The sequence below is a fragment of the Lolium perenne genome, chromosome 5, assembly GCF_019359855.2.
Source record: "Lolium perenne isolate Kyuss_39 chromosome 5, Kyuss_2.0, whole genome shotgun sequence".
Lineage (NCBI taxonomy): Eukaryota > Viridiplantae > Streptophyta > Magnoliopsida > Poales > Poaceae > Lolium > Lolium perenne.
This window is the reverse complement of record NC_067248.2, coordinates 21539736-21611824: the sequence shown is the minus strand read 5'-3', so window position 1 is coordinate 21611824 and position 72089 is coordinate 21539736. Positions and strand designations below refer to the sequence as shown.

Below are 72089 nucleotides of genomic sequence, written 5' to 3'. Positions count from 1 at the left end.
TTTCTTGCGAGTGCATCATTAAAACTGCTGAGCCCATCTTAATGGCTAAAAAGAAAGAACTTCTTGGGAGATAACCCATGTGTTATTTTGCTACAGTACTTTGTTTTATATTTGTGTCTTGGAAGTTGTTTACTACTGTAGCAACCTCTCCTTATCTTAGTTTTGTGTTTTGTTGTGCCAAGTAAAGCCTCTAATCGAAGGTTGATACTAGATTTGGATTTCTGCGCAGAAACAGATTTCTATCTGTCACGAATCTGGGCTGTTTTCTCTGTAGAAAAATCAGAAAAATATGCCAATTTACGTGCGTGTTCCTCAGATATGTACGCAACTTTCATTAGTTTTGAGTTTTCTGATATGAGCAACGGAAGTATTTATTAGAAATTCGTCTTTACGGACTGTTCTGTTTTGACAGATTCTGCCTTTTATTTCGCATTGCTTCTTTCGCTGTGTTGGGTGGATTTCTTTGTTCCATTACCTTCCAGTAGCCTTGAGCAATGTCCAGAAGTGTTAAGAATGATTGTGTCACCTCTGAACATGTGAGTTTTTGATTATGTACTAACCCCTCTAATGAAGTTTATGAGAAGTTTGGTGTGAAGGAAGTTTTCAAGGGTCAAGAGAGGAGGATGATATACTATGATCAAGAAGAGTGAAAGCTCTAAGCTTGGGGATGCCCCGGTGGTTCACCCCTGAAAATATCAAGAAGACTCAAGCGTCTAAGCTTGGGGATGCCCAAGGCATCCCCTTCTTCATCGACAAATTATCAGGTTCCTTCTCTTGAAACTATATTTTTATTCGGTCACATCTTATGTGCTTTTGTTGGAGCGTCTTTATGTTTTTATTTTTGTTTGTGTTTGAATAAATTGGATTACATCATGCTTGTGTGGGAGAGAGACACGCTCCGCTGTTGCATATGAACACATGTGTTCTTAGCTTTTAGTATTCATGGCGAAGTTTCTCCTTCGTTAAATTGTTATATAGTTGGAATTGGAAAATGATACATGTAGTAATTGCTATAAATGTCTTGGGTAATGTGATACTTGGCAATTGTTGTGCTCATGTTTAAGCTCTTGCATCATATGCTTTGCACCCATTAATGAAGAAATACATAGAGCATGCTAAAATTTGGTTTGCATATTTGGTTTCTCTAAGGTCTAGATAATTTCTAGTATTGAGTTTGAACAACAAGGAAGACGGTGTAGAGTCTTATAATGTTTACAATATGTCTTTTATGTGAGTTTTGCTGCACCGGTTCATCCTTGTGTTTGTTTCAAATAAGCCTTGCTAGCCTAAACCTTGTATCGAGAGGGAATACTTCTCATGCATCCAATACTTGAGCCAACCACTATGCCATTTGTGTCCACCATACCTACCTACTACATGGTATTTTCCGCCATTCCAAAGTAAATTGCTTGAGTGCTACCTTTAAAAATTCCATCATTCACCTTTGCAATATATAGCTCATGGGACAAATAGCTTAAAAACTATTGTGGTATTGAATATGTAATTATGCACTTTATCTCTTATCTCTTATTAAGTTGCTTGTTGTGCGATAACCATGTTTACTGGGGACGCCATCGACTACTCTTTGTTGAATTTCATGTGAGTTGCTATGCATGTCCGTCTTGTCTGAAGTAAGAGCGATCTACCACCCTATGGTTAAGCATGCATATTGTTAGAGAAGAGCATTGGGCCGCTAACTAAAGCCATGATCCATGGTGGAAGTTTCAGTTTTGGACATATATCCTCAATCTCAAATGAGAAAATTATTAATTGTTGTTACATGCTTATACATAAAAGAGGAGTCCATTATCTGTTGTCTATGTTGTCCCGGTATGGATGTCTAAGTTGAGAATAATCAATAGCGAGAAATCCAATGCGAGCTTTCTCCTTAGACCTTTGTACAGGCGGCATAGAGGTACCCCTTTGTGACACTTGGTTAAAACATGTGCATTGTGATGATCCGGTAGTCCAAGCTAATTAGGACAAGGTGCGGGCACTATTAGTATACTATGCATGAGGCTTGCAACTTGTAAGATATAATTTACATGATACATATGCTTTATTACTACCGTTGACAAAATTGTTTCATGTTTTCAAAATCAAAGCTCTAGCACAAATATAGCAATCGATGCTTTTCCTCTATGGAGGACCATTCTTTTACTTTCATTGTTGAGTCAGTTCACCTATTCCTCTCCACCTCAAGAAGCAAACACTTGTGTGAACTGTGCATTGATTCCTACATACTTGCATATTGCATTTGTTATATTACTCTATGTTGACAATTATCCATAAGATATACATGTTACAAGTCGAAAGCAACCGCTGAAACTTAATCTTCCATTGTGTTGCTTCAATGTCTTTACTATGAATTATTGCTTTATGAGTTAACTCTTATGCAAGACTTATTGATGCTTGTCTTGAAGTGCTATTCATGAAAAGTCTTTGCTATATGATTCACTTGTTTACTCATGTCATATACATTGTTTTGATCGCTGCATTCACTACATATGCTTTACAAATAGTATGATCAAGGTTATGATGGCATGTCACTCCAGAAATTATCTGTGTTATCGTTTTACCTGCTCGGGACGAGCAGAACTAAGCTTGGGGATGCTGATACGTCTCCGACGTATCGATAATTTCTTATGTTCCATGCCACATTATTGATGTTACCTACATGTTTTATGCACACTTTATGTCATATTCGTGCATTTTCTGGAACTAACCTATTAACAAGATGCCGAAGTGCCAGTTCCTGTTTTCTGCTGTTTTTGGTTTCAGAAATCCTAGTAACGAAATATTCTCGGAATCGGACGAAATCAACGCCCAAGTTCCTATTTTCACCGGAAGCATCCAGAACACCCGGGAAGGACCAGAGGGGGGGCACTGGGCCCCCAGACCATAGGCCGGCGCGGCCCAGGCCCTGGCCGCGCCGCCCTATGGTGTCGTCGCCCCTTCGACCCTCCTGCGCCGCCTCTTCGCCTATATAAAGCCCCTGGATCGAAAACCCTGATACGATTGACGAAAACCACAGAAACCATCCAGAGCCGCCGCCATCGCGAGGCCAAGATCTGGGGGACAGGAGTCTCTGTTCCGGCACCCTGCCGGAGCGGGGAAGTGCCCCCGGAAGGCTTCTCCATCGACACCGCTGCCATCTCCACCGCCATCTTCATCACCGCTGCTGCTCCCATGAGGAGGGAGTAGTTCTCCATCGAGGCTCGGGGCTGTACCGGTAGCTATGTGGTTAATCTCTCTCCTATGTACCTCAATACAATAATCTCATGAGCTGCTTCACATGATTGAGATTCATATGAGTTTTGTATCACTACTATCTATGTGCTACTCTAGCAAAGTTATTAAAGTAGTTCTATTCCTCCTGCACGTGTGTAAAGGTGACAGTGTGTGCACCGTGTTAGTACTTGGTTTATGCTATGATCATGATCTCTTGTAGATTGCGAAGTTAACTATTGCTATGATAATATTGATGTGATCTATTCCTCCTACATATGCATGAAGGTGACAGTGTGCATGCTATGTTAGTACTTGGTTTAGTCTATTGATCTATCTTACACTATAAGGTTACTTAAATATGAGCATTATTGTGGAGCTTGTTAACTCCGGCATTGAGGGTTCGTGTAATCCTACGCAATGTGTTCATCATCCAACAAAAGTGTAGAGTATGCATTTATCTATTCTGTTATGTGATCAATGTTGAGAGTGTCCACTAGTGAAAGTCTAATCCCTAGGCCTTGTTCCTAAATACTGCTGTGTTACTACTGCTTGTTTACTGTTTCACTGTGTTACTACTGCTGCAATACTACCACCATCAACTACACGCCAGCAAGCTATTTTCTGGCACCGTTGCTACTGCTCATACTTATTCATACCACCTGTATTTCACTATCTCTTCGCCGAACTAGTGCACCTATTAGGTGTGTTGGGGACACAAGAGACTTCTTGCTTTGTGGTTGCAGGGTTGCATGAGAGGGATATCTTTGACCTCTTCCTCCCTGAGTTCGATAAACCTTGGGTGATCCACTTAAGGGAAAACTTGCTGCTGTTCTACAAACCTCTGCTCTTGGAGGCCCAACACTGTCTACAGGGAAAGGAGGGGGAAGTAGACATCAGGGACCCCTAGATTTGTCGAGTACCTGGCATATGAACTTTGATGGGTCCACGAGATTGGAAGGAGCTGGAGCAGGCGTGATACTTGTATCACCTCAAGGAGAAAAAATGAATTATATACTGCGGATGATGTTCCCTAACGCGTCCAACAACGAGGCAGAATATGAAGCACTCATACATGGGATGAAGATGGCAAAGGCGTGTGGCGCAACTCGATTAAAAATCTTCGGCGATTCCCAGTTGGTGGCTCAACAGGTGATGAACAAGTGCGAAGCAGTCAACGATAGCATGATAGCATACAAGGAGGTATACAATGAGCTCGAGAAACTCTTTGATGGTTGTGAAGTCAATCACATCAGCAGGCTCAGCAACGACGAAGCCGACATTTTGGCAAACATCGGCTCGCAATGCTTACCGATACCACATGGTGTTTTCTGGGAGGAGATAAGTGAGAGATCAACTAAGGCGAAGAAAGCACCGAAATAGCCGAAGAAAAAAGAAAAGGCCAAGGAAGGCTAGGGGGCTCCAGCAGCTCAAGAAACAAATACATCGGAAGATGAAAAGGAGCCAGAAAAAGTTATGACGATACAAGTTCCATGGATGCAGGTTTACGTGACATACATCACAAGGAAAGAGATACCCGAAGATCCGGTAGAAGCTCGGCGAGTTATCCGACGATCCAAGGCGTTCACCGTGGTCAAGGGAGAATTATACAAACGGAGCATCTCAGGAGTATTGCAGAGGTGCGTCACACCCGAAGAAGGGCGAGTTATACTGAAAGATATACATGAGGGAATATGTGGCCACCACGCAAGCAGTCGAGTAATAGCAGCCAAAGCTTTTCAGGCAGGATTTTATTGGCTGACAACAGTTGAAGATGCAAAAGATATAGTACGCACGTGCAATGCGTGTCAGAGATTTGCGGCTAAACCTCATTCACCGGCAGCAGAGCTGATGCCAATACCATTGGCGTGGCCTTTCGCGCAATGGGGGCTTGATATGGTGGGGAAGTTACACAAGTCCTGGCCAGGAGGACACGTGTATCTACTAGTAGCTGTCGATAAATTTACCAAGTGGATAGAGGCAGTACCAGTAACTTCGGCAGACGCAATATCAGCGGTAAACTTCATCAAGGGGATAGTTTTTCGATTTGGCGTCCCTAACAGCATAGTTACGGACAATGGCAGCAACTTTACCTCTCGAGAATTCAAGGAGTACTGCACAAAAGTAGGCATCAAACTACATTTTGCATCGGTGGCACACCCGCAAACCAATGGCCAAGTCGAGAAAGCAAACGGTATCATCTGCAATGGCATCAAGAAGCGGCTGCTAACACCACTAGAAAAAGCGCGGCACACTTGGATTGATGAGTTACCCAGCGTGCTATGGAGCATACGAACAACACCTAATACAGCAACCCAAGAAACTCCGTTCTTCTTGGTCCACGGAGCTGAGGCGGTACTCCCGATAGAAATAGAGCATAATTCTCCAAGAGTCGCAGAATATGACGAAGAAACTTCGAGAAAGGCACTGGAAGATGATGTCGACGCACTCGACGAAGCAAGGGATGAAGTATTATCAAGAGTAACCACGTACCAGTAGAATCTCAAAAACTACCACAGTCGACGATTGCGACCCAGGTCTTTCCAAGTTGGCGACCTAGTTCTTCAACTCACACAAGATAGCCATGAAAAATTCGAGTCTCCGTGGATAGGGCCATACATCATCACTGAAGTAATTCCAGGAGGAGCATACAGATTGAAGGACAAGAAAACAGGGAAGGACGAACCAAACCCATAGAACATGGCGCAGCTTCGGCGGTTCTACGCTTAGAGAACAATATAGTCGACTATGTAAGCATACATGCTACTGAAGAGCTCGCAAGTTTTCAGATGCACTCTTTTACTTTCAGGGCACCGAGTGGGGCTGGAAGGTTTTTAATGAGGCGGGCTTGCGATGTTGCAATATAATAAAAATAGTGATGGTATATATTTTTCGCAAGGCTCGGGGGCTCGTACCCGAAAAATTCACAAAATATATTCGACTCTCAAAATATAGCTTAGAATTACTCGCCTTGGTTAAAAACCTCGCGACTAATAAACATAGACACGCCAACAAGGACACTCGGGGGCTTGCAAAGAAAAATAATAACATAAAAATTTGCCTTGGCTGTACATAAGTCTCGCAATAATTACAATATATACAAGTTACAAATATATTCGATCCAGGCTACATATCTCGAGGAAAGGAAAAAGAATAACTTTCATATCAATCTATCTATGGCTATGTTCTCCTTGGCAGCACAAATATTCTGCGTCGAGTCATCATACCGAAGATCTGTGAAGAAAGCGGCGTCATACCGAAGAAGCTCGTCGATCTTTTTCTCGGCCACAGGTAACGCAACTTCATTGTGTTTGTCAACGTTCACCCTCCTCTTCGACGTTTTGCGGTAGAAAAGGTCGAAGAGATTGTTGAAGTCTAATTTTGAGTGACAGACCTTCAGCCAAATCAGAGCAAACTTTGCACCGGCTACCATTTGGGCCTTTACAAAGTCGTGGATACTCTCCACATTCCTGAACTTATCCATAAGTTCAGTAAGATTCGCAGGCTACGGATTTCGAGGAAACATGGCGTTATATACCATGGCTAGAGTACTGCCGAAGAAATCTTGGAACTTCCGAACTTGAGCAGCACGATCCTGGAACCGAACAATTCGACGGGCACGATCCTCGTCCGCCTAGAAGTCAATATTATTCATTTTTGTGAGTTCAAGGAGAACCTCTACTCGCGAGTTCACACGTTGTTCTTCGGTGACTGTGTCAAGAAAAGAACCTACAAGCAGTACAAAAAAAGCGTCACAGCCTGGTAAGAGACATGAAAAATATGGAAAAGGAAAGCTACAAGACAATATACCCGCCATTTCTTGACTTGCATCAGTCATTAGATCAAGCATGTAATTCTCGCGCTTAATGGCCCAAGAAACATTGGCAGCAGCAGATTCCTTTAACTCCAGAGCCTCTTGTACTTGTCAAAGCGCAGCCTGTTCACGATCCAAAGATTTTCGAGATTGATCCATAACAATTACAGCCTGCTTCTTCACAGATTGAAGCTGTTGTCGAAGTTCTGCTAGCTCTTGTTGGACTGAATCAGCACACGAAGATTCATCTAGGGAAACGTCGCCGGGTGTTCTCGTAGAGTGAGACGCGGCAGGCGAAGCATCGGAAGGACCAGCGGCCTCGGTATAATTATCAAAAATCAACTGGAAGAAAGAAATATCGACATCAATCATTTGGCGGGGAACACTTTTTCATTGATAGTCAAGGTATTTACATAAAGGAGGATCCTTACAAAAGTCGACTCCTAGTGAGCCGATATGAATAGTCACAAGTTACAAAGAAAGCGATAGTTACAAAAGGAAAGAAAAAACATAGGTACAGGTTGGTCTACTTGACCTCCGTGCTGGTGGTGCTAGTGGATACAGTAGACTTCGGGTTCAGGAAGGTGAGGATTTTCTTTGAGTGGGTCTTGGCGTTCTTCATCAAAGCTTTCCAAGTCTCCTTGTTCATCCCCTTGGGATTGCCAGTCTTCGCCCAGTCGACGTTCTGCTCGCTGCGGCAACCAAGGCGATGGTACCCTCGACCCCAATTTTCAGACTATCATGACGATAGACCAAGGCAAGATCTTCCTTACCCAAGAAATGCTGAACAAGCTCAGAGAAAATCTCCGGTTGCGTCTCCTTAGGAAAGAAGTGGGGGAACAGACGTGTAAATGCGGTGCGAGCATTGGAAATATTGGTGCGCGCCAAGTCGCCATTCAGCTCCAAAATAGAGAGAGAGAGAGCATCGAGAAGACTATCCTTAGTTTCTTCATGCAAAGTAAACACTTCACCCATCCGCCATGCTGGAGGAAACCACGAGTTCATCAATATCGGAGATAATTACATGAGCAAAGGTAGAAGCAAAATAATAAAGTTCAAGTGAATAGCTTACTAGTGAATCTTCGATTCTGCGTGTCAAATCGAGCAACTATGGCGTTCTCACGCTCAATTTGCTGGGCCACCTTGTCGCTCAGAGCATCCTCAGCAGTCTTAAGCCTCTGGCGGAGCCCTTCAACAGCAGCGGCGTCTTTTTTAGCTTTCTCGCGAGCTTTTTCGCTGCGCTCTAGCTTGGCTACAAGTGCATCAGCGCGTTCTTCGGCTCACCGGAGAGCTTCTGAAAAGAGGAAGTCGGAAGACAAAGACCCTTTGTTAGAAGGCAAAAAGTTATTTGGCGAGAGCAGGAATCACATCAAGAACAATATGGCTTTACGTCTCAGAGCGGTGGCTTCATCGCGGAACCCAATGAATTGGGAGCCGAGGTTGATGAGATTCTTCATCAAAGGCTATCAAAAAACAAAGTCAGGGAAAAATAGTCAGTGGAAAGCAAGCATAACAAGGGTAAAATATTGGTAGAAAAAAAGACAATAGAAAAGCAAAACAAAAGAGCAAACTAAGGAAAACACAAGGGACTTACATAGTCCAGGAAGGGAGTCGACGAATTCCCCCTGACAAGTTCACCAATGTCGCCAGCCCCAGTTCTTACTTTCTTCGGCACAGGTGCTCGGGGGCTGGCTGCTGGAGTCGACGTTTCTATGATTTGTTGAGGGGGAGGTGAAGATTCCGCAGCAGTGCGATGTTCTTCCGAAAGAACCATGGTGTTGGACGTGCTCGTAGGAGCCGTGCCATGCACCACGGGTTCCTCTTTTTCTTCCTCTTCAGAGCTGTCAATATAGAAATATGAGTATCCCGAAGAAAACAGAGATAGGCAAAACACAAAAATAAAGAAACTCATGAGCTAATGGCGCCAGCTTCATCGTAGGGGTCGAAAGCACCCTCCTCTTCAGTTTCTTCGGCAGCCGGATCAGTAGGCTTGGAGGCGCCGGAATCCTCGACATCGCTTCTTTTCCTCTTGCGCCCAGGAGAGGTGGCAAGAGGAGGAGAAACAGAGTGACCAGAATCAAATTGTTCTGATCCGGTTTCGCTTTCGGAGGAACCCGCGGATTTCTGGGATTCCGCGGTTTCACTCTCAGGAAGAGAGGACTCTTGCAAATCGTCGGTGACAACGATTCTGCCATCCACCTCTCCACCTTCAGGGAGTGGGGGAGAGAAGAGAGAGTTTGATGGTTCTGCTCAATACAGCGCAAAGATAAGAAAAATGAGAACACTAGGAAAAACAGATGCAGTCGAAAAAACAAGGAGAAGTTTACTTAGAAGAAACACTTACTTCGGGGAGAGCGTGGGAAGCACTATATGGCTCCACGCGGCAAGATGAGGGAACTTCATGTTTTTTGCTCAGAGAGGTAAAACGTCGGATAAGCTTCTCCAAGTCCTTGACAGAAAGATCCTTGGACAAACGATCGACATCTTTGGCTCCTGAGTACATCCAGAGAGGATTTTTGTGAGCCTGTAGTGGCTGCACCCGGATTCTAAGGAAATAAGTAGTTATTATAACACCCGAGAGTTCTTCTCCATCGGTGTTTTGCAGCTGGTGGATGCGGGTCATCAGAGCTTCAGTGGCCACCTTTTCTTCGGCAGTGGCCTCTGTGTCCCAAGATCTGCGCCTCTGGATTTCTTCGGTACCGTTAAACGGCGCGATACCGTACTCATGGGAGGGGGAATACTCGTCCTCGATATACAGCCACTTCTTGCGCCAACCTTGGACAGAGTTGGGGAATTTCACGTCGATGTAATCAACGTTGGGACGGACGCAAATGCAAACGCCACCTACATTGTAGACGACGTTCCTAGAGTTGTTGCGCCGGAGATAAAAATGCGTTTCCACAGGCCTCAATGAGGATGGATGCCGAGGAAACACTCGCAGAGGGTAATGAAAATGGAAATGTGGAGGAGAGAATTCGGGGTTAGCTGATGCAGCTGAATCCCGTAGATGAACAAGAGACCACGGAGGAACACGTGGATAGGAGTGGAAAGACCGCGAATGAGAAAGTCAATGAATGTTACCCGAAATCCGATAGGGGGATGCGAGAAGCTTTCATCGCCAGGAAAGATCAGGGACTCCTGCTTCTTTAGCAGGCCAAGCTTCTTGAGCATCTTCTTGTCCTGGTTGGTAATCTTGGATCGTTCCTATCCAGAAACCTGCGCCTTTTCCACGGGCGCATCGGTGCCTGGAGCCCTGTTCTTCAGCATCTTTGTACGTGGAGGAGCCATGGGAAAAGCTTCATTGGAAAAGTAGGATGAAGGGAGGCAGGAGCGCAAGGAGCTTCAGCAACAGCAATGGCGGAGAGAGAGAGAGAGAGAAGCAGATGTGTGGCGCGGCGAAGGGGGAGAATGAGGACGATGAGGTAACTTTATAATAGGAAGCTGACCCGCCGCGCCGTTGGATGAAAAGATGAAGTGTTTCTAGCCTTACACGTGCTACAAGTGGTAAACTAGTCTTATCACCTGAAAATTGCTGGTTGGAGTTATTGCGCGCGTGCCGGAAATTACGGAGGACGTGTGCCCCCACTTGCGCAACGTGTCAATGGTGCAGAACTTTGGACCCACGTCTTAGTGAAGTGACAGGAGCCGTGGTTTCCCAAGGAGGCAATCGTGGCTATCGTCAGCAGTGATGTCATTCCAAAGAAAACTTCGAGTGCTTCTATCAAATATAGCGACAGGAAAATCTTGAGTGTTCCAACAGAGAAACTTCGGGAGCCTATAATCAAATTCAAGCATTTGTTCATATGCTCGGGGGCTACTCTTATCAGAAGTATTGTTCATACTTCTGATAAGAGGATAAGTCGAAAAGAAAAAATACAGGGTTGGTGGAAAAAAATAGCAAAGGCTGAGCCTACAACCAAGTGCAAACACTTGGTTGTAGCCCCGGGGGCTACTCCCATCGGGAGCGCTGGTCGCGCACCCGATGAAATTGAAAGAAGAGAAGGAGCAGCAAGTCGAGAAAAAAGAAGAAGAAGAAAAGAAAGAAAAGAAAGAAAGAAGATGAAAGGGATGTAAAAATAGCGAGAAGGTAATAAAAGTTGAGCCTACAACCAAGTACAAGCACTTGGCCGTAGCCTCGGGGGCTACTCCCATCGGGAGCGCTGGTCGCGCACCCGATTAAATATAAGATCATCACATTTTTGAGTTATATATAACTCGAAATATACTCCCATCGGGAGGTCAAGATACTATGTCATCATATGACTCGAATAAATATGCCATTCCAACAGCCGGAAAAGGCACTCGACAATATATTCTCAGAGCGCGTCCGCCGCGGTAAAATCTCCGAATGACGTAATATTTTAAGATGGTAAGTCCCCGGGATCCGTCCTGTGCGGCGTGGTATCGCACCCGAATGCGCTCTACTACTTTATTCGTGTCAACAGACGCGAAGAAAAATCCTAGCGGACACGTTAGGTACCCGATAAAATTCAACTGGAAATTCGGCATATGGTAAGACCTTAAGCGGCGCATGTCGAATTACGCCAGTATCCCAGGGTCGGGTCTAGGGACTTGACCTTGAAGTAGGTTTTTGCGGGATTGCCACAAGAGCAGTTAACTGGTACCTGATCTGTCAGATGAACCAGCCCCATTTACCGTTATTCCTGTACAACATATAAATACTTCGAGCAAAATATTATAAAGATTCGTAGAACTTATGGATTATTTATACAATGGAGATTTTACTCGACTCTACAATTCAAGCAAAATCTCGGGGGCTACTGACATAGGCATCCCTGATGGGCCTACCAAATATGGTACCCGGGGATAATTGAAGGCCCACGACCCGAAGTTTATGAAGCTTGGAAGCCCAATAAGCATCGATATGGAAAATAGAGATAGATTAGGAATAAGAGACTTGTATCAATACGGGAAGGACTCAAATAAGTCTCCCGGACTTTGTAACTTGTACGATACGACAACCTTGGCTCTACCTCCTATATAAAGGGGAGCCAAAGGAGAAAGAAGGGATCGAATCATTGTCAACACACACCCTAGTTTTTCATAGCCGAGCACCTTTTCGGCTGAAACCTTCGAGATCTACTTGCCCTGTACTTTCCGCGAAACCCTAGTCTACAATTTGTAGGCATTGACAAGTTAATACCTCGTCACCAGGGTCAGTCCAAACAGTCCAACTGCACTACCTTGCAGTCATCAGGCAAGTACATCGCTTGCTCATGTTACTTTGAGTGTTTTTATCAAATTACTTGCAAAGTACTATACTTATCACTCTTGCATGAAAAGCAAAGATACTAATTTCATAACTATGAATATGACTATGTGGTGGGCAATGGAACCATGGTATGAGTATGGTGGAGGTTCCATTGCAAGGGATTGTATCCATCTAGGATTAACAACAAATGTCATCCAGTGATTCTTGTGCCGTAACAACCGTGTTAACCATAAGATCTGGAGTGGGACGGAGTAGTCAATTGTGTTTCTTCCTCTCTTACATCAACGGATGCGCTTACTGTAGCAGTTGTGTCTTGCGAGAACAACCGGTGGGTGGGGATCCCATTCTAATTCCCCACGGTAATGCGGTCTATGAGGGGTTGCAACGACCAGCGAAGGTATCATGGTCACGAAACCTGATAGTAGTCAAGGTCGTATGGTATCCTATGGATACGCTGACCTGCGAGGACCCAAGGTCGGAATTGCAACAAAGGGTGGGTGTGCGAGGTCGTGAAGGAATACAATATTGGCTAGGACCTTATACCGGGCCTCACACCACGGAAGTGTGAACAGGAAAGCTGCCTGGTTGGCACCAAGGTTAAGATCTCTTATGGGTAAAGCAACACACCTCTGCAAAGTGTAATGAATCGTGACCTATCACTCCCTGTTCCAGGTTTTGGAACTGCGAACGCTTCCGGAAAGGAACTCCATCAAGTTCTAGACACCCGGTGAAGGCTGACGGACATAGTTCTTCTGAATAAAAGCAACCTTTTGAAGAAATGATTATGAAAACCTGCATTGGTATTAGACTTTCTGGTCTAATGCCGTAGTTAGTGCATTAAACACCTCTTTTCTATAATGAACTTGTTGAGTACGCTCGTACTCATACCTCTTATAATCCCCTGCTTAGATTGTCTGAATCACCTGGAGGAGGCCACTGAAGGACAAGATGGAGCAGATGGGATCTGCTATGAAGAACCAGACCTCTCTGGAGGAGTAGAGGGGGTTGACTATCTGATAGTGTGTGGAACCGGGGAGGTTCCAGAAGGAGACCAAGCTTAAGCTACTAGAGTAGTAATAGTAGTCGAGCAGCACGAACTCTATAGTATTTAGCTGCTCGAGTTGAATGGTGTTAAACCTGTTAAGACCTATATTGTATAAGTTGAGTAGGGTTCACCTAGAACCTAGGAGTTATCCTCTATGGACCCAGGAGGAGCTCCAATGTGATGTATATATATGGTTTGTAATATTATGTGACTGAAATAAAGACCAGCTATGCTTCTGTTGTACTACTCTGAGGGATGTAATATTTGTGGATTGGTACTTCACACATGTTATGTCAACGACTGGCATACTACAACATGCAGTGGTATGCAGGGTCACCACAGTTGGTATCAGAGCAAAAGCTTTGACCTTAGGTTGGAACCTAGTTAATGGGACAGACCTGTAGGAGTCAAATAGGAGTAGTAAAGGATTCTCTAAAAATATGATGTCTATTCACTTGAGAATAATACATTCATATCTTTTAGTGCGATAATTCTTTATTATAAATATTATGATGCATTCTAATATTTTATTCATTCTTATCTACAGCCAACTATGGCCAGTTCACGTTCCGGACGCAACGTTAAGGTGAAGGAATCCACGTTGGATGACTATGATGGAGGACTTGCGGACATACTCCGTGCTATGTTACTCGAATTTGGGTGCGATTCCCAGATCCGAGTGATGAAGTACATGTACTACGATGGTACTGTACTGGCAAAGTGTAGAGTAGGACTCCAACTACCTGAAGCCTTAGGTATGAGCCCAGTTATGCCTGCAGGAGAGGCGAGAACAATTAGGACAGCCTATCACATAGCCATCATGAAAGCTATTACTAAAATCCGCGAGCATAAGACTAAAGATCTTATTGGCTCCGAATTTGCCCATATTCCACATATGGAGGAGGATGATGATCCTACCCTAAACCCTTTCAAGTTTGCCAAGAGGAAACCTGCAGAAGCCGCAAAATACATGGACAATTGTACGAACCTTCTGACTTTGTTCTTTCAGTTGAACCGTCACTTGTCGGGAGCAATTGATACAATGTTAGATGAGTTCACTGAGCCTAAAGAAGAGTCAAAAGGTAAGGAGCCTATGGAGAGCGAGCCACATACACCAGTATACTCAACTGGTGACTACATAGACATAGATGCTCCTGAACCACAACCAACACCACCAACACCTAGGTACTTTCCTAGTAGTTCATATGGTGGATATGAGGGAGGAGAGGAATCCGAGAACAACCAACGCTCGGAGACCCCTATAGAGAACTCCACTGGATGGCGTTTTGAGCCATACATGGGTACTTACTCAGATCCAGTGAGATGTGATCTGGAGGTAGATCAAGACGCAGTAGATCAGTACCAGAATTTCCACTATGGTATGGGAGATTACCAGGAGAACCATGTAGTGATCGAGTCAGACTCCGATGGAGGGAATGCACGTAAGGTGGCCAAGGGAGAGTATACCCCAGAGGAGGACTATGCATCATTAAATAATCATTTCCTGATGACAGATTTCTCCCTGGGATCATCCTCAGACTCGGATTACCAGCCTACTGGGAAGCCATATGTTCCAGACACTATCAGGAGGACTACACGTTCGACCGGATGGATGCCTGGAATGTACCAGGAATAAAGCTACGAGTAGTTGACCACCAGCGGAGGCGATGATGCAATACAAATGTACCATATGTATTGTAGTGTGTACTAGTTTAATGAGTTGTAATTTACATGCAATAAGTGAGTTTGCATACTCACATTACTTATGGGTATTGTAATAAACCACTTATGTATGTATATACATGGTATATGTTTTGTATGATTTGGATTTGCTTCTTCATTTCCATTGCATGACTAGTTCCGTGCACAAAATTTGAGCTCAGAAAACTTGCGCATGGAGTAACTATGAGTACCACTTTGTGTTACAGAGCTAGGGGGTGATGTCGGGAGCGACGGGAGAGGAGAGCGAAGCTCAACGCCTGGAGCGCGAGGCAAGACAGAAGGAGGAAGCAGATGCAGCAGCAGTCACAGGACATCAGTTTCCACCACCACCACCTCCGATGACGCAACAGAACTTTCTGTAGTATATGCAGATATCGGAAGAAAGGCAACGTGCAACGATGGAGCAGCAGAACAAGTTCTTTCAAGAACTGCTACAACAGAACAGGGTAGAGAGGCCGAAAACCAAGGAGTTACCTTGTCGGACTTCCAGAACACCAAGCCTATATCCTTTGCTTATGCACCAGAGCCAATGGACGCTGAGGATTGGCTGATGGACACCGAACGAAAGCTCAAGACCGTTGGATGCACAGATGAAGAGAAAGTAAGGTATGTGACACACCTGTTGTGTGGACCCGCCGCATCTTGGTGGGATAATATAGTGGCAGTACACCCAGTTGGGAAGGTATTCACCTGGGAGGAGTTCAAAAAGAAGTTCAGGGAATCCAATGTTCCTGAAAGTGTAATGGAGCTGAAGCGTAGGGAATCTTGACTTATGTCAGGGAGTTTTCGGGATTATCCAGATACGCAGCAGAGGAAGTGAGTACCGAGGACAAGCGGAAGAAAAGATTCATGAGAGGATTGAATCCATCTTTCAAGATGCAGCTCAGAATGTTAAGAGCAACTGAATTTCAGGAGTTGGTTGATGCCGCAATCACTCTGGAGGATGATTTTAAACAGGTGCAAGAGGAGAAGCGCAAGAAGGCAAAGTTTGAACTGAAGAAGTTTGTTAGCAACAAACCCAATACCAATTTGACCTTCAAGCCCAGATACAACCCCAATAACAACAGGAGGACCCCAGGATCCCAGTGTCAACACCCGGATTTTTAAGTCCAGATGCCTATTATGCCGTACATCGCAATCCCAGGAATCATGTTTTTGCGAGACATAATAGTAAGTAGCATAGAGTCATCATTTATTACAACACATATTGTCTTACAACCATAGATCACATGATCCAATATTACACGAATATATTGTTCAACATCACAAATAGTAGCGGAAGCGAAATAGTAGTGGACGATCTATTCCACAGGCAACGCTTGACGTTAGAAGACGATCCTAGTTATCGTAGACGTCCTGTTGTCCGTCATCCTGATACTGGTGCTCTCCTTCATAGTCTGGCATTTGAATAGCCAGGGCAAGCCATGAGTACTTTTAAAGTACTCGCAAACTAATTCTAAGATAAATACTCATTAAGTGTAAGGGGGTGCTAAGCTCTAGGTTTATTTGCATAAAGCCAAGTTTTAGTTTCATAAATCTTTGGTAAAGCCTAAATCATGTGCTAGACTAACTCAAGTGGGAACATTAGTGTCATTCCCACAACTCATTATGGATCACCATAATGTCACCTTTCAAACCACCATTCATTCCTAGAACCAAAACATTTTAATGATAACGGAGATAGTATGGCCCTTCCAAGCGTCCGTAACCGTGGACACGGCTATTCGAATAGGTTTAACACTCTGCAGAGGTTGTACTCTTGAGCCACAACTTTTGATTACATCCGTCGAGGGTAACCTCGAATCATCGTAACACAGTACGCGGATCATCAATCGAAACCTTTCACTTATATATGCTAGTATGAGCACCTCTCCCCATGAGCTTGGCCTCCCGGTGGAAACCGCAGTCAACCCGGGAACTGCACAGGGCTTGGGCCGTATATCCACCTCATTTCAACATCAATCCACAAGCAACGGAGGCAGCCGCAGCGTAACCCCTATGATGTTTGTTCAGAGGGAACCCATACTAAAATACACAAGTTTCTAGTTAAGCCCTACCCATAATCAGGTATTGTGGGGGTACTTGTATCATTGGAAAGGTATCGCATTCAAACTCAATCATCTATTTTACCAAAAATCACCATCTTCTCTTGGTCATATTCACCTTCAAAATCTTTCACTTCAAACCATTTCACAATGTTCCCATCTAGAGTAGTCAATTTTAATTGCTTAGCACTAGCCACTATGTGAAGGGGGTGCTATCTAGCTTTATTTGTTTAGGCTAACTTTGATACTCTTGTTCTAGTCTAGACAAGGGAATCATAAATAAAAAGGGGTACTTTGAAATAAATAAGCAAAAGCAAATGTAAGTAAAAACATGGGATAGGTAATACATAAAAGTAAAGTGTGATGGTGCCTTTGCTCTTGTAGAGCTAAGCACTTGTGTTTAGCAAGGGTTAGCTTGCCTTGAGCTGGATAGTTATCGAAGTTCTCTTCTTCTTCCTGAGAGTAGCCCTCCTCTTCTTGGTATTCCTCGTTACTAGCGTCTATATACGAATACGAGGTATAAATACTAAACCAAGCTCACATGCTAAACTAGAGGCACTCAAAAATAGTTCACACACTAGTCCTATCATCAATCAAACATGGCATGGTGGATTATAGGGTTGGTCTTTATTAGAAAGAAAATAATTTCCTCTCATTATTCCTATTTCTTAGATTTGATATGTAGGTCTTTAAAGGATTCTATTTCTTTGCATTACTTAATATTAAGATTTAATCTCTCCATATAATAATAGGGTATGAAATATAGGTTGACCCCAAAGTCAAGATTTCATATCTATTACATGTGAGTTCAATTTAATAGAAGTGTTACACTTCACATAGTTTGTTAAAAACTTAGCATTTAAATGAATTAAAATCTCTAAGTAATAATTCTCAAGGGTTCATTAGCCTAGGTCTTTCCCCCTGGTTATTAGTACTTAGGATCAAAATTTAAATGAGAGATAATTCTCATATTGGGGTTGAGTTTGAATTCCACTTAAAAATGCTCTAGAAATGACTACATAGCCATTTTATTTGATCTAGTCCATGATCATACAAACAACAGGGCTATGTTATTGCATAATCAATTAGAGGACATCATTTGTGATTTATTAGAGTTGGAATTACTTCAAAATCTATTCTGGTTGATTTTTAAATAAAGTTTGAATGTGTACAAGTCCCTGTCTTGTCTTTTTTGTCAAATTAAATCTATAACGAAAATGGAGATGGGGCCAGTGGCATTGGATGGGAAATTTTATGGGCTTTCCAACGGTATAAAACCTGCTAGATTTGGTTTGGTATAATTTAAACTATTCAATTTTTACTAAACATTCAGCAGAGCAAATTGAATTAAAGAATAAACCAGATTTGAATTTTTGGGCTGGGCGGGAAAAGTAAATGGGCCGAAACGAAATTCGGCAGCACTTCGCAGCCCAACACGCGGCTGGCGCGCTCGGGCCGCGCTGACAGGGTGGGGGCCACCTGTCGGCGCCTATTTAAACGCCGAACCGGTATGTTCTATTTCGACCGTAGGATTAGAGGGAGGATCGACGGTGTGGGAACGTCGTCGTCCCCGGCGGGATTCCGACGAGGGCACGGCGGCAGTAGGGGGTCGGGGAGCCTACCAGGCCGATGCAGGGACTCGGGCGAAGCGCGGTGAAGGTGTAGTCGATGGGGAAGAGGTTGGGAGCAGCGGCGGCGCTTGGGGTGGCGCCAATCGTCGACGATGAGCTGCGTCCCCCGGCGGCTCCGATCTTGAAATTCCTCCTCCTCCGGCGGCAATCGAACGAACTAAGGTGGTGAGGATGATCAGTGGTGAGAGGGGAGTCGAGTGGTGTGAGAGGAGCTTGCTGGGAGGGCCTCTATTTATAGCGGCGAGGGTGCCGTGGGGTGCGGCAAGGGCGCGGCCATGGCGTGGCGGTTCCAGCGAGCGAAAGGGCAAGCAAAGGACAGGAGCGGGTAGGCCTTGTCCTGGAGATGCTCAAGGAGTAGCTGGCGCGGCAAAAGGGGGATGGGATCGCTCGGGCGCGTGCAATGTCCATCACTGGGCGCGCGGCATCATTTCGTCTAGGGCGCCGGCGACGGTGCAGGGCAGGCACGGGCGTTCGTCTAGCTCGTAGAGGGTGCAGAGGCGATGCTCGACGCGGCGGTAGGGATGCAGGGCGAGGACGAGGGCGTGCAAGTGGACGACGTCCTTGCGCGTCCAGGGCGTGATCACCACGCCGGCTGGCACGTCCTGGAGCGTTTTGGACACGGGCGTTCTGGGCAGGGCCGTGCAATGGCGATCGATTCAGTGGTACGGGCGTGATCCTTATGTATCCTAGATGCTCAAGGACATGGAGAAACGACGAGGGAGTGGCCAGGGAAATGGGTGCCAAAGGTGGCCGGCATGGCATTGTGTAGCATGTTTTAGGGTTTCTCCTCCACTTTAATCAGCCATGCAAGTACTGGGCTAGAGGCAGGGGGTGTAGGGGAGGCTGATGATCACTTTGCCAAAGTGGTTTAGGGTCAAAACCACTGGATAATAGCATGTATCACTTAGTCTAGAGGCTGCCTGCCACCTGTTCGACCAAATGCCCGCATGAACTTTTATTTTGAAATTTGAAATTCTCTTTGGTGAATCTCATTTATATAAGCATGGTGATGTATTGGGGGTGGTGGCACTCAATTTGGAATTGATTTGCAAGTTTTCAAAATTTGGGGTGATCTTCTTCTCTCCCTCGGGTTCCCTCTTTGCCCTCTTATTCTGGTCAACCTAGTCAACTTTAGGGAGGGTGGTCAACACCAAAGTTACTCACCTTGACATGGTCTTGGATGACCTGGCTTTAGTTGACCTTGCTTAGTTCAAGATTTGAGAAATACAGAGGGGTGAAGAGGTGAAGAAAATATTTTTGTGAGATGTGACCATTATCACATGTGTGAAGAAATCTTGATTTCTTTTGGTTTGATTCTTGATCCAAGGATGCAAAAGGGTTAGTTTATCACATTGATGCATTTTAGAAGCAAGGGGGCAAGCTAACTTGGCCTTGGTTGAGGATTGGTTATTTTACATAGAGGGTATGTGAGTGAGAGAGGGGTTTTTCCCAATTTCTTTCTTTCTCCCCAATTTAGGGTTTAGTGAACTTGGTTAGGGTTCACACAACAATACTTAGTCATACTAACACTCATCATGGCAATTGCAAGAAAGAAAAACACTCAAATGCATATCTCTATATGTGGCACTATATGCATAGAAAAAGTTTTTGTTAATTGCAAAATTTGACTTTGGGGAAAATTCTATTTCTTGGTTATTATTGTTGAAACTTGAGATGTTACAAACCCTTCCCCCTTACAAAAGATCTCGTCCCGAGATCTGAGAAAACTAGGTACTAAAGAGATCTGGGTACTCAGTCCTCATAAAGTCTTCTCTCTCCCAAGTGGCTTCTTCTTCGGTGTGGTTACTCCATTGGATCTTCAGAAACTTGATACTTCGAGTACGGGTGGTTCTGAAAGCTTCTTCCAAGATGCGAATAGGTACTTCGCGGTATGTCAGATCTGAGTTGATATCGACAGCTCGATGGTCGATGTTCTTGAAAACCTCGGTCTTCTCAGGCACTTCTAAACACTTCCGGAGTAGCGAGATGTGAAACACATTGTGCACCGCTGACATTTCTTCTGGCAACTCCAGCTGATAGGATACTTCTCCTCGGCGACTCAGGACCTTGAAAGGTCCGACATATCGAGGTGCGAGCTTTCCTCGAAGTTGAAATCTCTGCATTCCCTTAAGAGGGGACACTTTGAGATATACGAAATCTCCGATCTCGAAGGTCATCTCTCGACGCCTCTTGTCGGCGTAGCTCTTCTGTCTTGATTGGGCTGTCTTGAGGTACTCACGAATCTTGTGAACCTTTTCTTCGGCTTCTCGGAGGATATCTGGTCCAAAGATTTGACTCTCTCCTACTTCCGACCAATTCAGAGGGGTACGGCACTTCCTTCCGTACAGTGCTTCGAAGGGGGCCATCTGCAAGCTGGCTTGGTAGCTGTTGTTGTACGAGAATTCTGCGTACGGCAAGCAGTCTTCCCACTTAGATCCATACTCTAGCACACAGGCTCTCAACATATCTTCTAATATCTGGTTGACTCTTTCGGTCTGTCCATCCGTCTGCGGGTGATAGGCTGTGCTGAAATTCAGGCGAGTTCCGAGTCCTTCATGGACTTTCTGCCAGAATCGGGAGGTGAATTGGGATCCTCTGTCGGATACTATCGACTTCGGGGTTCCGTGCAGGATGACTATCCTTGAGATATATAGCTCTGCGAGTCTCGGTCCTTGATAGGTGGTCTTGACGGGGATGAAATGGGCGACTTTGGTCAGTCTGTCGACCACTACCCAGATGGAATCATTTCCTTTACTAGACTTGGGCAGTCCGGTGATGAAGTCCATTCCTACGGAATCCCACTTCCATTCGGGAATCTGTAGGGGTTGCAACAGTCCTGCGGGGCGTTGGTGTTCTGCTTTGACTCTTTGACAGATGTCACACTTGGCGATGTAGCTTCCAATTTCTCTCTTCATTCCATGCCACCAGAATTGTTCCTTCAAATCCTGGTACATCTTGGTTCCTCCGGGGTGAATGGAGTATAGGGTGTCGTGAGCTTCCTTCAGGATAACTTGCTTCAATTCTGAGTCTGACGGTACGCAAAGGCGCTTGTTGTACCATAGCACTCCTTCTTCATCAACGGTGAATCCGGGTGCCTTTCCGGCGGCTGTTTGGTTCTTGATTCCGTCAATGCTAGCATTTCCTTTCTGAGCTTCTTTGATCTGACTAAACAGGGTGGGTTGGAGTTCAATGCTGGCGAGGTATCCTTCGCTAACCAATTCAAGTCTAAACTGTTCAAACTCTTCAAACAGGCTAGGTTGCTCAATTGCTAACATGGAGTTCAACTGACACGGCAGTCTACTCAGAGCATCCGCTACCACGTTGGCCTTGCCGGGGTGATAGTGGATTTCCATGTCGTAATCTTTGATTAACTCTATCCATCTGCGCTGTCTCATATTCAGCTCCTTCTGCGTGAAGATATATTTCAGGCTCTTGTGATCCGAATAAACCTCGCATCGATTACCCATGAGGTAATGACGCCATACTTTCAGCGCTAACACCACCGCTGCTAGCTCTAAGTCATGGGTTGGGTAGTTCTGTTCATGCGGCTTCAGCTGTCTTGATAGGTAAGATATCACCTTGCGTTCTTGCATCAGCACACATCCAAGACCAATCTTGGAGGCGTCACAGTACACATCGAAGGGCTTGGTAATGTCCGGCATAACCAGTATTGGGGCTGTTGTCAATCTTAACTTGAGCTGTTGAAAGCTCTCTTCACACTTGTCGGTCCATTCGAACTTCCGGTCCTTCTTCAACAATTGGGTCATTGGTCTTGCTATACTCGAGAATCCTTCAACGAATCGGCGGTAGTATCCCGCCAATCCGAGAAAAGCACGGACCTCGGTCTGAGTGGTTGGGGCCTTCCATTCTTCAACAGTTTTGATTTTTGCGGGGTCAACGGCAATTCCTCCGGCTGACAAGATGTGACCCAAGAATCCTACTTCCTTCAACCAGAACTCACACTTGCTGAACTTGGCATACAACTGATGTTCCCGAAGGGTATCTAGGACTACTTCCAAATGTTGCTCATGCTCTTCCTCGGACTTGGAGTATATGAGGATGTCGTCGATGAAGACAACCACAAACTTGTCCAGGAAGTTCATAAAGATCTTATTCATGAGATTCATGAAGTAAGCGGGGGCATTGGTCAATCCAAATGACATGACATTGTACTCATACAATCCATATCGGGTGGTAAAGGCAGTTTTGGGGATATCGGTGGCACGAATCTTCAACTGATGGTATCCTGTCCGCAGATCAATCTTTGAGAAAACTCGGGCTCCGGTCAGCTGGTCAAACAGATCTTCTATCTTGGGCAATGGATACTTATTCTTAATGGTGACATCGTTAAGCTTACGATAGTCCGTAACCAAACGAGTGGCACCGTCCTTTTTATCCACAAACAAAACTGGTGATCTCCAGGGTGACGCACTTGGTTGAATCAGACCTTTGAATAGCATATCATCCAAATTTGTTTCTTTAGTTCCACTAACTCTGCCGGGTTCATGCTGTAGGCTCTCTGGGCTATAGGTCCGGTTCCGGGGATTAACTCGATGATAAACTCGATATCCCGATCTGGGGGCATACCGGGTAGATCATCCGGGAACACATCAGGATATCGACAAACGACCCTGATCTGATCCAAGGTGGGTTTGGCTAGGCTTTGGTTACAGGTAAAATTTCGGGGCATCTTTTCAGATATGTGTTCGACTATTATTCCGGTGCTACTAGTCATGGTGATGGCCTTCTTGGCACAATCAATCAGTCCATGATGTTTCGCCATCCAGTCCATTCCCAGGACTACTTCCATTCCTTTGGCTCCCAGAACAATCAAATTTGCATAGAAATCTATTTCATGTATTCTGATGGGCACATCTTTGCAAATTTTTCTAGCTTTAATTGTTGATCCCGGTATTTGAACTATCATGACATGCTTCAAACTGATGGGTTGAATCTTACTAGTGCATGCAAAATCTTCGGTAATGAATGAATGCGATGCTCCAGAATCAAACAGCACTCTTGCGGGTATTGAGTTAACAGAGAACATACCCAGCACAACGTCTGGGGCTTCCTGAGCTTCTTCTGCATTCATGTGGTAGAGGCGGCCGTTGCGGTTGTTCGGGTTGTTGGGGGCGAACTTCTTGTTGGTGGTGACACGACGCTGCTGCTGCGCAGGGCCTGAGGTGTTGGCGGCAGTCTTGGCGAGCTTCTTGGGGCACTCATAGGAAAAGTGCCCAGCTACTCCGCACTCGTAGCAGTTGTAGGTAGACTTGTCCTTGGGGGTGATGGGAACAGCGTTGCTCCCAGTCCTTGGAGCAGTGTTGGGGTTATTGTTGGGGGCGAGAGGTGGGGCGCGGTTGAAGTTGCTATTGTTGTTGTTGTAGTTGTTGTGTCCTCCAGGACACAGGGTTTCCTCCACTCCTGTTCTGATAACTCGGACGTGGATTCTGCATCGGGGGCTTGTTGTTTCTTGGGGCGAACCCTCCACCTGAGTTGGGACGATACTTTTGGTGGTTGCTGGGCCCACTCTGGTTCATCATACGTCGCTTGCGGTTCTCATTGGCTTGGTGTATCTTCCCCTCCATCTGAATGGCGGAGTCAACGAGTGCTTCTAAGTCAGCAAAGGGGATGTTGATCAGCACAGTCTGCATCTCATCATGCAGTCCATTCAGAAACCTCTCCTTCCTCTTCTCGACGGTGTCCGTCTCATCCGGGGCGTACCTTGACAAAGTGAGGAACTTGTCGCGGTATTCCACCACGGTCATTCTGCCTTGCTTCAGTTCCCTGAACTCATCCCTCATCTTCTTAATCAAACCCGGGGGCACATGATACTTGCTAAACTTGAGTTTGAAGTCTTCCCAAGTCATCAGGTTCCCCGTATGTAAGGCGCGGGTACTTGTCCACCAGGCACGTGCAGGTCCAGCCAGATAGTGGGTGGCGAACAACACCTTCTCGTTGTCCTCCACTCCGGCAACCTCGAGATTGTTCTCCATAGTCTGGAGCCAATCATCAGCATCGAGGGGTTCCTCTGTCTTGTTGAACACAGGTGGGTTAGTGTTCTGGAAGTTTTTCAGCTTTGACCCTGGGTGGTCGTGGTTTCCGTGGCCTTGGTTGCCCTGAGCAAGTTGTTGAAGTGCAGCTAGGTTGGCTTGCCGTTCAGCTCTCTCAACTTCTCTATCAGCCAACATCTGTTGCAGCATCTGCAGCATTGCCTCCTGAGTCATGTTGCGAGTTGGGGGTGCCATCTGAACATTGATAGTGATCATGAGATAAGAGGGAAATGTCTATGGCTCATTTTGGGGTAAAATACAACTTAACTTGATTCATAATAATAATAATATTACACACACACAAACCTAGTCATGGAGGTAGCACATATTACAAGCCAAATGTTCAGGAGGGTTTTAAGAACCCTTTCAACAAACTACGATACATGGGGCGGGTACAAAGGACCAATACATAACACGGGGCGCAAGTGCTCAGACGGGACTACTCGCCATCGACGTTGATAGGGTAGACATTGTCCATCCCGGCATCGAGGTGCTCGTGGCCATCCTCGTAAGGGTGGAACTCCAGGTCGTCGTCTTCCTCCTCCTCGTAGTCGTCGTCGTTGCTGACGTAGGAGTAGCCGTCCCCCTGGATGTTCTCCCCTTCTTCTTCACCCTCCAGCTCCTGGATCTGCTCAGCTTGGGCAGCGATGGTCGCCTTCAGAGTGGCGATCCTGGCCTTTAGGCGGTTGATGGCGTGATCCTTCTTCTGGTTGGCACGGCGGAGTGCCCTGCGTTCTCCGGCGATGACCTTGATGGTCTCCGCCTGCTGCGCCAACTGGATGTGAGTGTGGTTGGCGTATTCGCGGGAGTTGTCGAGGTCGATGCGGGTCTCGCTCAGCATGAAGTCCAGATGGTCAACATGGTGGCGAAGCTGCGGGTGTGACGGCAGGTTCATTGGCACCCCGAGTGAGTTGTGCCTTGCATAGTGCACAAAACGACTGTCGGTGAAGTCCATGAAGTTTTGCCCGCACAGACGTGCGAGTCCTTCCTGAAGTCCCCTTGCGAGACCATCCGCCCAGTTGTTCTCCCTGAAGGAGAACTGGATCCTTGCGCTCATTGGGAGCGTGAACCTCCCACGAAGGTCCACCATGATCACCCACTGAAGTTGACCACCGGGTTGGTCATTCAGCATTCCGCCAAAGACTTCCGGTGGTGGGCGCCCGAGGAACTCGGAGAGGGAGAAGAGGTCCCTCTCGAAGATGATCTCTCCACCGTTCCCCAACTGATAGAACTCAGTCTGGAGAAAGGGCTGCGCGTCCACAACGTGATCCATCTGTAGAGAGACGAGATGATTAAGTTAGATTAGTGCAAGTGTTCCCAATTTTAATTCTATTAGAAGAAGGGCATGAGTTTAAAGTTGGTAAAAGACTCTTCAAGGTAAGGAGGTGAATAAGATTTTCATAACTAGTCAACTCATGAAATTTGAAACTAAGTTTTTGAGCGTCCATTCTATCTAGGGTCTCCTAAGGTCAAACAATGGCTCTGATACCAACTTGTCAACACCCGGATTTTTAAGTCCAGATGCCTATTATGCCGTACATCGCAATCCCAGGAATCATGTTTTTGCGAGACATAATAGTAAGTAGCATAGAGTCATCATTTATTACAACACATATTGTCTTACAACCATAGATCACATGATCCAATATTACACGAATATATTGTTCAACATCACAAATAGTAGCGGAAGCGAAGTAGTAGTGGACGATCTATTCCACAGGCAACGCTTGACGTTAGAAGACGATCCTAGTTATCGTAGACGTCCTGTTGTCCGTCATCCTGATACTGGTGCTCTCCTTCATAGTCTGGCATTTGAATAGCCAGGGCAAGCCATGAGTACTTTTAAAGTACTCGCAAACTAATTCTAAGATAAATACTCATTAAGTGTAAGGGGGTGCTAAGCTCTAGGTTTATTTGCATAAAGCCAAGTTTTAGTTTCATAAATCTTTGGTAAAGCCTAAATCATGTGCTAGACTAACTCAAGTGGGAACATTAGTGTCATTCCCACAACTCATTATGGATCACCATAATGTCACCTTTCAAACCACCATTCATTCCTAGAACCAAAACATTTTAATGATAACGGAGATAGTATGGCCCTTCCAAGCGTCCGTAACCGTGGACACGGCTATTCGAATAGGTTTAACACTCTGCAGAGGTTGTACTCTTGAGCCACAACTTTTGATTACATCCGTCGAGGGTAACCTCGAATCATCGTAACACAGTACGCGGATCATCAATCGAAACCTTTCACTTATATATGCTAGTATGAGCACCTCTCCCCATGAGCTTGGCCTCCCGGTGGAAACCGCAGTCAACCCGGGAACTGCACAGGGCTTGGGCCGTATATCCACCTCATTTCAACATCAATCCACAAGCAACGGAGGCAGCCGCAGCGTAACCCCTATGATGTTTGTTCAGAGGGAACCCATACTAAAATACACAAGTTTCTAGTTAAGCCCTACCCATAATCAGGTATTGTGGGGGTACTTGTATCATTGGAAAGGTATCGCATTCAAACTCAATCATCTATTTTACCAAAAATCACCATCTTCTCTTGGTCATATTCACCTTCAAAATCTTTCACTTCAAACCATTTCACAATGTTCCCATCTAGAGTAGTCAATTTTAATTGCTTAGCACTAGCCACTATGTGAAGGGGGTGCTATCTAGCTTTATTTGTTTAGGCTAACTTTGATACTCTTGTTCTAGTCTAGACAAGGGAATCATAAATAAAAAGGGGTACTTTGAAATAAATAAGCAAAAGCAAATGTAAGTAAAAACATGGGATAGGTAATACATAAAAGTAAAGTGTGATGGTGCCTTTGCTCTTGTAGAGCTAAGCACTTGTGTTTAGCAAGGGTTAGCTTGCCTTGAGCTGGATAGTTATCGAAGTTCTCTTCTTCTTCCTGAGAGTAGCCCTCCTCTTCTTGGTATTCCTCATTACTAGCGTCTATATACGAATACGAGGTATAAATACTAAACCAAGCTCACATGCTAAACTAGAGGCACTCAAAAATAGTTCACACACTAGTCCTATCATCAATCAAACATGGCATGGTGGATTATAGGGTTGGTCTTTATTAGAAAGAAAATAATTTCCTCTCATTATTCCTATTTCTTAGATTTGATATGTAGGTCTTTAAAGGATTCTATTTCTTTGCATTACTTAATATTAAGATTTAATCTCTCCATATAATAATAGGGTATGAAATATAGGTTGACCCCAAAGTCAAGATTTCATATCTATTACATGTGAGTTCAATTTAATAGAAGTGTTACACTTCACATAGTTTGTTAAAAACTTAGCATTTAAATGAATTAAAATCTCTAAGTAATAATTCTCAAGGGTTCATTAGCCTAGGTCTTTCCCCCTGGTTATTAGTACTTAGGATCAAAATTTAAATGAGAGATAATTCTCATATTGGGGTTGAGTTTGAATTCCACTTAAAAATGCTCTAGAAATGACTACATAGCCATTTTATTTGATCTAGTCCATGATCATACAAACAACAGGGCTATGTTATTGCATAATCAATTAGAGGACATCATTTGTGATTTATTAGAGTTGGAATTACTTCAAAATCTATTCTGGTTGATTTTTAAATAAAGTTTGAATGTGTACAAGTCCCTGTCTTGTCTTTTTTGTCAAATTAAATCTATAACGAAAATGGAGATGGGGCCAGTGGCATTGGATGGGAAATTTTATGGGCTTTCCAACGGTATAAAACCTGCTAGATTTGGTTTGGTATAATTTAAACTATTCAATTTTTACTAAACATTCAGCAGAGCAAATTGAATTAAAGAATAAACCAGATTTGAATTTTTGGGCTGGGCGGGAAAAGTAAATGGGCCGAAACGAAATTCGGCAGCACTTCGCAGCCCAACACGCGGCTGGCGCGCTCGGGCCGCGCTGACAGGGTGGGGGCCACCTGTCGGCGCCTATTTAAACGCCGAACCGGTATGTTCTATTTCGACCGTAGGATTAGAGGGAGGATCGACGGTGTGGGAACGTCGTCGTCCCCGGCGGGATTCCGACGAGGGCACGGCGGCAGTAGGGGGTCGGGGAGCCTACCAGGCCGATGCAGGACTCAGGCAGTAAGCGCGGTGAAGGTGTAGTCGATGGGGAAGAGGTTGGGAGCAGCGGCGGCGCTTGGGGTGGCGCCAATCGTCGACGATGAGCTGCGTCCCCCGGCGGCTCCGATCTTGAAATTCCTCCTCCTCCGGCGGCAATCGAACGAACTAAGGTGGTGAGGATGATCAGTGGTGAGAGGGGAGTCGAGTGGTGTGAGAGGAGCTTGCTGGGAGGGCCTCTATTTATAGCGGCGAGGGTGCCGTGGGGTGCGGCAAGGGCGCGGCCATGGCGTGGCGGTTCCAGCGAGCGAAAGGGCAAGCAAAGGACGGGAGCGGGTAGGCCTTGTCCTGGAGATGCTCAAGGAGTAGCTGGCGCGGCAAAAGGGGGATGGGATCGCTCGGGCGCGTGCAATGTCCATCACTGGGCGCGCGGCATCATTTCGTCTAGGGCGCCGGCGACGGTGCAGGGCAGGCACGGGCGTTCGTCTAGCTCGTAGAGGGTGCAGAGGCGATGCTCGACGCGGCGGTAGGGATGCAGGGCGAGGACGAGGGCGTGCAAGTGGACGACGTCCTTGCGCGTCCAGGGCGTGATCACCACGCCGGCTGGCACGTCCTGGAGCGTTTTGGACACGGGCGTTCTGGGCAGGGCCGTGCAATGGCGATCGATTCAGTGGTACGGGCGTGATCCTTATGTATCCTAGATGCTCAAGGACATGGAGAAACGACGAGGGAGTGGCCAGGGAAATGGGTGCCAAAGGTGGCCGGCATGGCATTGTGTAGCATGTTTTAGGGTTTCTCCTCCACTTTAATCAGCCATGCAAGTACTGGGCTAGAGGCAGGGGGTGTAGGGGAGGCTGATGATCACTTTGCCAAAGTGGTTTAGGGTCAAAACCACTGGATAATAGCATGTATCACTTAGTCTAGAGGCTGCCTGCCACCTGTTCGACCAAATGCCCGCATGAACTTTTATTTTGAAATTTGAAATTCTCTTTGGTGAATCTCATTTATATAAGCATGGTGATGTATTGGGGGTGGTGGCACTCAATTTGGAATTGATTTGCAAGTTTTCAAAATTTGGGGTGATCTTCTTCTCTCCCTCGGGTTCCCTCTTTGCCCTCTTATTCTGGTCAACCTAGTCAACTTTAGGGAGGGTGGTCAACACCAAAGTTACTCACCTTGACATGGTCTTGGATGACCTGGCTTTAGTTGACCTTGCTTAGTTCAAGATTTGAGAAATACAGAGGGGTGAAGAGGTGAAGAAAATATTTTTGTGAGATGTGACCATTATCACATGTGTGAAGAAATCTTGATTTCTTTTTGTTTGATTCTTGATCCAAGGATGCAAAAGGGTTAGTTTATCACATTGATGCATTTTAGAAGCAAGGGGGCAAGCTAACTTGGCCTTGGTTGAGGATTGGTTATTTTACATAGAGGGTATGTGAGTGAGAGAGGGGTTTTTCCCAATTTCTTTCTTTCTCCCCAATTTAGGGTTTAGTGAACTTGGTTAGGGTTCACACAACAATACTTAGTCATACTAACACTCATCATGGCAATTGCAAGAAAGAAAAACACTCAAATGCATATCTCTATATGTGGCACTATATGCATAGAAAAAGTTTTTGTTAATTGCAAAATTTGACTTTGGGGAAAATTCTATTTCTTGGTTATTATTGTTGAAACTTGAGATGTTACACCCAGTTTATGGCCAACATCGTTTGCCGTAATTGTGGATTTAAAGGACATTACTCGAAGGACTGCCGAAAGCCAAAGGTGATTTGCTTTAGTTGTCGTCAGGAAGGGCATATGCTGAAGGATTGCCCTAATAGAAACAATGGAGGAGGAAAGTCAGGAGGAGGAGGGAGTGGGAATGGAAACTCTGGAGGGAGCTGGAAGAACAAGAAGCCCTTCAGAAAGCTGAACTGTACCAGCCTGGAGGAGGTGATTAACTCAGACAAGGCTGTCATAGGTACGCTTCATATACTTACTCATCCTGGCAAAGTACTTTTTGATACTGGTGCAACCACATCGTTCATTTCTCAGCAATTCATCATCAAATATGGGATAAATTGCACTAAGTTAGAAACACTCATTACCATATTATTTGCGGGGGGGGGGGGGGTGGGGGACGATATTAGTTACCCACGTTAAGCAAGACAAGGTCATTATGATCCGTAGATGTGCGTTTGACGCAGACTTGTTTGTCCTACCCATGAAGGACATAGATGTCATTCTTGGTATGAATTGGTTAGAGGAGAATGGAGCCTTGATAGATTGTGCAGATAAGACAGTGTCTCTGAAAAGTCCCGATGGAGGAAGGATCGTTTATCAAGGAGACAAGCATACCCAGATCGAGGTTGAGTTACAGCTTAACAGTATGAAGGAGGTGAAACTAGAGGATATACCAGTAGTCAATAGATTCCAAGATGTTTTCCCAAAGGAATTACCTGGAATGCCACCAGACAGAGAGATAGAGTTTACAATAGACCTAATTCCAGGAATAGCCCCAATTGCCAAAGCACCATATAAGATGGGACCAAAGGAGCTTAAGGAACTCAAAGAGCAATTGGATGATTTGGAACAGAAAGGATTCATACAAGAAAGTATATCACCTTGGGGATCACCAGTAATATTTGCGGACAAAAAAGATGGAGGCCGTAGAATATGCGGAGATTACCAAAACCTTAACAATGTTACTATCAAGAACAAGTATCCATTACCCAGAATCCAAGATTTGTTTGATCAAGTCAGAGGAGCAGGAGACTTTTCCAAGATAGATCTGAGATCGGGTTATCACCAGATAAAGATCAAGAAAGAAGATGTTCCAAAAACTGCTTTTGTTTCAAGGTATGGACATCATGAGTACTTAGTAGTACCTTTTGGGTTGACAAGCAATATTCATGAACCTCATGAACAAGATATTCATGCCCTATCTTGACAAGTTTTTCATCGTATTCATCGATGATATCTTGATATATTCCAAGGATAAGGCTGAACATGCAGAACATCTCAGGATAGTGTTACAAACACTAAGAGAACATCAGCTCTATGCCAAATTCAGCAAGTGTGAATTTTGGCTAGACCAAGTGGAATTTCTTGGACATGTGATTAGCACAGATGGAATCGCAGTAAACCCAAGCAAAGTAGCAGCAGTTTTGGAGTGGGAAGCACCTAAGAATGTCAAGGAAATAAGAGGATTCTCAGGAATGGCAGGGTACTACCAGAGATTCATTGAGGGATTTTCCAAGATAGCAGGACCAATGACCAAGTTGTTAAGGAAAAATACACCTTTTGTGTGGTCAGATGAGTGTGAACATAGTTTTCAGACTCTAAAGGAAAAGTTAACAACATCACCTGTGTTAGCAGTACCAGAAACTGGCAAGGATTACACAGTGTATTGTGATGCATCCAAGCATGGATTGGGATGTGCACTTATGCAAGATCGAAAAGTGATATCGTATGGATCAAGAAAACTAAGACCTCATGAAGTCAATTACCCCACACATGACTTAGAATTAGCAGTCGTAGTGTTTGCACTGAAGAGTTGGAGGCATTTCCTTTATGGAGCCAAGTGTGAACTTTATACGGATCACAATAGTCTCAAATACTTCTTCACTCAGAAGGAACTGAACATGAGACAGGAAAGATGGATGGAATTAATCAAAGATTATGATTTGACCATCAATTATACACCAGGAAAGGCTAATGTTGTAGCCGATGCCTTAAGTAGAAAGAGTACCGGAGGAGTGGAACAAGAACTACCAACGGAGTTGAAGAAGGAAATAAGTCAAGCACAGATACAACTCTGGGAGAAGGAAGCACATGAGGGATTGTCAGCTTTACAAGTTGCGGAAGAATTGAACATAAACCTGAAGAATGAGATAATAATGGGTCAGTTGGATGATCCATTTATCGTGGAAGAAATAAGAAGGATCAATGAAGGAAGACCATCAGAGTTCAACCTGGGCGAGTCTGGATCCTTATGGTTTCAAAAGAGGATTTGTGTTCCAGATATTGCTAGAATCAAGGAAGTAATCTTAAGAGAAGCCCATGAAACATCATATTCAATTCATCCTGGATGTACGAAGATGTACATGGGCTTAAATGAGTTGTTTTGGTGGAATAACATGAAGAGGGAAATTGCCCAGTATGTGGCAGAATGTCATACCTGTCAAAGGGTGAAAGCTGAACATCAAAGTCCCGCAGGACCACTACAACCGTTACCAATTCCGGAGTGGAAGTGGGAAGAGATAGGAATGGATTATATTACCGGACTACCCATGACCAATAAAAAGAAGGACATGATATGGGTAATCGTTGACCGGTTAACTAAGAGTGCACATTTTCTAGCAGTAAATCAGAAGGATACATGTGAAAAGCTTATAGATCTCTATATCAAAGAGATCATGAGCAAACACGGAGTTCCAAAGAAGATAGTATCAGATCGAGGATCTGTGTTCACATCTACCTTTTGGAAACAGCTACATGAAGCTTTAGGATCTAAGCTAGATTATAGCACCGCCTATCATCCACAGACGGGAGGACAAACCGAGAGGACAAACCAGATACTAGAGGACATGCTCAGAGCTTGTGCGTTAGATTTCGGAGGATCATGGGAAGAACACTTACCTTTAGCGGAGTTTTCGTACAACAATAGCTATCAAAGCAGTATCAAGATGGCACCATTTTAAGCTTTGTACGGAAGGAAGTGTAGATCACCCATATGCTGGTATGAGGCAGGATCAAGCAAGGAGTTTGACCCAGACTATGTGAAGGAGAAACAACAGATCATTGATGTGATTAGGGATAGACTCAAGATAGCTCAAAGCCGACAAAAGAGCTATGCAGATCAGAAGAGGAGGACATGGGAACCAAAAGTTGGAGACATGGTATACCTAAAGGTTAGTCCAATGAAAGGTCTTCAGAGATTTGGAGTGAAGGGAAAACTCAGTCCAAGATACATCGGACCTTTCAAGATATTGAGCCAGAACCGAGGGTTATCCTTTGAACTGGAACTACCGGGAAAGTTAGCCCTGGTACACAATGTATTTCATGTGTCACAACTTCGAAGTTTTTTGAAGACACCAGATGAGCCAGTATCCCATGAAGATCTAGACCTTCAGCCAGATTTGACCTATATCGAGAAACCACCCAAGATTCTGGAAGAGAACTAGAAGAAACTCCGAAATAGGGCTATCAAGTATTACAAGATACAGTGGAAGCATCATCCTGAGAGGGAAGCCACCTGGGAGAAAGAAGATGATCTAAGGAAATCATATCCAGAACTATTCAGGTATTACCAACCACAACTTCGGGACGAAGTTTTCTTTAAGGGGAAAGGCTGTAATATCCCAGGATTCGAGACGATTGTGGGGTAGAATTTAGAAAAGGGTTGTGCACTGCATCGCAAAACTAGGGAAAATTTCACGCTTAATTGCATAAAACCTAAGAGGGAACAAGTTTCTCTCTCTACACCAGCTAGGGTTAGGGTTTCGAGAGTGCGACAAACTTGGACATGATCTCTTCTAAAGTTAGGGTTTTGAGAAAAGAGGGGAACCATTGCATCTCATGTATTAAGTTGCATGATTGAATTTGAAATGAGTTGAGCTGAAACTCAAATTCCAACAAAACCAAGATAATTCATAATTCAAACAATTTTTTATTCAAACAATTAATATTTCAAATAAGAATATTATAATATGATATTACAAATAAAAAAAGAATACAAATTCATCACAAATAGCTCATTAGAGAAAACTTGAGCTTTATTGATCATCACACAAAATTTACATTGTCTTTACAATATTCAAATGAATTAAATATTACATAACACATTTCAGAAATTGATAAATGAGAAAGAAAAGGAAAATTACAAGGTATAATAGAACTAGCTAAACTACACTATATTCCTCATCTTGATCTTCTTGACCAACAAGTGGATTGAGACATTCTTGATCATCCTATTGATCCCTGCAAAAACAAACACCAAAACAGAAAAACACATTAGGCCAAGTGGCAAAGCCACTTGGCAGGTTAGCTAAGAAATGTGAAATTGGAAGGATAACATCAAACATGCCGAGCTGATCCACATCACACAAGTACCAACCATGAGCAGTACAAGCAGCTCACAAGGTGAGGTGCATGCTCACTAGCACACTCACACAGGGGGAGTCACCACACACACATCACCTTGCTGTCGACCAAAGAAGTGACCAGAGAGGGATATATAAACTTTTCAGTCACCAAACCCTAGAAGCCATCGACACAAGCTTCAGTAGGGTAAGAACAGCAAGAACAGTTAGAACAGGAAGAACACTAAGTAGCCAAAGCCACCCAACATCAATTCCACCAAGAACTGATTGCTGTTGAGCAAGAAATGGTGGAGTAGCACCAGCACCAGCTAGCCAGGAGGAGCAGGGCAAGCACCAGCAGAATCACAGAAGCAAAACCTCTACAGCAACACAGATTCTAGGAGCTGGAGTGAGGTATACCCAAATCCATGAGCAAACATTGGTTTTGCTCATAACACAAGCATGTGCATCACACACACAAGCCAGAGGGTATGATTACCTAGTTTGCATCATCATTTGGTGTTAAACCATTTGATGCTGGCAAAATATGGAATAAGCCAGTAAAGATTAACCCTAGGGAAGAATTGGTCAAGCCAAGTGTATCACCACTAAAGCAAACCAAAGAATCCAGCAAGGATTTGATCCACAGCTAGCCTAGCCCAACTCACCTAGCAACTAGTGGTTTATTAAACCATCAGATATGTATAGACAATTTATTGTCTAGTTGATTTTTCAACACCAAAGGCTGCTGGCAATCCAAAAAGGAACACCCATCAAGCAGTTATATTATTCCAACAAGCCAAAGTATGGTGGGAGATACCAGAGCAGCAGCCAAGTGCTGCTAAGGCCCACTCAACCAACCAAAATCATCCAGACAGTTAGCCAAATATAGATATCATCACCCAGATGGGTTCAAAGAGGAGCTAGGGTCCCCAACAGCTGTTGGCATCCCTCTAGCTCAATCAAATTAATTATAAGATTCATCACTGCAAGCAGTTCATATCATTTATCCAATAAATCATGATAAGCTATACAGATAAATGAAATACACAAGCAACCAGTAACATATACACTTGCAAATGATCTAGAAGATCATTGCAAACATAAGCAGATGCTTTATTAAACATTAGCATCTACCAGCAGAGGGTATGGTGCTACACAAGCACAGGAATAATCATCAACAAGGCACAGATAGAAGAACATCAAGCAAACCATCAAGCAACTAATGATCATATGATCATCAGAGCTTGCTAGAGCCTGCTAGAGTCACGCATAGTATCAGGAACTTAGCTAGTTACTGAATAAATACACTCAAGGCATAACTGAATAAATAGAAACTGAATATATGACTTTATAATTGTATCCAGAAGCACATCAAAGAAATGATGTACCACTGGATCAAGTTACACAAGGATAGCACACAGCACACATCACTGGTCCTTGCTCAAGGCAATCAAGCCAGAGATGAATTATATGAATACACATGACTAACAGTAGCACAGCAGCAGCTGGAGCAACATGGCAATGCCATGAGCATCACAGCATGCTCATGAGCAGAAGCATAAGCTTCACAGCAACATAACAAGCACAACTGGCACTGGCAAAAGCAAGTATTGCAAGTAGCAGTAAGCCAGAGATGCATATACAAATGGCCTACACATATATCCAAGCCACAGCCACAACTAGAGTGATCAAGCAAGCAATGGAGCAGTCATTAGCATAGACAGTAGCAAGGAAGAAACAACAGCAGTAGCTCATGGCACCCAAAGCATGCAGCAAGCAACAACATAGCACTAGGACATGTCAAATAGAGCAGAGCAACCATCAGTAGCACAGCAGCATGCCAAGCCTTAGCACAAGCACAACAGCAGCAGCACGGCATGGCTAGCATCTCCAAGAGGGGAAGCAGAGCCAGTAGCTAGAGCTAGACAAAGAGAAGGAGGAGAGAAGGAAGAAGAGCAGGGGGTACTAACCTGGAGCAGAGCACCACGGCATCACCGTGGCGGCATGGCGGCACAGCCTGGCCACGGCAACGCCAAGCCGTGGCCAAGCCAGGCGTTCGCCGAGCGCAGATGCTCCAGCACAACCTCGGCGAGGCACACGGCATCACCACGGCAACCAGGGGCGTCGGCGTGAGGCGAATCGCCACGGGCTCCGCGCAACCCTAGTTGCAGTAGGGTTGGGGGTGAGCGGAGGAGGCCGCCAAAACCAGATCGACGCGGACCATCTGGTGCGCCGTCGAACGGCGAAGCGAACGTGACTGATCTCGTCGCCGGACACCACCGGAGATGGCCGGGATATTTCGGCGACGGCGCAGGCGACCACAGCGTCGCGTGAGCGGAGGAGGCTAGGGTTAGACGCGGGGGCGAGGAAGGAGTGGTGTGCGACCGAGTGGGCCGGACCAGGCCGAGTGGGTCTAGTCCAACCCACTGGGTTCACCCTGACAGGTGGGCCCAAGGGCAAATTGGTCATTTCACAATTTTATTTAAACATGAACTTTGACAAAAATCCATAAATGATTAATAACTCTAAAAAATAGAGAAAAATATGAAAACCACTTCAAATTTTATCCTCTATCATAATCAATTATTGGTTAGAATAATTGGAGCAAGTTGAAATTAATCATTATTCACTGAATAAATAATGCATTGATAAAAAAAATTAAAATAAACTTCATATTTTTGACAATTAAATAAGTCCATCAAATACCTTGGACTTAACCAATTCTTGGAAATACTCCAAGAAACTATTTTTACTCTTAAAGGAGTATAATTAATTGTTCTTATTCGGCACCTTCGACAATTAAATAACGAAGCATCGGGAAGGGGGAAACAAACCCTAAAATCCAAAAGCATGCATTTTTGAATCTTTAAACATTGCCCTTATCGGACAATGATGCTATCTTTTAGAAACAGAGGACCAGGGTCAGTCCAAACAATCCAACTGCACTACCTTGCAGTCATCAGGCAAGTTCATCGCGTGCTCATGTTACTTTGAGTATTTTTATCAAATTACTTGCAAAGTACTATACTTATCACTCTTGCATGAAAAGCAAAGATACTAATTTTATAACTATGAATATGACTATGTGGTGGGCAATGGAACCATGGTATGAGTATGGTGGAGGTTCCATTGCAAGGGATTGTATCCATCTAGGATTAACAACAAATATCGTCCAGTGATTCTTGTGCCGTAACAACCGTGTTAACCATAAGGTCTGGAGTGGGACGGAGTAGTCAATTGTGTTTCTTCCTCTCGTACATCAACGGATGCGCTTACCGTAGCAGTTGTGTCTTGCGAGAACAACCGGTGGGTGGGGATCCCATTCTAATTCCCCACAGTAATGCGGTCTATGAGGGGTTGCAACGACCGGCGAAGGTATCATGGTCGTGAAACCTGGTAGTAGTCGAGGTCGGATGGTATCCTATGGATACGCTGGCCGGCGAGGACCCAAGGTCGGAATTGCAACAAAGGGTGGGTGTGCGAGGTCGCGAAGGAATACAATATTGGCTAGGACCTTATACCGGGCCTCACACCACGGAAGTGTGAACGGGAAAGCTACCCGGTTGGCACCAAGGTTAAGATCTCTTATGGGTAAAGCAACACACCTCTGCAGAGTGTAATGAATCATGACCTGTCACTCCCTGTTCTGGGTTTTGGAACTGCGAACGCTGCCGGAAAGTAACTCCATGAAGTTCTAGATACCAGGTGAAGGCTAACAGACATAGTTCTTCTGAATAAAAGCAACCTTTTGAAGAAATGATTATGAAAACCAACATTGGTATTAGGCTTTCTGGTCTAATGCCATAGTTAGTGCATTAAACACCTCTTTCCTATAACGAACTTGTTGAGTACGCTCGTACTCATACCTCTTATAATCCCCTGCTTAGATTGTCTGAATCACCTGGAGGAAGCCACTGAAGGACAAGATGGAGCAGATGGGATCTGCTATGAAGAACCAGACCTCTCTGGAGGAGTAGAGGGGGTTTACTATCTGATAGTGTATGAAACCGGGGAGGTTCCAGAAGGAGACCAAGCTTAAGCTACTAGAGTAGTAATAGTAGTCGAGCAGCACGAACTCTATAGTATTTAGCTGCTCGAGTTGAATGGTGTTAAACCTGTTAAGACCTATATTGTATAAGTTGAGTAGGGTTCACCTAGAACCTAGGAGTTATCCTCTATGGACCCAGGAGGACCTCCAATGTGATGTATATATATGGTTTGTAATATTATGTGACTGAAATAAAGACCAGCTATGCTTCTGTTGTACTACTCTGAGGGATGTAATATTTGCGGATTGGTACTTCGCACATGTTATGTCAACGACTGGCATACTATAACATGCAGTGGTATGCAGGGTCACCACAACCTGCCACCTCTTAAAGTGCACACCGGTAAACTTATCCGGCCTCAGTGCATCAGCAAAACCAGCCATTGTTAACTCGGGAAATTGCCTACAATTAGGTTTTTGGATTGTTGGATAATTAGGCACAATTTCCATGATTAATTCCAGAATATTAAACATGACGACAGCAACTACTAACATGTGAAACTCAAACATACTAGATGCATTAATCAACATGAATAGTAGCGGATATAAGAACCTCTCTAGACCCTAATTGTTGAGGCTACACCCGTTTTACCTCGGGTGTTGGAGATGCCCTTACCCCAAGTGGATATAAGAACCTCTCTAGACCCTAATTGTTATCGTGGCGACTGGGTATATAAGAAAGATCGGTGAGTGTGTGGTTATTTTTCAAAACTTTTGGATATTCGATGCATGCATCAAAGTGTTGCATGTCTAAAGATTAATCCTCTTAGCTTTCGAGCAGCTATCTGGTCTAAAGATTAATTTCCATAAGAGTGAATTGTTTTGTTTCGGTGACGCCTAAGACGATGCCAACCAATATGCCGAGTTATTCAGATGCGTTTTAGGCTCTTTTCCAATAAGCTACATGGGTATTCCGATTCATCACCGGAGACTTACCCTATTCGAATGGAAAGTGGTCGAGGAAAGATTGCAGAAAAGACTAAGTAGTTGGAAAGGAAAATTACTATCTCTCGGTGGAAGATTGGTACTCATAAATTCAGTACTCACAAATATAGTACTGTATATAATTTCGTTCTTTCAGTTGCCTAAAGGAATTCTTCATAGATTGGATTATCTCTGATCAAGATTTTTTTGGCAAGGAGATAGTGAAATGAAAAAATATCGATTGATAAAATGGAGGGTTGTATGTCGTCCTAAAGATCAAGGTGGACTTGGTATCAACGATCTAGAAGTTAAGAACAAAGCCTTACTAGGTAAATGGTTGGATAGGTTCTTAACTGAGGACGGTGTGTGGCAAAACCTGTTGAGGAGGAAGTGTGTAGGCTCAAAAGCGATTTCTCAGGTTTTTTGGAAACCCGGAGATTCACACTTTTGGGATGGTATCATGGCTGCCAAGAGGCACTTCTTCCCAAATGGGTCCTTCTCTATTAGGGATGGGTCGGAGATATGTTTCTGGGATGATAAATGGTTGGGGACAACCATGCTCCGGGAACAATATCTAGCTTTGTACAGGATCGTACGTCATAAGGATGTAACCCTTCAAAGGTTGATGGAAACTTCTCCATCATCTATGGCATTCAGGCGTAATGTAGTCGGTCCCCGTTTAACCTCTTGGAACGAATTGCTACAGAGATTAGTCCAACTGGTTCAAGGGAAAGATATATTCTGCTTGGAACTTACCAAGAATGGTAATTTCTCGGTAAGATCCATGTATGAAGCGTTAATCCAACCTATTCAACCGGTTTATAATAATGAGCGGATTTGGAAGCTGAGGATTGCTGACGTGCGACGAGGATTGCAACGGCGCCAGAAAGTAGCTTCCTTGTGATGGTAAAGCACTCGTCCGTTGGGAACCCCAAGAGGAAGGTGTGATGCGTACAGCAGCAAGTTTTCCCTCAGTAAGAAACCAAGGTTTATCGAACCAGTAGGAGATGAAGGCCACGTGAAGGTTGTTGGTGGAGGAGTGTAGTGCGGCGCAACACCAGGGATTCCGGCGCCAACGTGGAACCTGCACAACACAATCAAGATACTTTGCCCCAACTTAACAGTGAGGTTGTCAATCTCACCGGCTTGCTGTAAACAAAGGATTAAACGTATGGTGTGGAGAATGATGTTTGCTTGCAAAGAACAACAGAGAACAATGATTGCAGTAGGTTGTATTTCAGATGTAAAAGAATGGACCGGGGTCCACAGTTCACTAGTGGTGTCTCTCCAATAAGATAAATAACATGTTGGGTGAACAAATTACAGTTGGGCAATTGACAAATAGAGAGGGCATAACAATGCACATACATATCATGATGACTACTATGAGATTTACTTAGGGCATTACGACAAAGAACATAGACCGCTATCCAGCATGCATCTATGCCTAAAAAGTCCACCTTCGGGGTTAGCATCCGCACCCCTTCCAGTATTAAGTTGCAAACAACAGACAATTGCATTAAATACTGTGCGTAATGTAAACAATACAAATATCCTTAGATAAAGCATTGATGTTTTATCCCTAGTGGCAACAGCACATCCATAACCTTAGAACTTTCTGTCACTGTCCCAGATTCAATGGAGGCATGAACCCACTATCTAGCATAAATACTCCCTCTTGGAGTTACAAGTATCAACTTGGCCAGAGACTCTACTAGCAACGGAGAGCACGCAAGATCATAAACAACACATATATGATAGATCGATAATCAACTTGACATCGTATTCCATATTCATCGGATCCTGACAAACACAACATGTAGCATTACAACTAGATGATCTTGATCATGATAGGCAGCTCACAAGATCTAAACATGATAGCACAAGAGGAGAAGACAACCATCTAGCTACTGCTATGGACCCATAGTCCAAGGATGAACTACTCACGCATCAGTCCGGAGGCGGGCATGGTGATGTAGAGCCCTCCGGTGATGATTCCCCTCTCCGGCAGGGTGCCGGAGGCGATCTTCAGAATCCCCCGAGATGGGATTGACGGCGGCGGCGTCTCCGTAACTTTTCTCGTATCGTGGCTCTCGGTACTAGGGTTTTCCGAGACGAAGGAATATATAGGCGAAGAGGCAGCGTCGGGGGAGCCAGGGGGTGGCCTCCCCACACCTGGGCGCGCCAGGAGGTGGGGCCGCGCCGCCCTATGGGGTGGCCCCCCTGCTGGCCGTCTCCGACTCTTCTTCGATGTTCTGGAACCCTCCGTGGAAAATAGGGCCGTGGGCTTTTGTTTCGTCCAATTCCGAGAATATTTCCTGTGTAGGATTTCTGAAACCAAAAACAGCAGAAAACAGGAACTGGCGCTTCGGCATCTTGTTAATAGATTAGTACCGAAAAATGCATAAAAATGATATAAAGTGTATATAAAACATGTGAGTATTGTCATAAAACTAGCATGGAACATAAGAAATTAAAGATACGTTTGAGACGTATCAAGGATACCACTATAAACGAAGGTCTTTGCTTGGTACCTACGCCGTGGTGTTATCCTCACTAAAGATAACCTTGCAAAACGAAGCTGGCATGGATGTAAGAAATATTTTTTCTGTCACAAAGACGAGACAATTAAACACCTCTTCTTCTAGTGCCGTTTCGCGAAAGCTATATGGTTAATCATTCAGACAGGATCTAGCTTATACCTTCCCATAGCATTGTAAATATTTTTGGCAACTGCCTAAATGGGGTAGAGGTTAGGTTTAGGAGTCTTATCAGAGTGGGAGCGTTAGCCGTCATATGGTCGCTCTGACTATGTAGAAATGACAAGGTTTTTAATGACAAAAAATCTTCTCTCATGCAGGTAATTTATCGGTTTATGGCTACGCTCCGTTTATGGTCGCCGCTTAAACGCTTGGAGGACCGCAACCTCTTTACCGAGGTGTCTACACAATTGGAGAATTTGGCCAAGAAGTTTATTATTCAACATGGGTGGCTGCATAGTCTGAGGATAGCGGCTCCTGTACTATGATATGTTTTATTTTACAGATATCCTTTGGGTTGAACTATGTGTTTCATGTAACCTTGTGCGGCTGTGTGCAGGGGTGTTTGTTTGGGCTTTTGGCTTCGGCTTTTGGAAGCCAAAAAGCACCTAAAGCACCTATTTAGGTGCTTTTTGGCTTCCAAAAGCCGAAGCCAAAAGCCCAAACAAACACCCTTCCAGAGGCCGAGTGTATTACGTCAAAACTTTAAGTAATAAAGCGTCATTTTTCGAAGAAAAAAAGTGTTGCATGTCTTATTTTCCAGCCATGACAGATTATTGCTCCTGTTTTATTCCTACTCTAAAAAAACGTACGCAAAGCTACTTTTCATTTGTCGGCATGACGTGGTTTCTAGGCTTCTAGCACAAGTGAACATACGAACCTCTGTAAGACCCAAACTGTCGATGACAGCGATTATTCTGTTGCATGCATCAAATTGGTGCATCTCTTGTCTTCCAGGTCCAGGAATTACATATTATTATTGCTCCTATTTTATTCCTATATCTAAGCTACCAAAATAATCTTATGAAACTATGGGTTGCTTGGTGCACTCTGAGGAAGGTTGATTTTGAGGGAACCTAGGTAGCTAGTGCATGTATTTGAAATATTTGTCGACGATCATGTCGATGATGACCTTGTAGGCGGCCTCTGTGGGGTGGTAGCTGTCCCAGAAGATGTACTTGGAGGGGTCTGGGCAGAGCGGGCTGGCGAAGTTGCAGAGCACGGCTGCTGCGAGTCCGATGTATCCGCAGCATGCGTCCTTGCCGTTCTTGAAGCCGAGCGCGTCGTGCCTCTCGATCATGTCGGTGAAGATGCCGTAGAGGTCGATGTAGACGAGGGTGACGCCGGGGAGCTTGGCGTTGAGCGTGGCCATCTCCTGGCTGACCTTGCGGTTGAACATGATGGAGAGCTGGTTGCGGTCGGTTGCGCACTGCTTCCGGATCCCGCCGGCCATCATGCGCTGCGACGGCAGGCAGCCGACGGGGGGAATCCCCGTGAGGGCCACCCTCTTGGCGCCGAGGTCGACGAGGGACTGGATGTAGGAGATGGCGCGCTTGACCAGGTAGTCGGCGTAGTTGGGCTCCGTGATGCCGTCCGCGAAGGTGAAGTGCTCCACGATGTCGTTGCTGCCCCAGACGAGGAGGTAGAGGGTCTTGTCTGGGATGGTGCCGCCCACCTTCGCCTTGTACTCCTGGAACATCTGCAGCTGCCGCTCCATCGTCAGCGCCGACTGCAAAATGAGTACACATGCAGAGTAATTGTCAGCGCGCTCGATCCATCATTAACTTGGTTCGACATTAATTGTTATTCATTGATCTCGATTGGACGCAATTTGGGATACCATAGTCCTGCAGGTGGAGTTGTCGTAGCCGCTCCCCGCCGATGCGAAGCTCACGCCGGTCTTAAGCTCCTCCAGGGAGAGGTCCTTCTTCAGGTACGGCGGGAGCAGTTCCTTCACACCAAGTGCCGACGCTGCATTCAAAGAATATGACCATCTAACCTTTACACTTGGTACGATAATCACACTCACTGGAGTACTACAGTACAACCTATATATAGTTGTATGATCTTTGCCGTAAGTGATGCCAAATTGTAGTACGTACCTAGGAAATCTACGCTGACCTTGCCGTCACAGAACCTGCCAGTGGCCTTGTGCCCGGCAAAGTCCTTGCCGTAGGGCGGGAAGTTGGCCCTAACGATGGTTCTCACGTAGTTGTTATTGCCCGTGTCCGCCACCGAGTCGCCGAAAGCAAGGAGTGCCGGGAACTTGAGCGGGCCTGCCGCCGCCGGAGGCGACGCTCCCTTGGGTGGCCCTGTCAAAGGAGGCGTGGGAACCTTCGGCGCCCCTGTCGGCGGAGTCACGGGCACCTTAGGCGGGCCTGCCGGCGGAGTCACGGGCACCTTAGGCGGCCCTCCTGCGGTGGGAGGAGGCGCCGCCGCCACGGCTCCGGCGAGAACAAGCAGGACGACGGAAATCATGGTCGGCACGCTGGCGAACGCGATGTTCATGACGGAGGGAGCGAGTTGTGAGCTACTACTGCTGGACGTACACCAGTCGAGAAAGTTGTGGTGTTCACTGCAATATATAGACCGTGGCCACCACTCGTTTCACTGCTATATATGAACTGGGTGCGGCCACCACTCGTTTCACTGTGCGACTTCTTCGTCTCAAGGAAATGGCAGTTGCATGCAGGGTCATGAAGACTGACCCGGTGCTCTCGCCTGCATGTTCTTTCCAAGGCTTCCATTTGTGCAAGGATGCGCGTGATACCAAAATTTGGTCCAAGTCTTGAATATATATCTAAGGGCAACAATGGGTGTTGTTACTTGTTAGCCAGCCTATTTGTCATACATGTCACTAGTAAGAAATATTAACATCTGAAAATCGACTATTCTTGCATTAAGCATCCATTTTGTATGGCCACATATATACTCGCGCATTTAATATCACAAAAACATCATCAAGTGTTCTTGGTGGATCCCAGTTACCAATTAGTCAACAAACAACATATGAATGTTACAACTAATTTAAACATGTTGATCTTGACAATAGCTACACACGTGTACCTTAGGCGCATCCGATATGTAATGTGGGGAAAACTTTATCTAGTGTCCCTAACAATGAATGTGAATTAAAGTTGATTATTACTAGAAAAAAGTTATTTTATACAATTAAACAACATTTTAATAGAAAATATGAAACTAGTCAAGAATATAATTTCCTTGCGCGTAGAGTCATGATCAGGGTATATTGACTTGTGAAAAATAGGACGAGGTAAGGCACAAAGCTGAAGTGTTTGTTTATTTACTAAGCCGACTATATAACCAGCGGTCCTCTTCTCCTCGTCCTCTCTCTCAGCGACGGAGGCGGAGGCCAGTGCGTCGGACGGCGGGCGGCGGAGCCGGACGCTATAGCGAGACGCTCGGCGCAGATCGAGGGTGTGTGGGTCTAGCTCGGCACAAAAGATCCAACCTGTCCGATGTGTCGCTATTGTGCTGCCAGTTCTGGCAGACTGGTGGCAATCCAAAAAGGATGTAGTAATCGTGGGCATAACTGGGGCACGCTCCCAAAAATCGTGGCAGCCGCGTGTCTACTAAGCACGTGACAAGTAAAAAATATCAGTGTCGAGATACGAGTCGCGGGTGGGTGCCCAAGACTGATAGCCAAAATTCACACGCGAGCAGTAGGCTTTTCCGTACTAGTGCTAGGAAGATGTACATTATTTCTCTTCACCATGGGCTTATCGACTAAGACCTCCAGTGAGTCATAGTCCTCAAACAAAGACTTGACACTAGGGTCGAAGACTGGGGTGCACCTTAACTGAGCATCAACAGGGTCTTTTCACCAACTTCCAGTAACCAGCGAGGTGGCTCCACGGAAAGCGGAGTCCTTAGCGCCGCCTCCATCCTCTCTCTGAGCATCAGTAGTGCTTGGTAACTTGACACATATCTATGGCCATGAGGCATTGTTCCTTTTGTTTTTTCAACCATTTTTTGCAGGTATACGCTAGCAAAAGCTCTCACTGGATTTATGGACAAGCTGGCGATGGCAGAAAGACGGCTAAATGGCGGAAAAGGGAAAGGGAACTTGAAAATATAACACACGGTTTAACTGAAAGAACGAGTCTACAAAGATCGATGATACGCACATGATTCCCTCCAGACTTCGAGAGTAACCATTCGCGTCATATCACATACGCTTCCATTTTTGCAGACTGTGTGCTATGTTTTCTGTGTGCTGGCGGGTGGTGGGCCGGCAAATGGTTTGAAGTTTTGAGCATCAGCGTTCTTCCACACAACACGCGAAAAGAGCCTTTTGTGTGCCATGGTGGTCCTTAAAAGACCCGACCTGCGCTAGTGGCTTCTCGCACCCTCCACTATCATTGCATTTAAGCCCGTGTCGCATGCATATATTTATTTTGATACTTTTACATCGGGAGCAAGTGTAGGTCATTGAGGAAATAAAATTATTTTGCCAATGTTTCCTTTAAGATTCCCACCTCATTGATATGAATATGGTGACGGACCCAAAACCATGACCAATGACCATTTTCACATGTATAGTATCGTAGTACACCACTCCAATGTAGGCTTTTCTTTTTAAATCAATACGGCAGGGGAAGCTCTACAATGATTTTTAGAAAAGTAATAAGAAATCAAATCTACGTCCCTGACTTGAACCTACACTAGTAGGAAAGAGGGTTTTGGTTTTTTTGCTCCAAAGAGTATTAGCACCAGCTTTGGCACGAACCGGTGCTAAAGGGGTTTACCCGGTTAGCCAATTTTAAGATTCTCAAAATTCCAAATTAAAATATGAAAGAAGGAAGATTTTAGTTTTTTGCTAGAAATTTAGGATTTTATATTATTTTTTATTTTTTTAAATTAAAATTAATAATTGCATCCTGCATAAAGATTAATATTACTTTTAGCAAATTATAAGATTTTCAAATTTTCAGGTTTTAGGTTTGGCAAAAAAATTTGAAAAAGTTAAAAATAATACAAATTATAAAGTTAATGTTTATTTATTTATTAAATATTATTATTATATCATTACTTTTGTTTATTAAAAGAATTATTTGAAAATTCGAACAATAAAGAAATATGACATCGACCGACATGTTAATAGAATTGATAAGATACTACTATCACATACATACGCGCGAAGCACTTGGATGCGGGACGGAAAGAAACTTAGAAGTTAAGCGTGCTATTGCTAGAGACCTAGAGTAGTGGGAGGATGGGTGACCGAGCGGGAAGTTTGAGCACGAGTAAGTAATTGGACTAGAGATAAGGGTAGTTACAGATTAAACTTGTGAAATAACTAAAATATTAGAAATTCTAAAAAAAAAGAGGGAGTGAAAAATAATTCGAAATTTTTTACGTTAACGGGTTCTACCGCGGCACCGTTTTGGGGCGTTTTCCTGCCGCGGAAGACCCTTTAACACCGGTTCGTATTACGAACCGGTGCTAAAGGCCCTCTCGCTCGGGCGCCCGGCAGCCGCCACGTGGTGCCCCTTTAGCACCGGTTCGCAACTGAACCGGTGCAAAAGGGGGGCCGATTGTACATCCACTTTCCCTAACCAAGTGAGTTAGGCTCACTTCTTAAATCGAACGTAGGTTGTCGCCCACAAATAATTAGTTTTCCAATGTGGAGCTCAACTAACATTAAATTAGAAATGTATGAGAAATTTATTTACTACGTGTGAACAATTCTTGTAATTTCTAAAATTAAAATATTTAGAAATTTATATACACTTTTCATTTAATTAATTTTATATATTATTTATTTTTCAAAATTAATATAAATCTTCAAATTTACATTTTTTAGGATTCCTGAAATTTACATAAAGCAATAAAGAATTAAAGATGTACGTGTGTAAGTGCCCTCACTAAGTAAGGCCCATACCCCATATGGAGGAGGCTTTCGGCCGTAACGGCCCCTACTAGGAACCCCTGGTGTACTGGCAAGCAACCGTATCTGGGCCTGTTGGGTTGATGTGAGCTTATTTTTCAAGTTCAGGCATCTGCAGAGGGTCAAGGTAACGGCAGCAATTTCTCTAGTTGGCACATAGCTATAAATAATGGCATGACATGTTAGTTCTGGTTGTAGTCTTACCATGGATGTAAGTTACATCATAGTTCCCAGTAGTACTATTCGGATCCTCGTGTAATGCAAAGATTTTCATCTTCTGTGGCATTGGCGACTTGCATATCATGTTCTAAATCGGCATCTTTCCATCTGGTCTAGAACTTGTAGCTCCTCCTCGCTCAACATGGTTTGAAATTGCTAGGTGATAAGCACTACGTACTGTCAAATTCCCAGATTTTTCTGGCTACTAGGCGACAAAGTCCTCTTGCGCTCTTGGTGAAGTCCGAATTTTCAGTATGGCCCATCCCCGGCTGGAATGCTTTATCAGTTGATGGTTCTTCTCATGAGGAGGAAGGGCTGGTACGTCACACTCCAGATACTATATCACACCTAGTGCTAGCTGATTGCAATTTTGTGGTAGAGTAATAAAATCTCGAGTATTCTTCACAAAAAAAGCAAAAAAGCGCCCCAAATAGATGCTTGACATGCTAAACTAATATGAAAGCTGCTTACAGATCTCCCATTTTATTTTCCATACAAGTTGCAAGCATGGTCAGTTGAGAATCCATCAGAGACCAACCGAATTAGCTGCTGCCAACACATATGTTTGCAACAACACAACACAATGTGCAGAATAAGAAGCCTCGGCATCATCCAGCCTGTGGTCTTGCACTAACTAACCAGTCTGCATAGCCAGCAGGCAAGCAAGCAAGCTGCAGAAATAAATACCCTGATACCCTGCTCTAGTTGGACCTAACATCAGGAATTAATCATGCATGCAGGAAATTAGGATGAGATATCTCCACCAAGACAAGAACCCTGCATCTCATCTCCTCGCTGTGCTGTGCTGTGCTGATACTGTGCTGCTTCACGATCACATCTCATGGACCCTACCATTCCGGGCACTATGTTCTCCAGTACCCGAACCACCGGTACTAAACCATCCTGGCCACAAGATATTGTTCTATTGACTGGATATCAATTTCATTTTACATATCTCCCTGACCATCACTAGGCCATCTGAGCATGAGTACAAAAGAATTTGAAACTACTGTAATTGCCCTCTCCAATCACGGTAATGGAACTAAGAGGAGATTTTGCGAATTATGCACAAACTAAGAGAAGATAAGTCTGAGTGCAAGCTTTCTAGAACGTCAATTCTTCATGAACAGAGATGACCCAAGCTGGGATACAACTCTGCATTGCCTTGGATCCTCTGTCTAATTGGAGTCTTGACCACAAACTTGAGTGTCATGTGCACCACATGTAGCCTGTCGGCCGGCCGGTGCATGTTACTGCTGAATGAATGGGTAGTAGCAGCAGCAGTGCTGCAGACACCCAGATTCAGCTTGCAAGAGGGTGGATGGGTTTGTCTCTTGACCAGCTTTGCTGTTCAATTAATTTCTTGTCATTATTTTGACAAGTGGATCGTGTCAGTGACCCAATCTTGTTCCTGTTCGTCTCGGTTAGCTGCACGTTCAGAGTTAATTTGCTCCGGACAAAAAGAGCTTGGTAATAGAGGAGATAAACAATAATCATATTCGGACGCATTCACCGAGTAGTATACGTATTTACGGCGTCCTTTTGGATCTTGCAAGCTTTGTCTTACTCGTAATTTTGGAACCAATCTTATATAAATCATCTTGTTTACAATGTGATTCTGTTGAGGAGCAGAGGGGTGTCTGATTTTGGTCTGTTTGTAGCAACATTTTTGGAGAGCTGCCACAATGGAATCCAATCCCCTTAATTAGTCGAATGCTAACACATATGAGTTACATATTTCGTAAGATCCACATCACAAACACTGATACAGTATGAATGAAATTCTTGCGACCTTTGATAAAACTCAAGGGAGAGACCAATCAACCATTGAGATAGCTTAAATGAGAAAGCTGTTTTTTGTACAAACACACATGGAGATCCATTCAACTCGAACAAATCTCCACTCCTTTTGTGTTGCTAACACCTATTTCAAAGTAAAATGAAATAAAAAGAACTCCACTCGAATCTTGCATCTTCTTGTTTGCCTTGAAGAGATGGATGAAAACATGCCCAAAAGAACAAAAGAATCCTTGGTGTTGCACACATGCATCCATGGCATGTTTGCATACTTGCATGTTCTTCATAAGTTTCGTTTCACTCCTTTGAAGAGCCAAGGCCTCTTGCTTCGGATCCCTTCATGATCCTCATCCTCTTGCAGGTACTCATGAACATCCTGCAAATGAAAAAAATCACCATAAGACACCGGCCGTGCAGAAATTTCAAATCCGAATGAAATCACGAAGAAGAAGATATATATCTTGGTTGGATGCGTGAACTTACTCAAAGGGCACGTCACCGACGAGCATGAGGTCGCCGTCCTTGTCCTCGTAGGTCACGGCGAAGTCGGACGGGTTGACGCTGGAGGCGTCACCGGAGAAGCCGAGGAACATGGACTCCAGGGCCTCCCTGAGCTCGCGGTAGCCCTTGTACATCTTGAGGTCGATCTTCCTCAGGTAGGGGGCTCCGTCCATGCTCACCTTCACGTACAGTGATCCTGCGCTGCCTGCTGCGGCGGGCGGCGCCACTACCGCTGCAACTGCGACCTCCTCCTGCTTCTTCTCAGGAGCAGGAGCGGACACCTTGCTCTTGGTGCTCTGCTGCTGGAAGCAGCTCTTCCTGTAGGACCTCACTGGAGGCCAGCCAACCACCTGAGCCTTGGCAGCCGGCGGCGCGGTCTTGGGCTCCTCCTCGCGGAGGTCGCCGGCGAGAGCGCGCTTGTTGCCGGCCCTGGGCGTAGACGGCGGGGTCGGCATCTTGTCTGACTCCTCGGCGCCCGGCAGGCCAAGCCTCAGCTCGGTCGCCTTGAGGTTCTCCACGTCGGCATGCGCGTAGCTCATTGCGGCGGCTGCCATTTCCTTCTTTCACCGGCGAGGTGGTTGCAACTTGCAAGGACGACGACGATGGTGAGAGCTCTTATTAGCTGGCTGTAGGTGAGTCGTGAGCGAGAGAGTTTGTGAGCTGTGGAGGTTCTCCATGGAAATGTTTTATAGAGCTCCAAGTCTCGAACTAGGAGAGAGAGCCGGGCGTGTGGTGCGCCCGTGTGAGACGCTCTAACTTCACATGCTTCCACATGCACACGTACGTGCCACGGGCCACGCGCATGTGCAGCGTACGTCTACACACTTACCACAGGTAGCTGGGGTTGTTGCGGGGTAGGGTGCACACATGAGCCGCTTGCCGGCGTCGACCCGCGACATGGCGGCCCAACGCGACCAAGGGCCCCTCGTCGCTCTCATAGGTGTGTACTAGAGACTTCTCGGTGACCGATAACGGGTTTCGGACTACTCCCATGTTGGTTTATCGGGTTAGCAGATCGATGATTACCAAATACTCCTTGGTATCGGAGATTTATCTAAATTCGAATGTATTTATATATTACAAATTGTTATGATACATTTAAATTAAGATAAATTTGCATCATCTTTTTATGAACAGAGGTTGTATTTATGTACTCTAGGTTGGACCCGTTGGGCACACGGAAATGATATGTGTACTTGTTATGTTCCAAAAAAATTATCATCATGGTTTTAGTTTGAATTTAAATTAAAACTACGAGAAGCACTATGGAATCGAGGAAGTACTACATCCGTTTCAAAAAATAAGGTGTCCTTGTTTTACGTGCTTTTTGTTTGACCATGAATTAATTTAAATATATACAAATTATTTGTAAGAAATTAGCATCAAACCTAACACCCCCTTGTGAAGTTTGTGAAGAGAAGTGGCACCAAATGGCTAAGTGAAGTGAGCTGAGCTGCCTTTTATAGGGATGGGCCTTTAGTCCCGGTTGGTCTGGCCAACCGCGACTAAAGGCCTTCGGGCCAGGCCTGAGGACCTTTAGTCGCGGTTGGCCTGGCCAACCGCGACTAAAGCCCCTCCCGTCCACCAGCTAGCCACCGAGCGCTCTGGGCCCAGACCTTTGGTCACGGGTCGCCTCCCGAACCGCGATTAAAGACCCCATTAGTCGTGGTTCCTATATTTTGGCGACTAATGGGGCTGGACGGAAGCCTCTTTTTCTACTAGTGTTAGAAAGTACTTTTCAATACGAATCCAACGATACTAATTACATATAATATAATCAATATTTTGTTGCTCAATTTGTATGATCAAAGTTCATCTTGAAATACGCGTGTGCCTTATTCCTTAAAACGGAGGTAGTAGTTGATAGTAGTACATAGTTGGACACGGATGCTTTGTACCTAGAGTCCTAGACCCGTCATCTGGAAGGCTCATCCAATCAGCACTGACGAAATATAGCTGAATTAGATCAAGCAAGAGTATGTTCAAAAAAAAAGCAGGGCTGCCGATGCCATGATTAGGATATGCTATCATTAGAGATCTCGGGGGAGCATCTTTGGCACATACAAAACTGTCTCCTCTCCTCCCCCAATAATAAGATATGTGTATGGAACAATGTAACATGGAGTATATGGGCAATTGTCTATTGCATGCTCTTCATCATCATATATCCCAGCATCTCTCTCCACTACCTTTTGTTTCTTCTTTTCCCTGCCCTTGCTACTTTTGCCTATGCAAAGCAAACTAGCTAGTGGGATCTTTGTTTAATTACTATCTAAAAGTATCCTTGCAAAGTGCATCGTTAACCACTTCGACTTTTTTGTTCATTGGAAACTGCAAAGTATTGTTAACTGCAGTGTTGGTGCTGCTCCTTTAACTAACCGATGCCTGGGTATTCTTTTTCTGGTGGGAGCAAGGTGGTCCCTTGCTTGAGCTAGATTAAGCTCTTTCGCTCTCTTTTTTTTAGCTTTGAGGAAATAAATTAAGCTTAATCTGGCCTATGGGATGTCATGAATGGTGGGCCCAGCTTGAGAAAACTCTGAAAGTAACTTTTTATACCGATTTATTTCAGAATTTTTTGCAGCAACGTTTTTTTTCTTCAGTTATGTAAAAGGGATTTCATGTAAGAAACATGAATATCCAAATTTGTGTGATTTAACTGATTATGCAATTGTTAGTCAAATATGTCTAGGAGATCCATGGATAAGACCCATCAAAAGGGCAGTTCAGTAGATGTTCCAAAGATTGAAAAGCCACCATGTCCAACTTTGTTCCTACCATGACATTTTCTTATATATTGGCACCATCAATCAATCTATGCAAAGTGATCTCAAGTCTCATGTTCAGTGAACCAGTCTTCAGTAACTAACTAACTAAACAGCCTCGATTTGCTACATTTTGTAAATTAATTAATGAAGTAGCATCAAACTTAGATTCCCTACAAAACATTGCACCGAAATTTCGACCACCTTGTCCTTCCATTTGACTATCACCAATCAGGGGTACCCTATGTTCCTGCAACCTCCTACAATCACAAGCTAGAATAATCACCAAAGATTCTACCGAATACGCGGGAAAAAATAGTACATTTCTGGATTAATTAACTCCAAGCAAAACTAGATGGGTTTGAACTTAATTTGGGTCCTTTCACGTCTTGATCTTTTATTTGCTAAAGTGCTGTCCATGTCTTCTGAAGTTTTTTGGATTCCAGATGGGGAAATATTTTGTAAATAAGTAGGAGTATAAGTACAATGAATGATGCGGTTTTGAGTTGGGAGTGGACAAGAATCTTTTGGATGATCAAGTTCTGAGCCGGGGAATTAGGGCGGTGCCTGCACGTTTGACTGTTTGTTACATGCAGTTGCATGCTTGACCCGCTCCATATGCAATACTTAATTTATCTTTTGATGCTACGATCGCATCCAGTGCTACTGCACCGACTGAATGTTGCACCCTCCTTAAAATCTGATAATTTTCATGTGATGAATATACGTATTAGATTGTAGATAGATTCTTCTGGGAATAGCTAACGAACAACACCCTTTTGCCTAATTAATTTTGATGCCTTGTGTTCCAATAACCCCCTACATTCAAAAGACTATCAATTGCAACTTTTGCAAGTGTTTAGTCATACCTGTGGGCCGATCAATTAGTAGGTTTGCCCTTGTCATGAGTTAATTTAGTGGTCATGGACACAAATTTAACATTGCCAAATGAACTTTTCCTTGGCATGTTTACTACTACTCAATTGCCCCCCGTTTTGTTTGCTCAACCTGTTGGCCACAATATGCATACTATTTATATTGGTTTGGTGGTAAATATAGAACTCCCTCCGGCCCAAATTAATTGGCGTATCCATATAATATCTGGTACAAGTATAGTTTTGAGCTGCGTCATTACGACAATTAATTTTGGCAGAGATACTACCGTGTGTCTGCATACATGTAAATTTTAACATATCTAAAATGTCTATTTATAATACCCATATGGGTTTGGTTTGTATCCCATGTGGGTTTATATCAAGCTAACCATGGTTGCATCTAGACATCTAGTGCTGTAGATGCATGTATGGGCAATGACCGTGACCGATCCATCTAGTGACAAGTGAGATGTCTGTTTCTGCAAATTTAAGTAAATTTTCCCAAGCTAGCTAGCTGGGTTGGAGCCCATGCATGTCAATGTCGATCAAAATCGCACGTACGTGTGCGTCCTGTTAAGACGTACTACCAGTTATAGGACGGAGACAAGCGAGCGTGCGTGAGTGAGTGGGCGCGTACATTGTTCCCCCACACACACGCTCGCTCACTGTCACCGATCAGAACATTGATTTTGACACGCTCCAGCACAGGCGACAGGCTTCCATCCAGGCCGCATCTGCACTTCACAGAGTCGACAGAGTTGGGTAGCGTCTAAACAGCATAATCATATATGGATTTTGCTTATGGCTAGGGTTTAGAGCATCTCCAGTCGCGTCCCCCAAACCGTCCCCCAAAGGGATTTGGGGCGCGCCGGACAGAAAATGCTTTCCAGTCGCGTCCCCCAAAGCCCTTTTTTGTCCGGCGCGCCCCTATACGGTGTCCGGCGCCCCGAGCCCGTCCCCGTCCCACAGGGGACGGTCCGGGGACGCCGGACACAACGAAAAGCGAGGCCAACCGACGCGGGGCCGACCCGTCAGCGGCACAGGGAAAATTCGTCTCACACTCCCGCCAAATCCCGCCGCTCCCGCCAAATCGCGCCTATACCGCCGCGCACAGGCCTCCCAAAACATATCCCGCCGCCGATTCATTTCTCCTATCCCGCCGATTTCTTTCTCCCTCCCGCCGTCCACCCGCCGCCGCTACCCTCTCCCCATTCCATGGCGCCGCCGACAGCCCCCAAAAAGATGGCGAAGAAAGCGGCCAAGAAGCCGCCGGGCAATGCGACGATAGGGCGAAAGCGCCGTCGCGGGCCGCGGAAGGCGCCGGCTGCGAAGAAGAAGCCCGAAGGAATGACCGAAGATCAATGGCGGCAAGATTGCTGCGCCGGAAGCTATCGACGGCGGAGCGGAAAGGACGGAGGCGGTGGAGCTGGAGAAGAAGGCCTGGGGCGCGCGCGCCAAGCAGCAAGTAATGGCCGGGTGTATCGCCGCCACCAACGCGAGCCCATGGAGTACGTCCATGCCGGTGTACGTTCCCGGAGTGATCTCTCCGTCGCAAGCCGCCTTCTACAACGACGGCCCCTCCGCCACTCCCGGGTGCGTGACGCCTAACTTGTCGCCGCACTACCAGGATGCGCTGCCGCACGGCGGCTTCAACCCCAACAACCTCTACTCCCCGGCGTACGAGCAGCGCGAGCCAGGACCCGGTCCGGACGGCGACCCTTTCACCGGCCGCAGGGGTCCGCTCGAATACGACGGCGCCGGTGCTGAGGAGGACGACGGGGTTGAGGAGGAGGATGACGAGGAAGAGGAGGGGGTGGAGGACGACGAGGAGGACGACGATGAGGACGAAGAGGGCGGCGACGAAGAGGACGACGAGGGTGCCGGTGACGATGATCTCGTGGAGGTAGACGCGGACGGCGTGAGGACGAAGAAGAAGAAGAAGAAGAAGAAGAAGAAGAAGAAGAAGAAGAAGAAGGCGTCGGGCACACGAGGCCCGAAGTGGACGCCTCTGGAAGATCTTTGTCTGTGCGAGTCGTGGGCGACGGTGAGCCATGACTCCATCATCGGCGCCAACCAAAAAGGCGGGAAGTATTGGGCGAGGATCAAGGCCGAGTTCGATGAGCGCAAGCTCATCAACAGCGACTACCAGAAAGTGACAATGAAGAGGAGCCAAAAGGCAATGTCGACGCGATGGGCCATCATCCAGGTGTCGGTGAACTCCTTCCATGGGTACCATCACGACTTAGAGACCAGAGGCGACAGCGGCGCCGACGTCGCCCAACTGGTACGACTGTTTCTTCCATAATCCGTAGCGCCCACATTGTGTTCGATGAAATGACTCTGCTTCCTTTGGTTAGTTTGATCGGGCCATGGATTTGTACGCCAAGAACTCGGAAGGTCACAAGTCTTTCGTGCTCATGCATTGCTATGGCAAGCTCAAAATGAATGAGAAATGGCGGCTGACGCGCTTGTCGCTGTCCAAGGGGAAGGACGCCATTGATCTGGACGCGCCGCTGGCAACTTCGACAGGGCGTCCTACTAGCAACAAGGCTGCCAAGGCCGCCTTGGCCGACGCTGCGTCGTCTGAGAAGACGCAGGCGTCGATCACGAAATGCCTCACCGATGTCTCCTCGACCTTTATCTCCCGCGACAAGAAGGCCGACCAAAGGTGGGCCGAGCTGCTCAAGAGGCAAGACGAGAAGCTGGAGCTCAAGAAACGCAGGGACGACATGTCCCTGCTGAGAACGTCGACAGAGGGAATGTCTCCCCGGACGCGAGCGGCGCACAACTTCTTCAAAGGCCAGATCCTCGACGACATCGAAGCCAAAATGGCGGCGGCGGACGCGGCGGCCCTGGCAGCGGCATCGGCATCGGCGGCAGCGGCAGCGCAGCAAGAGCAGGCTGACGCGTCTTCTACTGCTACACCTGCGTCGGCCTCCGCGTCGGCGACGGAGCAGACGCACCATGCACAGGAACAGGCAGATCGCGACGAGGTCGTCGTGCTCGACGGGCCTGCGTCGACTCAGGACACGACGCCGTCGACCAACCCCTTCCCCTTTTTCTAATTTGCATGCACCACCGGTCTGTAATATGATCGCGCGCCCAGTACTTTGATCGATCGCCGCTACTCTGATCGTGACGAATCGGCGGGAACGATCTCTTTTGAATGCATCTATTTGAATTTCTGATTGGGGGCGGCGTTTGGGGGACGCGGCTGGGGAGCGACGTCCCCCAAACGCGGCACGAACGAAACACGTCCCCCAAACGCTCGATCCGGCGCGGTTTGGAGGACGGTTTGGGGGACGCGGCTGGAGATGCTCTTAGATACAGTCCAGAAAGTTTTGTTCAGCTTAAGTACAATTCGTCTCACCAGAGACAGCATTTTCCAGGGAACTGGCCCCATGTTCACAAACATGACCAACCGTAGTGTAATCTTGACCTGAGTTCAAATCTTCACGGATGTAAATTTACGTTTCTCTTTATATTTGACGCTCGGGCTGAATCTGATACTTATGCAATTTATCTTGAGAATTATGTTTTAATCTTCATCAAGATTAGAAATCTTAGTGCTCATACTTAATAGATGTGTGCATCTCTAGTTGGTGCAGAGGCCGGAAAGTGAAATTCTCCCTATTTTTAGAAAATGTCCCCCCGTCGCTCACGCCTAAGACGAGTCGGGGGCGATCTGCTTCCCAACCCTAGCACCCCCGAGTGCATTTCCTCCCCCGCGCCGCCGCCGGAAGAAGTTGCTAGGCGGAACCTGGGCGTCTCCTTGCGACTTCCTCAGATTTTTGGGCGGCGGATATGGGCGGGGTGCGGTGATGCGCCATGCGACATGCTTCCATCCAGACTGCATCTGCACTTCACAGAGTCCACAGAGATGGGTAGCATCTGAACAGCTTAATCTATATATGGATTTTGCTTATGGATACCGAATTACCGATACAGTCCAGTAAGTTTTGCTCAGCTTAAGTACGTTGGTCTCACCAGAGACAGCATTTTCCAGGGAACTAGCCCCATGCATGTTCACTAACATGACCGATCCGGAGTATAATATTTACAGGTGGAAATTCCAAGTAAAAAACTGTATAACTTAACTATTTAATTAGACGACTGTCATATAATTTACATAGATTAAAAAGGAAGAAAAAACATAAGAAAAATTGAAACGGGCCTTCAATGCCACCAAACCCTAGCATACGGACCAATGCCTACTGCTCGTCGTATTGGTCCCTGCTCAGGTCGGCGAAGTCTCCCATGGACAGTTGGGCACTGGCGGCGCCATGTGGTATACTGGAGGAGGAGGGGGACGCTGCCACACATGACACTGATCCCATAGAGACGGTGGGGGTGGTGGAGGAGGAGCAAAGGCCTGTAAGGCCAGCTCCAAAGCCTCTTCGCAGATGGAGGTGGAGCAGAGCATCTTCGGTGAAGGAGGAGTAGAGACCATGGAACCGGCGGCATGGGCACGTCGAGTAGGTGAGCATCATCCCAGCCCTCACATGACGTCCAATTGTCGTAGAGGGCACATGCGATGTCGATACGGACCGGCACCCAGTTGCTCCTTCGTCTTCTTCTTCGCCGCCGAGGACCCAGTTCGGCGTCGTTCTTCTTCAGATGACTCCATGGGAAGCCTCCCCATGGACTTATCGATGAGGACGTTAGCTGTCGGTCTGCTAAGAGTGGCGAGAAAGAGGGTGTCGGCAGGGGGAGGTGTTGGTGATATCAGGCTATTGATGGTGTCTTTTTAAAGGACAGGGGAAAGGGAGACCTTTAATAGAATGTGAGAATCCAAGTGCTTGCCATTTATGGCGGCACAGAAGTCCATCCGCTGAGCTCCAGGTCTAGCACGGACGTCATAGCTGAAGTGTGCCATTGATGGTGGTGTGGAAGGCTGCGGGAGGCGCATGCTCTGAAGTGATGCGACCGAAGCGACGCACCCACTGCTAGGCTATGAGTTACAACTTACACACACACTAGGGATCCCAGCTTTACATAGCAAGAACACAGCACCAAAATACCACAAAGAGTTGGAGACATAAGCAAAACTAAAAGAAGCACTACACTAAAGGAGATTGCTTGATCCGAATGAAGGATCACTTTTTATTGTTGCACAGAAGCATCGGTGACGAACCTTTCTTCACCAACAAACATCCACCGCACCAACCCCACCACGCACGGGGTTCTACATCATGCATGCAACCTATCAATTCTCGAGAAGCCAAAGGAGGAGGATTCAAACGACGCCTCCAAGAAAAGAAACGGTGCCGATGAGTGTCGCCATTTCCAATAGAGTCCAAGAACCTCCAAAGCTTTCACAAAATACAAGCCTCTAACGAAAGAATTCTACCTAGTCAGTAACCAAACATCCCATGTCAACCAGCGACATAATGAAGAAAATCACCAGTGTCTCCTGAGGCCCGTTGCCACCTAGAAAGCCCCCCTAGGTTGCACAACAAACAACAAAACAAGAAGAAATGTCATGTCGACGCAACCAAGCTGACATTGCTAGAGGACCATGACTAATTGGTGGTTACCTTGTAGACACACTACAAGGTAACCACCAATTGCAGAGGATCACCGTAGTACAATTTGATAAGTATTTGAGAGTCGAACTCACGAGGTGCTGAAGGTAAATTATCTATTCTACAAAGACCTATGACCCACTTATATGGCCTTCTATGCAAAGCTAGGATCTATAGTGTGTGTGTGAAGAGGTTTCTACTATAAAATTACAAGTGCTAAAATTAAAATGCAATAAGTAATACCAATGAAAGATAAGTAAAGTGATATGAAGTGAAGTAAGAGCAAATAACTCAAGGGAGTAAATGTCTTGGCAAATTGCTATTTAATTTGTGTGATTGTCACAATTAGTGAAGTTTAGTATAGTATTTTTAGTGTTTTCTTCCAGAGAGAGGCCATAGATAGGTGCAGCCATTGATATGACCAATTGCACCACTAGTGATTGATCCTGATACGTCTCGAACGTATCTATAATTTTTGATGCTCCATGCTTGTTTTACACCAATTCATATATGTTTTTGCTTACACTTCGTTGCACTTTTACATGATTTCTGGCACTAACCTATTAACAAGATGCCATAGTGCCAGTTCCCTGTTTTCTGCTATTTTTGTATGTCAGAAAAGTTGTACATGAAATATTCTCGGAATTGGACGAAACAAATGCCGGAGTTAATATTTTACCGAAACGAAGACAAAGTCCGGAGGGGGGGCGAAGAGGTGCCACCGGGCGGCTAGACCACCCCATGGCGCGGCCTAGGTGTGGCCCGCGCCTATGGGTGGTGTGGGCCCCCCAGGCACCCCACCGACCTAAATCCTCCGACTATTTAAGCACGATCTCGAGAAAACCCTGGATACCCGAGCCTCCATTCACGAAAAGTTCCGTCGCGGCAGCCATCGCAGAACCCATCTCGGGAGGGTTCTGATGCTCTTCTTGGCACCCTGCCGGAGGGGGAAATCATCGCTGGAGGCATCTACATCGCCATGCCCGCCTCCGAAGTGATGCGTGAGTAGTTCATCTCTGGACTATGGGTCCATAGCAGTAGCTAGATGGTTGTATTCTCCAATTTGTGCTTCATGTATATATCTTGTCAGCTGCCCTACATGATCAAGATCATCCTTATGTAATCCTACATGTTGTGTTTGCTAGGATCCGATAAATATTGTATACTATGTTGAGGTCGATTATATATTCATGTCATATGTTATTTGTGATCTTGCATGCTCTCCGTTTCTAGTAGATACTCTGGCCAAGTAGATGCTTTTGACTCCAAGAGGGGGTATTTATGATCGATAGTAGGTTCATCCCTCTAGTTTTCTGGGAGAGTGATAATAACTTCTAAGATTGTAGATGTGTTTTTGTTACTAGGGAGAAAACAACAATGTTTTATCCAAGATTAATTCTATTGTTTACTTTACACATATTGCTTAATGCGATAATCTATTGCTTGCAACTTAATACTGAAAGGGGTTCGGACGATAATCGGAAGGTGGATTATTAGTCATAGACGCAGTTGGATTACGGTCTATGTATTATGTTGTAATTCCCAAACGAATCTCATAGTAATCATTTTGTCATGTATGGTCGATATTCTGTCAATTGCCCAGCTGTAATTTGTTCACCCAATATGTTATTTATCTTGATGGAGAGACACCTCTAGTGAACTGTGGACCCCGGTCCTTTCCTTTACACTGATAAATTTAACTACTGCAATCATGTTCTGTTTACTTACTGTAATTCATATTCTCTTTAATTACTGCAAACATCTCTTTCCACTCGATATGTCTAATCCTTTGTGTTCAGCAAACCGGTGAGATTGACAACCTTACTGCAAGTTGGGGCAAAGTACTTTGGTTGTGTTGTGTGCAGGTTCCACGTTGTTGTTGACGCTGGTAGTGCGTCCTACCACTAGTCAGCTACCAACACTTTCAGAAATCACGCATTTCTCCTACTGGTCGATTAAACCTTGGTTTCTTACTGAGGGCAAACTTGTTGTTGTGCTCATCACACCTTCCTCTTGGGGTTTCCCAACCGCTTCCACAACGACCGCCACTAAGATTGTCTGGCGCCATCACCGCAGCACCATCAAGATTTTCTGGTGCCGTTGCCGGGGAGCTGAAGAAAATTTACACCACAGAGATTGTAAACTCCCACGGCAATTTGCGCTCAGCAAGATTTTCTAGCGCTGTTGCCGGGGAGAGAGGATTTATGCAAGGGGAGTCTCTCACCTCCAATCTCTTTACTTTGTTATAGTTTGCTTAGTTTACTTTACTTAGTTTGGTTTTCTTTATTATATGAAAAACACAAAAAAAAATTAGTTTCCTTTTATAGTTATCTTTATATCAAAAACAAACAAAAAAATAGTTTCTATTATAACTGTTATTTCTATTGCTTAGTTTTAATTTTGCTAAACTGAGTATTCCTGAAGTCGAGGTTCGTTCTTTTAAGCAACAAGGGGAAGAATGTTTGAAAGATGCTTGGTACAGAATAAGTAATGCTCATCATAGATGTACTAAAAAATATTCTGTCATGATCCTCCTTAAAAAAATTATGTTGGTTTATCTAGCTGAAATAGGTATGTGTTGGATATTCTCACGGGGGGAAATTTTCTGGGTGTTCCCGCTTTGGAAGCCTGAAATTTAATTGAAAGCTTGGTAGGAAACCCACCTACTAATATTGTTGAAAATGAGAACACTTTGGAGGATGTTATAAAAAGATTAAGCTCTCTAGAGAAAAGTTTGCCAAATTGCATTGGTAATGCTAGCCAAATTAATGAATCCATAGAAAGTATCAATAAAAGAATCCCTATTTTAGAAGCTAGCAATACCCATGATAGCATAAACCTTAGGATTGGTAAAGTAGAGGAGGCTATGGAAACTTTGATTTCAACCTTTTCCTCTCTTGGGTTTAAGAAGGAGAAATCTTTTGTGAGAAAAGAGCAAAAATTTATGTATGTTCCCAACACACCTAAACCAAAACCCCATAATATATTTAAAATTGATAAAACTTTTAGTACAACTAAGAGTGTTTTACATGTTGAATCATCTTCAGGGGTATCTAAAGTGTCTATTTTGACAAGTTGTGTTTTAGACGAAGTGTATGATGTTGATGCTTCTTCACTTGATAATACTTGATGCTCGCTCTTTTTCTGCGTCTAGCTAAAAGGCGTTAAAGAAAAGCACTCTTGAGAGATAACCCATATTTATTTTCTGTAATTTTTATTTTTGGTAAGTCTTGGAAGTTACTACCTCTGTAATAACCGCTACTTATCATTTTTATTTTTGTTTTGTGCCAAGAATAGTCTCTAATAGAAAGAAAGTAAGATTTGGGAAAGTTGTTGTCCAGAAACAGATTTTGTGCTGTTACCATAAAAATTCGTAAAAATATCCAGAGCGAAATTTGGAGCTGTCATTTTTTATGCATAGGATACAGGTTACTATCTAACTTTCGTTCGTTTACCACCTTTCGAGATGAGCAACAGAAGATTTTCGAAAAAATCGATCTTTACATACTGTTATGTTTTGCACTATTTGCATTTGCCTCTTAAATCACTTACTTTTTGATTTATTTTGATCAAAGATCTTTTTTTAAGTTTGGTACAGTAGCTAATGCTTTAATAGATGTTTGATATATGTTATCACTGAACCCAAGTGAATTTGTTTATCTTGATTGTACTAATGCTGCTAATAGAGAATTATGTGAAATTTTGTATGAAGGAAGTTTTCATGTGTAGGGAGAGAAGAATGATGTGATGAAATGAATAATGGACAAAAGCTCAAGCTTGGGGATGCCCCTGCACTGCAAGAAATATCCAAGAGGTACAAGCGTCAAACCTTGGGAGGCCCAGGCATCCTCTCTTCATCAACAAAGCAACAGATCATCTCTCTATGCACTATATTTTTATTGCTTCATACACACTATGTGTTGTTCTTGGAGCATCTTTATTTTTGGTTTTAGTTCAGTTTTTTTGCTGTAGAATATGGTTGGATCCCGGCATATTTGTTTTGGAGAGAGACACGCTCAGTTTTAATTGCATAGATCACTCTAGTTTTCACTGTTATTGTTCTGCGAGTGTTCTAGTTTTCTAGTACTGTGTTTAGCTCTTGTTTTTCACTTGAATTATGTTCAGAGCTCGTTAGTATTATTTATTTATGTATGATTAGATCTATGGTCCATATTGTATTTCATCTCTGAGAGCTATTTCAAATAAGTTGATTGGTGTTGGATACGAGTAAAATAGTTTAAGACTACAGTGATGCAAAAGGGAGCTTATCTAGACGGTGGCATAGACTTTGGCATGTCATGTTGGATGTTATTCTTGTCATATGCTTAGTATTTAGTGTTGTAGCATAACTTGTTTCAAATAGCTGAGAGTGCATAATATGTCATTGAAAGAATCATGTGTTGTTTCCATCATAAAATCATAATATTGTAGTATTCTCCTTTGATGCTTTATTGGGTTGACTTGGCGCATGCTTATACCATGTTATGACTATAACCGGTCAACTAAAGCCTCTATGATAATTTAGTTTTTGACTTGTAATATCACTTTATGCTTTGATTGATAATGTTTTGTCGCTATGCATGATTATGGCCATTATTGCTCTCTTAGTTGGTCGCTCCCAGTCTTTTGCTAGCATTCGCATGTGCTGAGTACAATCTCTACTCGTGTATCCAATCACCAATAACCAAAGTTTGCCAATTGTGTCCACCATATCTACCTAGTAGCATTATTGCTATTTCGAGTAATTCAACATGTTCTTATTATCTTCCAAATTAAATTTTGGCATGAGAAAATTAGTCAGTAAAGCTCTCGCGAACTTGATGGCACATTTACTTTATTGTACATAATAAACTTGATCATTGTGCCTATCTTATGAAGTTTATATGGTTGCAAATTGCAAGTTGGGAGTTAGTATAACCATGCTTTCATGGGGAACACTTTCGACATTGCACTTATATTTGGTTGATGTCATGTTCTTTTGTTTATGGATGCCTAGCGGTGCGAAATAAAATGGAAATTTATAAGTTCATGGAGTTTTTATATGAGTTAGCGAAACGCGTGGGCCGCTAATCTAATCCATGCATCATTCATGGTGTAAATTTACAGTGAACCATAGTGACCATTCTATGAAGCATTTTCAATAAAAAGTTGTACCCATAGTAAATAAAAATTATTGAGATGCTCATTGTGTGTTTGTCTTGTTATTTTGGCATGGTATTGCTCCTACAAGAGTACCTCCATATCATGGGGTAAGAGGTACCCCGTTTTGGCGGTTCTTGATGATACATGTATACTTACAATGACAAGAACTTATTTGGGACCTAAGTTGAGTAGCATGAGGTTTAGGTACTCATATTCAAGGGGCATGAGATTTTCAACTTGTGATTTTTCAGGCATATAGATCATAATTGCATCACATTAACTTTAACAATTTAAGATGCTTATGATAGGGGCAATGAGAGCTCAAAACTAATAAGTACCATACTTTTTTGGAAGGTTTATAAAACTTGTTTATCTTGCTTGCTCTGCAAAGATTCTTTCTTTTTACTATTATGTCGAGTCTACATCTTTTACTTTATGCACCAATTAAGAGAGTATAATTGTCATTCTTAGTGCAATATGCATAGTCCTAAAATTATTATTGATTGATTCATGATTGTGCTATTGCTTGTTCTTGAATTACTTGTATCTAGTCACTCTCTGAACTTTGAAGGTATCCTAGCATTTATGTTTTGCTATTCCATAAAGGACATATTGAGTACCACTTTACTATGTTTCTCTATGCTCATAAACAAACAGTTGCTTTTAATGCACCATTATTTATGATCCTTTGTTTGAGTTACTCTTCATGTTATAACATAGTTGCTAAGTTCTACTGAATTATATCTATCATGCCTATGTTTAGAGTACTTTGATCACAACTCATAATGCTTTACATGCTTGATCAAGATTGTGTTGCCTTCATGTCACCTCAAAAATTATTTCGTTATCACTTACCTACTCGAGAACGAGCAGGAGTTAAGCTTGGGGATGCTTGATACGTCTCAAACGTATCTATAATTTTTGATGCTCCATTCTTGTTTTACACCAATTCATATATGTTTTACTTACACTTCGTTGCACTTTTACATGATTTCCGGCACTAACCTATTAACAAGATGCCACAGTGCCAGTAACATGTTTTCTGTTGTTTTTGTATTTTAGAACTACAGGAAATATTCTCGGAATTGGACGAAACAAAAGCCGAAGTCAATATTTTACCGAAAGAAAGACGAAATCCGGAGGGGGGACGAAGAGGCGCCACAGGGCGGCCAGACCACCCCATGGCGCGGCCTAGGTGTGGCCCGTGCCTAGGGGTGGTGTGGCCCCCCAGGCACCCCCACCGACCTAAATCCTCCGCCTATTTAAGCACGATCTCGGGAAAACCCTAGATTCCCGAGCCTCCATCTACAAAAAGTTCCGTCGCGGCCGCCACCGCAGTACCCATCTCGGGAGGGTTCTGAAGCTCTTCCCGGCTCCCTGTTGAAGGGGGAAATCATCGACGGAGGCATCTACATCGCCATTCCCGCCTTCTAAATGATGCGTGAGTATTTCATCCCTGGACTATGGGTCCATAGCAGTAGCTAGATGGTTGTCTTCTCCAATTTGTGCTTCATGTATAGATCTTGTGAGCTACCCTACAAGATCAAGATCATCCTTATGTAATCATGCATGTTATGTTTGCTGGGATCCGATGAATATTGTATACTATGTTGAAGTTGATTATATATTCATGCCATATAGAGGGCATGCAGAGGGATGCACTGTCATTCTTGAGGTAGTAGCATCACATGATCTATGAATTTGACACTCTTTCTTTGGCATATGGGCGGTTCTCACAATGACCTCAACGTGCTCCATCACTCGCCGGTGTTCTCAAGGGTTGTAGAAGGCAATGCTCATATGGTTACTATGAGATCAATGGCAACGCATGTAACAAACAATATTATCTTGTTGATGGCATCAATCTGGACTGGGCTACACTAGTGATGACAGTTTGTAATCCTGCAACAGAGAAAACGAAGAGTTTGCCCAGAGGCAAGTGGCTTGCAGGAAAGATATGGAGCGAGCATTTGGTGTGATGCAAGCTCGGAGGGCTATTGTTTGTCGTCCTGGTAGAACATATAATGTTCGGACCAGCATGAGGTGGTGACTACTTGTGTGATCATGCACAACATAATCGTGGAGCAAGAGCGTGATGACATGCTCCATGACTAAGGATGGCAATTTTAGGGTGAGTTGGTTAAACCACAGGTGGGGGCAACAACATTTGAGGGGTTTCTTCTTATGCACACATTGCTCCGTGATAGCCACACATCCGCTCTTCTCCAAGCAGGTATTCTTGAGCATGGGTGGGCATTTACGAGGAGAATAGCCATTTATTTGAATTTTAGCTGTTTAATTATGAATTTTATTTGTATGTGAACGTTGTCATTTTTTGAGTGTAATAAAGAACTTAAGATTATTTAATTGTAAGATTATTATTTACTAAACCTATGAGTAATTTGGGTTGAAAATTTGACTACAAATGAATGAAAATGACCAGGACGGACCAAATGCGCCGGGTCACTGAGGCAACCTCCGAACCAAATGGACATTTGTGACAGTCAGGACAACATGGTGTCCGCAACCTGATCCAAATGAACCAAAATGGACATTTTTTGTGTACGAAATGCGCTAGTCCGCTGGAGATATTCTCACATTAATTTGTTATGTTATTAAGCAATTACAGAATGAGCGTCATTAGCAAAAGTAACACAACACAAGCATTAGCCGACTTAACATCACACATAAGATTGAGTACATCTACCTAATCTTCTTAAGGAACAAGAACTAGCGTAAGGTAAGCGGAGAATAACACATACCTCGCAACCAGGATAGTTGCCATTTTAGCTTCGCTGTCGAGGTCAACCATGGTGTTGATGCGGTCGCCGAATCCACAGAGCCTGACAAGAAAGTCATAAGCCGGACAGGACGATGTAAGCCAGCGATGAAGACTTCGAACATCAGCGAGCAGTCTCCACGAGATGTTCTCCAAAATTCTTATCGCCTATCTGCATGTAGTATTCTTAACGGATGGTGTTTCGGGAGCCTAGTCACCCAGAGAGAGAGAGAGAGAGAGGAAAGTGGTTGGGGGCAACCAATCTGTTCCATCGCATTGGTTCATCAAGAAAAAACTTTGTATTCCACAACATCAGTTTCGAACTCGAGTCACGTGACGCATGTGCGAGGTCAGGGGAGGAGAGGGTGGGTGGTTATAAGAGTAGTTGTACCTCAGCTAATCAAAGTTCCAATCTCAGGTTTGACATCTGTGTGTATCATAAAAGTGGAATATTTTTTCAGTGGGAGGTGATGTTCCATCGACAGCGAGACACCTATGGTGACTTCGTAAATTTTAGAATTTGATCCGGCGACCCAGTCTCACTTCTAAAGGTACGGATAATTTATGTTCTGAATTAACATCTGCATCTATTTTTGAGAATATGGTATATGTTTTTGTAATTGGTTGGATATGGATGCGGATGTGGATACTAGTTAGGCAGATATCCGACATATATGGTAGCGGATATGATATCGATAATATCCGACGGATATTAATTATCCAAAAAAAATTAATTATTATCTGAGGTTGCAAAAGAGAATAATCCTATAAAATTAGCACAACCCTAAATATCCATACAATGTAGTGCCGAACTTTGTATGCTACTAGCACGCAACTTGCTCCGAACAAGTTTGGCTATAGTCTACTATTACACGTCTTTTGTTAACATTTTTACATTAAAAAACTCATATTTCTAATTTTATATGTGTATTTGTTCAAATATCCGCTTTCGATATGAGCCCGCTCCGTATCCGCTCCATATCCGTAATCTGATATAATCCGTATTCGAATCCGCATTATCCGCTTCAATCCAAATCCACAAGAAAAATAGGTAAATGATATAGAAAGAGTAATATCCGATTCGATCCGATCCGATCCGTTTACATCCCTACATGCTTTGTATATATATACTTCCTCAGTTCCTCTGTTCACTAGTATAAAATATTTTAATTTTCAATATATGTACCTATTTTTAGTAAGTATCTAGTTTACTCTTAGTATATAGATTCACTCATTATGATATGTATCTAGTTCACTTTTAAATGTCAAAAACATTATATTTGTGAACAGAGTGAGTACATGAGTACGTAGTATGCATCTGTACGCACATGTGCTGCTCGATCAGTCCCTAATTCTGAAATTTGAATACACGTACTAATTATTACTTTTGGTGTTATAAAATATAAAGCATTTTAGTGACCTAAAATAGACTACTAAGATATCTTATATTTTATTCTGTTAAAATATTATTATTAGTATTGTCCAGTCGGTCATCCATAGCAGATCCAATTGTGTTTTGATATTGTTGATGTTTTTCTGTTCCGAAAAGTGCATGACAGACATATTTTGATTGGTTTAGCTATAACTTCAGATAGTGGTTTGGAATAAAACAAAGAGGTCGTGGGAAACAAAATCGCAATCCGAAAGATATTTTGAATTTGAATCAAACAATATTAATTTCATTTCATATAAATAAATTTCATAACCACTAGTTTGTCTGGTGGGTCTTAAAATTAGCGAAGTCACTCTAGTCGTTTCGTTATCCACGAAAACGTCGCCTATCACTAAAAAAAATCCACCTTAATGAGACACATAGGTGTTAAATATAGAATTTTGGTGGGTTGAAGTTGTCACTACTATTTTAACAATCTAACTATAGATTGGTTTTCTCGTGAATTAGTTGTTTGTGATTAAGCAGCATCACATCAAACCCACACGTGTGGTGTCCCTCTCCCTCATGCCCCCTTTATCCATGGCCTGTCTTGACGCCTTGACAAGTTGGTGATTGATGATCCATCAGCTAACTGATTTTTTCGATAAAGGATGTTTTATTACTTTAATAAGCAATTACATCCTCTACATAACCAGGATGCACACAGCCGTTTTATTGTCTCAAGTCCAAAAGGATAAATAATAAAAACTAGGCGAGATACATATCGGAACGATGAATCATATAACGCCTAAAGTGTAGGTGGGGAATCTATCCGTAGACTATGCTGCCACCCATGTAGGAAAAAAGTATCCCTCGCCGTAGCCTCCAACCGTGTACAGACCTCCGTAAATAGCTGTCGGTTCTCCACTCGCTGAGGTTACCATGAACGGAGAATACATGTACATCTGATGATGACCTGCAACAAAGAACAATTTTTGTCATTAAAGATCTTGTTATTTCTACATAGCTAAAGCGCCCAGATAATTGCTAGCGTCCCCACCCTAAGAAGCAACTTAAACCTTGAATCTATACCATGAAGCCAATTGCCAAAGACATTGGCGACACTAGTCGGAGGATACAAGGTAGACGCTACTTGGATGACAGACCATATAGATCTCGCGAACTGGCACTGGAAGAATAAGTGTTTGATTGTTTCGTCCTGATGACAAAAAACACACCGTGTACTTTCATGCCAATTCCGCTTAACAAGATTGTCTTTGGTGAGAATAACCCCACGACGAAGATACCATCCAAAAATTTTAATTTTTAATGATATCTTCAACTTCCAAATCTTCTTATTGTTGTCAACTGGTAAGTCAGAAAGAAGGATCGCATTGTAGAAAGATTTTACGGAAAAGGTACCATCTACATGAAGGTTCCATCTAAATTCATCTGGTTCAGGTGATAAATGAATATCTCTGAGCCGTTGAATTAGGGTATTCCATGCCACAAGTTTTTGTCCAAGTAAAACCCGTCTGAACGTCACATTCGGATGTGAGGTAGCCATTACAGTAGCAATGGCATCACCTTGGCGACGAGCAATCCTATACAGAGCAGGACACTGTTCACTTAAGGGTGCATTGTCTAGCCAAGCATCTTCCCAGAATCGTATTTGTGCTCCATTCCTGATTGAGAAAGTACCATGACGAAAGAATACATTTTTTGTCGCCATAAGACCAGCCCAGAAGTGAGAATCCCCAGGTTTCCAAACCACTTGGGATAATGTCTTCGAACCGATATACTTTCTCCGAAGAATAGTTTGCCAAGTCCCTGATACGTTTTCGACGTATCGATAATTTCTTATGTTCCATGCCACATTATTGATGATATCTACATGTTTTATACACATTATATGTCGTATTTATGCATTTTCCGGCACTAACCTATTAACGAGATGTCGAAGAGCCAGTTGCTGTTTTCTGCTGTTTTTGGTTTCAGAAATCCTAGTAAAGAAATATTCTCGGAATTGGACGAAATCAACGCCCAGGGTCCTATTTTGCTACGAAGCTTCCAGAAGACCGAGGGGGAAAGGAAGTGGGGCCACGAGGCGCCGTCACAACAGGGCGGCGCGGCCTAGGTCTTGGCCGCGCGGCCCTGGCGTGTGGGGCCCTCGTGTGGCCCCCCGCATTGCCCTTCCGCCTACTTAAAGCCTCCGTCGCGAAACCCCCAGTACCGAGAGCCACGATACGGAAAACCTCACTGAGACGCCGCCGCCGCCAATCCCATCTCGGGGGATTCTGGAGATCGCCTCCGGCACCCTGCCGGAGAGGGGAATCATTTCCCGGAGGACTCTTCACCGCCATGATCGCCTCTGGAGTGATGAGTGAGTAGTTCACCCCTGGACTATGGGTCCATATCAGTAGCTAGATGGTTGTCTTCTCCTTATGTGCTTCATTGTTGGATCTTGTGAGCTGCCTAACATGATCAAGATCATCTATCTGTAATGCTATATGTTGTGTTTGTCGGGATCCGATGGATAGAGAATACTATGTTATGTTGATTATCAATCTATTACCTATGTGTTGTTTATGATCTTGCATGCTCTCCGTTATTAGTAGAGGCTCTGACCAAGTTTTTACTCTTAACTCCAAGAGGGAGTATTTATGCTCGATAGTGGGTTCATGCCTCCATTAAATCTGGGACAGTGACAGAAAGTTCTAAGGTTGTGGATGTGCTGTTGCCACTAGGGATAAAACATTGATGCTATGTCCGAGGATGTAG

At 44.5% G+C, this 72089-nt stretch overlaps 2 protein-coding genes across 2 annotated transcripts; both read right to left on the bottom strand.

Annotated features, from left to right (window-relative positions):
- Positions 1 to 43310: 43310 nt before the first annotated feature.
- On the bottom strand, positions 43311 to 44987 carry LOC127304536 (GDSL esterase/lipase At3g14820). The gene is made up of 3 exons (XM_051335186.1): positions 44528 to 44987; positions 44266 to 44396; positions 43311 to 44154 (listed from the first exon to the last, which is right to left on the bottom strand). The coding sequence occupies exons 1-3, from the start codon at positions 44931 to 44933 to the stop codon at positions 43510 to 43512; spliced, it is 1182 nt and encodes a 393-aa protein (XP_051191146.1). The 5' UTR covers positions 44934 to 44987; the 3' UTR covers positions 43311 to 43509.
- Positions 44988 to 50328: 5341 nt separating this feature from the next.
- On the bottom strand, positions 50329 to 51527 carry LOC127298801 (auxin-responsive protein IAA31). The gene is made up of 2 exons (XM_051328656.2): positions 50836 to 51527; positions 50329 to 50728 (listed from the first exon to the last, which is right to left on the bottom strand). The coding sequence occupies exons 1-2, from the start codon at positions 51405 to 51407 to the stop codon at positions 50650 to 50652; spliced, it is 651 nt and encodes a 216-aa protein (XP_051184616.1). The 5' UTR covers positions 51408 to 51527; the 3' UTR covers positions 50329 to 50649.
- Positions 51528 to 72089: the final 20562 nt, after the last annotated feature.

Bases quoted from the DNA above. Each gene is read 5' to 3' on its own strand.
- LOC127298801 (XM_051328656.2), bottom strand. From the start codon at position 51,407: ATGGCAGCCGCCGCAATGAGCTACGCGCATGCCGACGTGGAGAACCTC. The intron at 50,729-50,835 runs GTAAGTTCACGC...TTTCATTTGCAG, and splicing joins GTCGGTGACGTGCCCTTTGA to GATGTTCATGAGTACCTGCA.
- LOC127304536 (XM_051335186.1), bottom strand. From the start codon at position 44,933: ATGAACATCGCGTTCGCCAGCGTGCCGACCATGATTTCCGTCGTCCTG. The intron at 44,397-44,527 runs GTACGTACTACA...CTTTGAATGCAG, and splicing joins GGTCAGCGTAGATTTCCTAG to CGTCGGCACTTGGTGTGAAG. The intron at 44,155-44,265 runs GTATCCCAAATT...CTCATTTTGCAG, and splicing joins ACTCCACCTGCAGGACTATG to TCGGCGCTGACGATGGAGCG.